Here is a 72,089-nt window from a genome sequence, read left to right on the forward strand (position 1 = left end):
AACCTGAAGGTGCACAAGTCCATGGGACCTGATGAGATAGATACATCTGTAGGTCCTGAGGGAACAGGTGGATGAAGTGGCTAAGCCTTCCATCATGTTTGAGAAGTCGTGGCAGTCTAGTCTGGAAAAGGGGACATGTAATCCCCATTTTTAAAAAGGGAAAAAAGAAAGACCCAGGAAGCTACAGGGAAGTCAGTCTCACCTCTGGGCCCACAAGATCATGGAGCAGATCCTCCTGGCTAAGGCACATGGAAAATAAGGAAGTGATTGGTGACAGCCAACATGGCTTCACTAAGGGAAAATTGTGCCTGACAAATTTGGTGGCCTTCTATGATGGGGTTACAGGACTGACAAGGGAGGGAAGAGCAACTGATGTCATCTACCTGGACATGTGCAAAGCTTTTGACACTGTCCTGCATGGCATCCTTGTCTCTAAACTGGAGAGGTGTGGATTTGAGGGGTAGACCACTCAATGGATGAAGAATTGGCTGGATGGACACGTCAAAGAGTTGTGGTCAATGGCTTGATGTCCAAGTGGAGACTGGTGGTGAGTGGTGTTCCTCAGGGGTCTGTATTGGGACCGGTGCTCTTCAACATCTTTGTCAGTGACATGGACAATGGGATCAAGTTCACCCTCAACAAGTTTGCTGATGATGCTAAGCTGTGTGGTGCAGTCAACATGCTGGACAGAAAGGATGCCATCCAGAGGGACCTTTACAGGCTTAAGAGGTGGGCCTGTGTGAACCTCATGAAGTTCAACAAGGCCAAGTGCAAGGTCCTGCATGTGGGTCAGGGAAACCTCCAGTATCAACACAGGCTAGGCTGAGAATGGATTGAAAGCAGCCCTGAGGAGAAGGACTTGGGGGTGCTAGTGGCTGAAAAGCTCAGCATAGCCCAATGATGTGTGCTTGCAGCCCAGAAAGCCAACTGAATCTTGGGCTGCATCAAAAGAAGCGTGGCCAGCAGGTTGAAGGAGGTGGTTCTCCACCTCTGCTTGGCTTTTGTGAGACCCCACCTGGACTACTGTGTTCAGCTCTGGAGCCCCCAGCATAAGAAAGACGTGGACCTGTTGCAGTGAGTGCAGAGGAGGGCCACGAAGATGATCAGAGGGCTGGAGCACCTCTCCTATGAAGACAGGCTGAGAGTTGGAGTTGTTCAGCCTGGAGAAGAGAAGGCTCTGGAGAGACCTTACAAGTGGCCTTTCAGAATTTAAAGAGGGCCTATAAGAAAGATGGGGACAAACTTTTTAGTAGGGCCTACAGTGATAGGACAAGAGGTAATGGTTTTAAACTGAAAGAGTGTAGATTTAGACTAGACATTATCTTTCCTGTGAGGGTGGTGAGGCACTGGCACAGGTTGCCCAGAGAAGCTGTGGATGCCCCATCCCTGGCAGTGTTCAAGGCCAGGCTGGATGGGGCTTTGAGCAACCTGGGCTAGTGGAAGGTGTCCCTGCCCATGGCAGGGGGGTTGGAACTAGATGGTCTTTCAGGTTCCTTCCAACCCAAACCATTCTATGATTCTATGAATCGTATTTGTGGTAATGCTGAACGGTTGTAGGTACCCACATTTATCACTCATTATTTTGCTGGGGTTTTTTTTCCTCATGCAGATTATATTAACAACAAATTTCAAAAGAATGAATCAAGGTCATGATAAAGTTTAGAAGACCATCCTGTGAAAGCGAGTGTTTGAAGAGAAGTGTGTTGGACCTAGGCTTGTAAAGAATGGAAGAATACAAAGTGTTGAAAATACTAGGAGAGGGATCCTTTGGCCGAGCTCTCCTAGTTCATCATAGAATCAGTGACCAGAAGTATGCAATGAAGGAAATAAGACTTCCCATGGTAAGTGTGACACATACATCACATCATCCACCACTTTAAAAACAAAAAACAAACCAATATAATTCTGGATCTATTTTTGAAATGCTGAACATTTTTGCTTAGAGTTTTGTGTATTAGACAGGTGTATGGTATGGCTACTATGTAACTATGTCTGAATCAATGTTGATAATAAGTAAGGTAGCAAAATCTGATCTGTTTCAGAAAGCATGTGGCTACATTTTGGGAAGTGTAGCACATAGGAAGACACTTAGAATGAAACCCCTGTTCTGCTGATGCCCTTGGCTGCATTCCCATTGATTTCACTGGATAGACATCATCTGCAACACCTAATGAGGAAATTAGCCTCATATTATTGCTGGTAATCAGTTATTCAGGTTACCTTCTCTGCACTTAGCTAAGCAAAAAAAAAATAATCACAAAATGAGAGGCACTGGCTTTATTGAGGCTGAAGCTCAGTTAATACCTGAGCACTTGGCTTTATACTGAGTTCATGAAGTATAGACTGTCATCTGTTCCAAAGTCTTTGTGCTGCTTTGTTACATAGTTCTGCATTTTCAAAACATAAAAAGTAACTAAATAAAGTAGCAAAATATCCTCTCAAATTAATAAGAAACAAAACCCCACACACCTCCCCCAAAATGAAGAAGTCTTCAGCTAGTAATAAACCATAGATTAAAAAATGATGGGGTTTTCAAGTTTATGAATGTCTTATTAAAATAACTGAAGAATAATTCTTAAAAATGCTTTCCTTTTGGAAAGTGAGGTGCATCATCTATGTATGAAAATTTGTTAGTGTGACATTTATATGAGCATACTTACATTTTCAGTCTTCATCTGATGTAGAGAACTCTAGGAAGGAAGCAGTCCTTTTGGCTAAAATGAAACATCCAAATATCATTGCCTATAAAGAATCATTTGAAGGTAAATATAAAAACTTAAAATACCTTTGTTTATAGTTGCATACTCTCAAGAGATCAAGATTACTTTTATTGTTGTTTATAATACATTATAAACAAAGTACATGTTTATTGTAATATTTAATACATAGCATGTAGTCGGAGCTTTATAGTAAAAATAACATACTTACTCCGCTAACGAAAATACTAATTATTCTTAAATTACCTAAAATTTAGCTGGTGGACATCTGTATATAGTGATGGAATATTGTGATGATGGAGTTCTAATGCAAAAGATAAAACACCAAAGAGGAAATTTGTTCCCTGAAGAAAAGGTAAGACATTGTTTTGAACCAAGGACCTAGGAATCCTTTTTCATGTAAACTGAAGCATGCTGCATTGCATAACACAAATTATAGATATACAAACACCTTAAATGAAACAAGGACACTTATAGAAACATTTTTGATTTGATAATTTCCAGCAGAACAGCTGGACTGAAAGGAATAAAAGACAAATTGCTGTCTATATCTGAGAATTGTGCAGGCAGTGTGAAAAAACAGAGTTGGGTTTGCATGCATAAATTTATGCAATTAAGTAAGGATTTAACACAAACTTCAGCCATAATTTCAAGCATGGGAAGAGGTACTGCAAATGGAAAGTAAATAAAGCATTCTGGTAAGATAAATGAAACTAGCCAGGAGACTAAATACTTGCATTTTATGTATCAGTTAAATGTTTGAACCATTCAGCAGGCATTAACTCCTTTTATCAGATAGGATATAATATTACTTAGGAGAAGGTCCAAAGTGGCATTGTAGTGATTGAAAACTGCTTCCTGCCACAGTTAGAAGCATCATCTTAATCAAAATGAAAAGACCAGTATCCTCCCCTAATATAATATTTAGGTTGGCCAAACATCTCCAAGAACTTTATTTTGTACTTTTAAAAAGAATACATTTCCTTTTAGAAACAGTATGTTATCTCAGTGTGGATTTTTTTAATTTGCTAATTTACTATAAAATTGTAATTCACTTGCTTATAAAATGACCGTCAGGTAAAGTGCCATGTAGTGACTCCCTAGCTTCATTATTTTTATGTATTATTAGTTTTCTAGACACAGGTAGTAAACATTTCTTCTGGCATGTTAAAATATACTTTATCTTGAAGAATTCAGTCTTTCATGCTAACTGGGGGCCATTATGCTACAGTTACTTTTAACTGCCAAGTATTCTGAACATGCTTTTTTTTCTTAATGGTTTTTTATCTATTAGTAAAGCATTCATTATATGCAGCATTGAGCTGTTATAACTCTTACTCTTTTCAGATCCTTCATTGGTTTGTGCAGATGTGCCTGGGTGTGAAGCACATTCATGATAAACGTGTGTTGCACAGGGATATCAAATCCAAGGTGAACAGAGCAAGTTTTGTTGCCATTAATAAACTCTCTTCTGCATGCAAAAGTTCAAATCCCTCTTTCACAATTTCCTGTTACTGCTGCATGCTGTGTTTTTCATTTAGGCTTAAGAATATTAAGTAAATGAAATTGTGGAGTGTATGGGATGACATAATATTGTGGGTGTAAACATCGTCTAAGTATACCTGTACCCTTCATGTCCACACTGCACCAATTGCTTGTGACAGACTGCATATAATTTAAATCAATAATAGATGTAGAAAATGTGTATGAAATATGCAGTTTGTAAATAACTTGCCTCTCACTTTTTCTTTGTTACTCTTTCCTAGCAGAAAGAGACACATTCAGAAGAAAGTGTGACCTTAGTGATTCGAGTACAGCATAGAGATAAGGCATTTCTAAACTCTGATTCTTCTCTGTTCCTGATGCTGGAGCTTTAGGCCCATATAACCTTTCTATTTCCCTTTAAACATAGTTCTTAACTTTTTTTTTTTTTTTCTTTTGGTGGAAATGTTAGGAGAAGCAAGGAAAAGGAAATATAAGGATAAAATATCAGAAGTGATAGTTGCGACGAGCGAGGGAAAGCAAGCAGCCGACTCAATATGAGTGATAAAGCAAGCTTCGATTTATTACAGCGCGATTATGTCTTATATACAGTTCCAGTTAATTATGCCTACTAGTCATCTGCTGATTGGCTAAGCTCTAAAGGGTTACATTTTCATACGTCCTCCTACTTGCGGTTTCTGCGGATAGCTAGCTACATATTTTTTTTTCCTCTCTTGTCTACGTGAATTCCTCAAAGTTATTTACAACATTAGGCACAAGGTCAGTGTTTTTCTCAGCTTCCTTATCAGCATGCCTCAGCATAGCTGCAAGGCCTGCTCCAGCTAACTTACGCTAACTTTGTTTCACAAAGATCTTTAAGGGAGTCATGGCCGTGATCACACAGCCATTCTGCAACAGATAGTCACTGTTTTCTGTATATACAAACTGCAGAAATGTTTCCTAGAATAATGTTTAACTGTGTTAATCTATGCTCTTGAAATGCAGAGCATCTTCCTCACTCAAAATGGAAAAGTCAAATTAGGAGATTTTGGATCTGCATGCCTTCTTGCACAGTATGTGGATATCTCCACTGATCTCAGTGGTGTAAAGTTTTATTTTACCACTGATAAATAGTACAGAGTTGTTAAATAATTACTTTTCATCTGGCATTTCTTCTTTGTCATTTCAATAGTCCGGTGTCATATGCTTGCACATATGTGGGAACTCCTTATTATGTACCTCCAGAAATATGGGAAAATATGCCATACAACAACAAAAGGTATTAGTGTTTTCAGTGGTCACAAATAATGCCTGACTAATGTATGTCTTTTTATTGTTGACTCATTCTGGTTTTGTGGCTTATCCATATTTGGTTTAGAGAAGATATTGAGCTGAAGAATATTTAGAAAGAGGTAATTACAGGTTTTTTAAGATGAAGAGGCATAAATTCCTCCTTACTTGGGTAACTAAGAGTACAGTGTCTTTAGTCTTACAAGTTTGAAAACTGGTGTGCAGACCTCTCTCTGTGTTTGGGAGAGTAAATATATACATAAAAACATACACACGTATGTATGTATGCACGCACACATATATATATGTATGTGTTTGTGTCTTTTTTGCTGGTCTTACTTTTTTGGCTGGTCATATTTTTTTAAGCTCTCCTTGCCAGTCCTGATAATGCAGGGATAATGGCTACAGGACTGATGAGATTTATACAGCCCAGTTGTTCTGGTCTTTATGCAAGAACTTCTGAGAGCGTCTTGATAGTATGGTGTTTACATCTTCCTCCTAGACTCCCAAAATCCTAAGTCACTTTACATTCCCTCCCCTAGATGTGTTCTGTGACCCTACTTGTACCTGAACCAAGTGATTTATTTTCCAGAGGAGGGAAGAAACCTTCTAGCACTTAAGTTTTTTTCTGCTCCTCTTGCAAGAAAGGCATCAGTTGCTTCTTGTGCAGGTGGCACTTTTGATGGAAGACGAAGTTTTTTTTCTCAGTAGGAGAACTCTTAATGACAAGGCCAGAATTCCAGCTCTCAGGATTAGGATTGTGTGCCTGCCTTCTGATGTTAAGGGCCAAGGTATACAAAGGCTTTCAAGTGTGGAAGGATAAATATTTTTGCATCAAATCATTGAAGAGGTATTCTAGGAATAAAAAGCCAACTACCACTGTATGATAGTCATCCTTTTTTACATCTGGGTAGGATAAAATAAGCAAGATAATTTCCACTGGAGAGGTTAAACCCATAATTGTATTGTTTTTTATGGTTGCTTACATTTCTTTTTAGTTTATTCAATTCAGTTATGTACACATATTAATTTCATTTTTTCTAGGCAGGATATTAAATTGTAATTTTTGGCTCAAAATTTCTCATCTTTCTCTATACCTACAGTAATATATGGTCTCTGGGATGTATTCTATATGAGCTGTGCACTCTTAGACATCCGGTAAGTATAGTTTTCTTGCTATCAAAAAAGGTTTGGAATTCCTTAAAACTTAATTAGCAGTTAGGTGTAGTTTGGTGGATACACGGTCAATTATATATTTGACTGACATGTTTGCTTGCTGCTTCTGAAAGAGGGAAGTATTGCTCCACCCTTCCCACCCCTCTTCCACTACATCTTCTGTTTTTCAGCAGCTCTTGGGACCTATTGGACCCTTCTGTAAAACACTCCATTTTCTACACTGTTAGAAAGCAATTATTTTTTTCTTTCTTGGTTAATTTTCCTCAGTATCAGTGAGGTGATATGGGGCTTATTAAGGAGTCTAGCAGCTGCCAGACTGGTTCCAGATATCTGCAGGGGTATTGCAATGAGCACTGTGTTTTACAAGATCGGGATGATCACAGAAGGTGGAGGCAAGGACACTCAAAATCTTTGCTAGTGAGAATATATTGTGTGCAAGTATAGCAAAATGTAGTGAGCTATAAGCAGTTTTGTACCTTGCATCAGTGATATATCTGTTTGCTTATTTTTCAAATCAAATAAGTCACTGTCCAAGCACTATCCTGCTATTGGGACAGTGGGAGCCTTGATGGATGGTTCTGCCTTTCTGTTATTTCTGGGACACTGTCTTTTACAGTGTTGATGCTATGCTTCTTATTTGATAACTTCCTCTGGCTTCTATATACAGACACATGGCTAACATGAGAGCCCTTATCAGGGTGTTTTGCAAGACAATGAGATCATCCTAACTTAAGGTTATTTCATCTTAGTTTTTTTAATCATCAGTTTCCTTTCATTGAGCTAATCCTATCCTATGAAATCCTGTGTATCAGCAAAAGATTCTCTACAGCTGCAACTACTAGCAGTGCAAGAGTTTAGTTTACACTGTACGTAACTGAGTGATAAAGGAGTCTGTGCATAGATGTGTGTTGACCTAAGTAGGTCTGTGGCAAGATGTTGGCAGTGTCATAGCTATTCAGGAAGTGCTCAGAGCTAAGATACCAAGGAGTGGAGTATTTTTCCCTTTTCAGCAGCAGTGAAACATTATGTGTCTGGTTTTATGTGATGGTCATGTGTTCTTGCATAATCTATCAGAGGTGATATAAAAGGATGCCACACACCACGGATGCTTGGCACTCTGCAGCCAAGCCAGTGGGGTGTGCCACGAGAAAACTTTCTTCATGGGGATAGAAGTTCTCAGCTGTTTTCTCTCAGGCTGTTGCCATCCATAGTTATAGCTGTCCCTGCTGATACTGCAGTTGACCAATGACTTATACTTGGAAGCAGTAATTCCTGACTGAAGACGGGTTAACAGTTAGCTGAGGAAAGTAAAAACTTCAGCCATTTCATGTAGATTTGCAAGAGGAAATTTGTACCTTTACAGGCTACTTTTGATGATTATTCTTTTTTAATCAAAGTCTGCATCTTTCCTGGCTTATAGTTTCACTCTTGCAGTTCGCTTCTGATCTCAAGTATACAAAGTAAAGCACACCAAGATGATCCAAATTTCCTCCAAATTCCTATAAAAATAAAATTTGAACAATCCTAAATTTATTGGAGTAACTCCCGCCTGGTTTCCAGTTGTACAGGTTAGTTTGCAATGTCTGTTATGATCTGGTTTTAGACAAACTTTGTATGCAAACTATGACATTTTCATTCTCAGCAAATTTCTGTCAGTGTTAACATAATCAAAAGCCTATGTAATAGCCCTACAAAATGTAAAGCTACTGATGTATTGATTCAGGGTCATCATTCCCCACCTCTGAATTAGAGCCCTGAAACTGTCAGACTGCGTTCCAAATCAGTATGGTAATAGGCAGCCTACATAAATACATACCAAGCATTTTTATATAATAGGTGTTAAGGTTGGTCTTAAATTGTATCAGCTTTTTTCTACCTTATGCTTAAGCTCCGTGCTCTAATGTTTGTTTGTTTTTAATGCAGTTTCAAGCCAACAGCTGGAAACAGCTCATCCTTAAGATATGCAAAGGGTCCTATAATCCACTACCATCTCATTATTCCTATGAACTTCATTATTTAATAAAACAGATGTTTAAGAGAAATCCCCAGAATCGTCCATCAGCCAGTACTATTCTTGCAAGAGGTTCCTTAACCAAACTTGTAAAAAATTGTTTGCCTTCTGAGGTATGGTATATTCTTTATCTCTAGATTTAAGCAACAGTATGTACATTTTAGATACTAAATCAGTTTCTTTTGTAGTTTGTTAGTGTATCACAATATGAAAAGTAGTGTTGTGTAGGTCCTACTCTAAAAGCCATAAATATAGCTGTAGACTTCTCAGAAAACAGTTTTTAGAAGGGTTTGTTTTGAAAATAAAAGTTGAATATTGACATGATGCTGCTAAAATTAAATATTGTTAGCTGTTATCCATTACAATGCTTTTGTATAGCGAGTTTATTTTTAACAAATAGCATATACTGTAATTTAAGAAAGTTTAAAATGGTACAATACTTGCATCTCTTCATACACATTCCAGATGGCAAATGAATTTGACCAGGTATTAAAGGAAACCAAGAAACTTGAAGGCAATGCAGCAAGGCCAAAGGGTAAATCAGCAACATTTTTATTTATGTAAGAAATTATAAAATGGCTAGGAATTGTAAGATCTTAAACACAGCTAGAAACAGTATTATATGTTCAAATCTACTTTTAATTATTTCAAAATCTAATATTATTGAATCTATATGGAAAAATGCTTGAAGGGCATAAATTATATTCCCACATGAGAAGTACAGTGCAAAGCTGCAATGCATACATTGTAGGTCTTAAGATTTGTGTTAGAATTAAACTTTTCAATTTTAAAATAGGCAAACCTTTCAGCTGTTGCATATATGTTAAATATGATGGTGCTTTCTTTCCCAGAACACAGTGAAGCAAGTTATTTTCATTATTTAATTTTTAGAGAGAATGTTGGATTTTTTCTTGTGCATAAATTTAGTTACACCAAAATTTGTACACATTTGGAACTCAGTAGAGGGACTCCCTGTTGAGAATGAGCTACGTTGACTGAATTGTGAAGAAGCTTTCACATAATTTTCATTGCTTGGTTCAGTGGTGTTGCTGTCATACCTCTAGAATACCACTGTACCACAAATGCTTGCTAAAGGCATTAACTCTTGAATCTGTTCCTTAACGTATCAGGTAATGTCATGGCTGCTGGAAGCTCAAATAATAAGAAAGAAAATAGGGTAAGTATTCAAATATACATATAATATTTGTATTTTAGTAATTTAGAATGTTCTGTATTACAGAAAAGTTCACATGGAAATTTATTAGTATGCTGAATCATAGATCAGCCTACTAGGTCAGCTGTCATCTGTGTTCAAATTACAGAGTTTTCCTGTGCATTTCCCATGTAACTTTTTTATGCTTCACATTAGTTTAGTTTCAAAGAGGATTTCCTTATAGCCCTGTCAAACCCTGTGCCCCCCAAAAAACCCTCTCCTATTTTTCTAAGTTTTGGGATACTGCAAAAATTGATGCATTTTCTTTGCTTTAGGGACACATTTTGAACATGCTGCTGTGAAAATGGTCTAATCTGGACATAATCTTCAGTGGGTTTTAGGGCCCATGTGAGATTTCAGGTGAGGAGAATTAAGTCACAGGTGGCCAAGAAGTCATCCATGGGTACATTACAGCACAGCCTAGTGCAGCCTTATTGAGTATATTTTTCAAAACATGTTGCCAGCAGCACTTCTTTTTTTTCTTTTGATAAACCTGTCAGTCTGAGGAGCTTAATATTTGGGTGCATCTTCCTTTCCCTGGGAGTATGACTCATTTGTCTTTATATTGCTGCTGTTCTTAAATGTAAAAAAAACTAACTACAAACTGCATCAAGTAACTACATATGTGTAACTTGAAACATGTCAAAAAATGGCATGCAGTGTGAAATGCAGTGCAATAATACATACAGTGCAATTGCAATTGGCTTCATGGTGTCAGTGGATTCATTTTCAGACCTTTAGACCACCCATTTTACAGCAAAACTCAAATAATGCCATGTTAATGTTACGGCTTTGTTTTTCTTGACGACAAGGATAATGATTAATACAGTCTTTATTCTTTTAAAGCAAAGTAAAGATGAAAGTAGCAAGCATAGCCCCTTAGAAAGGAAAAATATTACTAAGGATTTGAGTGAAGGCATAAAGGAACAAAGGAAGTCCAATGAAAAGGGTAAGTTGTACAGTTTTAAGACTGATGCATTTCCATCTGTGTGGTGATATCTAAATGTCAGCAATCCAGCTGTTTAAACAGGTAGAGCATACAAGTCTGCACCTATAGAAAACCATGCCACTGTTACTTATGTGATGATATTGATTCTTACTGCTTATCTGAGATCTAAAAGAAAAATTAAAAAAAAAAAACAATCTTGGCCAAAGGATTAGAAAATGACTGAAAACATTTGGTGTAGAGTAAATGTATGGTGAACTCTTACCAAGTTCAGATTTGTGCCCATAGAATCAGATATCACTGTCAGCGAAGTGCTGTATGCTTAGTAAGAGTTTGCATGGACAGAGAATGAAGTTAGATACTGTTTATCATCCTTTTTTTGTTGTTGTTGCAATTGCAGTAGAAACTTCTGATGTCCTCCCAGGAATTACTGATGTGTCACATCCCCACAGGAGGCAATGGGAAAAGAAGATATCCAATACTGTAGTGGATATCCTGGAAAATGCATCCTTGCTTTCCTCCAGTTTTACATCTGAAGAGGCTAAAAGTAAGATTTATTTAAATATGGGTTTAATTCAAGTAATATCAGTGATTCTTTACAGATTTCAAAAGCCAAAACTTTACAGGACATATTTAAAATGATGCCAAAATAATTTTAAAATATTTAGTAACAAACACTCAACAAGTCCACTGTGCTGAAGAGAATTTCTTAGTGGTTTTGTGTGACAAGAGGACTGCAAAGAGCAAGAAAGCCACAGATAACATTAGCAACCCTAGAATTACAATCATTGCTAAGAAACTGTCCTATCAACCCTCCTCTTAGTATACCATTTGTGGGTGTAACACTGAGGAATTAATCTGATGCAGAATGCCGCTGCCTGTCTTTCATTAGGAGCATATAACATCCATACCTCTACTTCTGTTGTCATTTAACATACAGATAATGCCAATGACAAGAACTATTAATGATATACTTCAGATGTGAGGCAGAGATTTTGCTTCCACATCAACAGCTTTTAATTAGAACATATAACATGGGGTTTCTCCTGAAAAATGATTTGGTTTTGAAATGCCCTACACTGTATGCAATTATTATAATTATTTTATGTGATTATGGATAGGTATTCTAAGTAAATGTGAATAGATGCTATTGAAATAAATAATCAAGATATGAGTAGTTAGAAAATTCCCAAGCTGTGGTAGGAACATTACATGATAATTATATGCAGGGCAAGGGAAGAGGACAGAAGAATGCATGTATTCAGATGTTCTGCTATTAAAAGGCACTCCCTGATAGCAGAAGGTTCCACTGTGGCCTTCTGACATTTTCTTTCCTCTTAATGTTGGTAATGTCAGCCTCAGTGTGTTGAGAGGTCAGTGGTGCTGCAGACAGAAACATCTAGACTCTTTTCTTCCTGTATTTCTCTTTTGAATATGGTCTTTGTAATCCATGCTGCTAATGCGATTTTATGTAAGTAGTATTTATTAATGATTTTATACCTAGGTGGCTGCGTTATAAACTACAGTGAAAACAAGCCACGTAAGCAGTGGAACAAGGAAACTCCTCAGACCCTGATGGACATTCTCAGTAACGCAGATGTCAGCTTAGCATTTAAAACATACACAATTTATAAACCAGGTAAATCCCCAGTTTGTGAGCAAACATTTTTGCAAACAGGTTTATTAATAAAGACTGGTGGGGGTTTTTTTACACGCATAGCCCCTATGTATAGAGATTGTGCATTTGAATTCATGTCACAACAGGCTATTTCAGGTTTTTTTGTTTACCAAATGAAACGTGGGCTCACAAAAAGCCAGGTTTAGAATTCACAAGTGACTGTACATCTCTACTACATCTCTTTATGATGGACTTTCACTTGCAGCTCAATAGCTGAATGAGGTTGTGGCAAAAATGCAGCCACTGTAGAGCTCTATGTTCCCCATCCTGCTAAGCAGCCTGGTGTATGTGTTAGGGAGGTGCAATAAATACACGGTAGTCCCATCAGGTAAACCCACCTTCACAAAGTCAGTAGTGTCTTATCTTGATGACAGGATGGTAAGATGGCACAGCTAAACATAACTGTCATCTATAGATGTGCACAGCCACAGTTGTAAATACTTGTTCTGCACATCAGCTGCACTATTAATTTATCTCCCCACTTAGAATAGGTAACAGCTTGTACTGGGATCTGCTAAGAACCGCAGGCAAATTAGAAAGACTATATCATATTCATATTCTTAATAATTTTATTTTGAAAATTATTTTGGTAACATTTTCTAACATTTTCATTTTTGTGTTTTAAAAGCTTCTGAAAATATATTAAAAGGTCCACTTTCTGATGAAACTGAAGCATCTGATGAAGTAGATGGTGAACATGAAGCTATTGTCATAGATTCTGAGAGACTTGAGCCTAGATCTGATGATGATGACACGTATGTCCAAATGACATCCTTGCATTTTTGTTTTCTTTGGTTCCTCAAAGTGATTCTTCCAAAAAGACATTCCCCTGAGAAAAATCAGTATTTTTCTCAGCATCTAAATCCATCCCTCTCCTACGTAATGATACTAAAATTTGGTGGTATTTGATATCTTACAGGTTTTCTTTGCTATATTTATGGTTATTGATGATGTTGAGATTAAACAAGTTGCTTGTTATTAGCAGATTGCTAATAATTTGCTGATGACTTTGCAAAAATGAAAGCACGAGATGCAATTAGATCCACAGGAAAGTGCAAAACCTTCTTGCGTGAAACATCTTTGCACTCTGACCTTGGAATCATAACCAGTGGCAAAACCACTTGCCTAGCAGTATGTTTGCTGTATGTGTGTGCTCTTTCATGCACAGTGAAATAAAATCACTTTGGTACCTTATTACTGAGGCATGTTTGTAGAAACTTTTTAATGTTGGTGACCTAGCTTTGAAAGAGCAGAGTGTACATCAACACACTCTGAACAGAAATACTGTATTTTACAGATGTGTGTATGATTTGGGGGGGTTCTTGGGTTCTCAGAATCTCAATTTATGTCATTGTTTATTTCTGTGGCACTTGGAGATAAACTTCTTAGGCATGTATTACTGCAGTTCAGCTGCCAGCTATTAATATCAACACATTTGCAGTCTCCTAGATGCATTTGCTTTTGCTTTTGATAAAACTTATTTGGGTAAATTCAAAAGAGAATGTCTATTGGGTCCTTAATCACCATGCTTCAGGAAATAAGTCTCTCATGTTGATATTTTTAACATAATTGCTCCTAGTTGTAGGGTAATTTTTTGGGGGGGAAAGCAAATACAGATTTATAAATTTGTATTTTGTTTTGCAAAATAACATTCTGAAATCTATTTTTAGGGACTTTGAGGAAGATGACCCAGACTGAGTGTCAGAACTGAAAATGATATTGAAACACAGTGACTGAAAACTTGAATTTACCTACAATAACTGAGGTTAGGCTTGCCAGTATTTATAATCCAAGTTATTGTTGTTAATAGTTGTAGTTATAAATAAAATTATTTCAGTCAAAAAAATCTGAGTGGGCATGTTTTCTGCATCACAAAACGGAGGGTGGAAAATGCATGACAAACTTTTTTAGCTGGAACACTTTCAAATAACTAAATAAGCCTAGATATTAAATGTATTTTGAGTTGGTAATAGCTTTGCAGAAATGTTTAGTCAAAAGCATTAGCACTAATAGCATTGTTCAGATCCCCTCCTTGTCATGTTTCAAAGAGATGGTGTAACACTGTGAGAATGTGTAAAGTTTTAATCCTTGACCACATACAGAAATATTACATTGTGGTGGGTTGACCCTGGTTGGATACCAGGTGCCCACCAAAGCCGGTCTGTCACTTCCCTCCTCAGCTGCACAGGGGAGAGAAAATACAACAAAAGGCTCACAGGTCCAGATAAGGACAAGGAGAGATCACTCATCCAGTAGCGTCATGGGCAGAGCAGACATGACTTGGGGAAATTAGTTTTATTTATTACCAATCAATATTAGATTGAGATAATGAGAAATAAAACCAAATCTTAAAACACCTTCTCCCCACTCCTCCCTTCTTCCTGGGCTTAACTTTACTCGCGATTTTCTCTACCTTCTCCCCCTACAGCAGCACGGAAGGACAGGGAATGGGGCTGCGGTCAGTTCATCACATGTTGTCTCTGCCACTCCTTCTTCCTCAGAGGAGAACTCCTCACACTCTTCCCCTGCTCCAGAGCGGGGTCCCTCCCATGGGAGACAGTCTTCTGTGAATTTCTCCAACGTGGGTCCTCCCCACGTGCTGCATTTCTCACACCTTGCCCCAGCCGGGTCCCCCCACGGGTGCCGTCCTTCAGGCACAGCCGGCTCCAGCCTGGGTCCCCCCGGGGTCCCCAGCCCCGCCAGCAAACCTGCCCCAGCCCGGGCTCCTCTCCCCGCGGGGCCACAGGCCCTGCCAGGAGCTGCTCCAGCGGGTCACAACCTCTTTTGGGCACCCGCCTGCTCCACCATGGACCTCCACAGGCTGCAGGGGCACAGGCTGCCTCACCGTGGTCTTCAGCATGGGCTGCAGGGGAATCTGCTCCAGCGCCTGGAGCACCTCCTGTCCTCCTGCACTGACCTGTGGGGGGGTGTCTGCAGGGCTGTTTCTTTCATGTATTCTTGTTACCGATTAGTTAATAAGTTAAAATTGATTGATTCTATTTGATTAATTAATTGATTTTATAAAATCATTTAATAGAATTAAAATGTAGAAGGCTAAGAAAAAAAAATTTATAGGAAACTTGCATCTACGCAATAAGAGACGTTATGGAATCTTTTGTACGTCTTGTACCAAGGCTAGAAGAAGGGCCTGGAACTATTGTAATAACTCTAGGGTTGGAAGGTTCCATTGTATTTGACCAGTCTTCTGTACGCAGAGGTGTATTGAAATGTCAGAATATGAGATTAATGGGAACTGGGGAGAGTCGACTGGAACAGCTTGTAGGTGCCTGCCAAGAAACTGTGAACTTTAGTAAAAGGTAATTCCGGCAGGGGGAGATCGCGACCACCGACTCATATACCACCTACCCAAATCGTACCCCAGACCCATTTCTAGACCTTTCTAAGCTTTGCTGCGCATAATCGGATATAGGAGGAGAGTATGTAAATGATTTACGGGAAATGTTATGATTATGTATGAATAATTAATGAATATGTATGAATAAGTTCTATATATGGAATCTGATTTTGGGACCTGGTGTGCGTTGATCGTGAGAGGACTCGCTCACGCACCCAGCCGTCAATAAAGAAGTGTCTGCTTATCTACATCACATTGGTGTCGATAAGTTCTTCATTCCGAGATTTCGGTAACAGTTTTGGCGACCCAGGTGGGACCTCGCTGAAGGAGACCGGAGGAGTCGGGGACCTGATCGGTTCTGGCCGGCACCGAGGATTTCTCGGGGACACCCATCGATCCCCCATCCGTAAGGCTCTTCGCGACGTTCCCTGGATATTTGGTAAGACACTTCTTTTTTTAATTGTAGTAAGTGGGTGGGAGTCCCACTAAAGTAAGTAAGTGCGTGCACTGGAGAAAGTGGGGGGGAGTCCCACTATAATAATTGTATGGGAAAGAGTGGGATGGAGTCCCACCAGTGGGTTGGAGTCCCACTGAGTAAGTCTACCTGTCAGACGCGGTGAAAGAGCTGCGCAGGGTAGGACTAGGAGTCTGCCCGTAAGACATAAGCAAAAGCTATTGCAGGGTTGGACTAAAAGGATCCTTGTGGAAGTGGAAGCCTAGGCGTCTGCCCGTAAGACATAAGCGAAAGCTATTGCAGGGTTGGACAAAAGTGTAGACAAGAGAAACTATATGCTATAGTGTTCTCTAAGGTAGTGCCTCTAACAAGAAGTTAGAAGAAGTTTTTGGTGTTCTTTGTTGTTTTGTGAGTTTGTGTATTAAGAAGAAAATTAAGAGGTATAATATTGTGTTATATGTTTGTTTAAAGTAACTGTGGGAAAGTGTGAGCGTGGCTGTAAGGGTGAAACGTATAATTGAGAACGAAAGCGAGTGTGGAGTGTGGATCCGCGGATCGGAGTGACAGAGTTGAATAATTGTGTATTGTACTGTGAGTAATTACACCATGGCAACTAAGTTAACTCGGTTGTTTAAAAGTAAAAGCATGGGTAATCTTGCTGTAAATGATAAAATCCCGAAAAATTCTCCATTGGGATGTTTACTGGCGCATTGGGGGGATTTATATGAGGATTTGCCAAAGAGCCAGATGATTGAATATTGTAATAATTGGTGGCCACTATATATATATTAGAAGATCAGGAAAAGTGGCCCACGAATGGGACACTGAATTATAACACTATTTTGCAGTTAATGCTGTATTGTAAAAGAGAAGGGAAATGGAATAAAATGCCAGATGTGGATTTGGTTTTTTTTTCTTAAGACAAAGAAAGGATTGGCAGGATGAATGTAAGCTAACTATTAGAGATAATTTGGTAATAGCTATAACTTCTGATAATAAGAAAGTGGAAAAAAAAAATGTTGTTTAAATTGTGAGGTTGGGAGTGGATACAGGAGCGACATTTTTTTATTAAATACCTGTAAAGGAGAAACTGGAACAAAAACAGGCCATTCCTGCAACCCCTGGATTTGAAATTTGGAAATAAGATAATTACACATGATTTTTTGTATGTATCAGAATGTCCGATACCCTTCTTAGGAAGAGATTTGTTATCCAAATTAAATGCACAAATTGTTTTTGACGAAGGAGAACTTTTCTTGAAAATACCTGAGTGAAAAACGGGAGAAATCCTGATGATACAAGAAAAAGTAAAAGAACAAGAAATTCCACCGGAGGTGGATTTGGCAGTGATCCCTACTGTATGGGAAACATATTCCTGGTAAATCGAAACTAGCAGAGCCTGTTAAAATAGATTTGAAGGAAGGCGCAGGAACAGTGAGAATTAAACAATATCCAATCAAACCGGAAGTGAGACAGGAACTGAAGAAATTGATTGATAAATTTTTGGAGTATAAAATTTTGGAAGAATGTGAATCTGAGTATAATACTCCTATTTTACCAGTCAGAAAACCATCGGGTGAATATAGACTGGTACAAGATTTGAGAGCAGTAAATCAAATAGTTAAGGACATTTATCCTGTAGTAGCAAACCCTTATACACTGTCAAGAGCGTTAAGGGAGACTTATCAATGGTTTACAGTGCTTGATCTAAAAGATGCTTTCTTTTGTATACCTTTGGAAAAGGAAAGCAGAAAACTGTTTGCTTTTGAATGGGAAAATCCTCAAACCGGGCAAAAGATGCAGCTGACATGGACTAGATTACCCCAAGGATTTAAAAACAGTCCAACTATTTTTGGAAATCATTTAGCTAAGGAACTTGAAATCTGGAAACAGGACAAACCAAGATCTGGACATTTATTTTTATAATATGTGGATGATATATTGATTGCTATAGAAGAAAGATTTATTTGTATACAGGTGACTATTGACCTCTTGAATTTCCTGGGACTAAATGGATACAAAGTGTCCAGGAAGAAAGCCCAAATAGCCTGCCAGACTGTGATATATCTCGGCTTTGAGATTTAAAAGGACAACGACAATTAGGAAAAAATCGCAAAGAAGCTATTTGTAGTATACCTGAGCTGAGAAATATTCATGAACTCAGAACATTTTTGGGAATGACTGGGTGGTGTCGCCTTTGGATCATGAACTATGGGCTAATAGCTAAACCGCTGTACGAGGCCCAAAAGAACTCTCCCTTTGTATGGGGCCCACAACAACAAAAGGCTTTTGTAGAGTTGAAACGTGCCTTAATGTCTGCACCTGCCTTGGGACTGCCGGATCTAACCAAAGATTTCCAGCTGTTTATACATGAAAGACAACACCTTGCACTGGGCGTGTTAACCCAGAGGATAGGAAGCTGGAAACGACCAGTCGGATATTTCTCTAAACAACTGGACACAGTGAGTAAAGGGTGGCCAAACTGCCTTCGAGCAGTGGCAGCAACAGTGATGCTCATACAAGAAGCTCGGAAATTGACTTTGGGAAGAACAATAACAGTCTATGTTCCACACATGGTGATAACTGTCCTAGAACAGAAGGGGGGACATTGACTGTCCCTCAGCCGAATGATGAAGTACCAGGTGGCATTGACTGAACAAGATGATGTGATTCTAAAGACAACTAACCTGGTAAATCCTGCAGTGTTTTTAAGCTCCATACAGGAAGAAGGACGACTGGAACATGATTGCTTGGCTGCCATCGAGTATGTTTATTCCAGTCGTGAAGACTGAAGGATGTGCCCTGGGAGCGACCAGACTGGGAATTGTATACTGATGGAAGCAGCTTTATGGAGCAAGGAGTCCGATACGCTGGATATGCGGTAACAACAGAGACTACAGTTATAGAAGCAGGAGCATTGGCGAGTACCACATCAGCACAAAAGGCAGAACTCATTGCTTTAATTCGAGCCTTAGAACTAAGCAAAGACAAGAGAGTAAATATCTGGACTGATTCGAAATATGCTTTTGGGGTAGTGCATGTCCATGGAGCTTTGTGGGAAGAGAGGGGGTTATTGTCCTCTCAAGGATCAAACATTAAGCATCAAACAGAGATTTTACTATTATTGCAAGCAGTTCAAAAGCCAGATCAAGTAGCAATCATGCACTGTAAGGCACATCAGAGTGGGAATACAAAATAATAGCTGGGAATAATTTAGCTGATAAGACTGCAAAAAGGGTAGCAAAGAAACAAGCATTGCAAATGGCAATAATTCCTTCTAAAACAGTAACCCTTCCTAGGGAAAAACCGAGATATTCAGAGGAAGATGACAAATTGGGTCAGTTATTAAATGCTAAGAAAAACTTAGCGGGATGGTGGATAACTCCTAATGGACAGGTAGTAATTCCACCTCTTGTGATGAGAGAGATAATTCAAATGAGACATCAAGAATGTCATTGGGGGGCAGAAGCCTTAGTAACATTTTTACGAAAGCAAGTAATATCAGTTAAGATGTTGGGAATAGCCAAAATGGTAACTGCAAAGTGTGAAGTATGTTTGAAAAATAATCCAGTGATTAAGAAAAAGGTTCAAATGGGTAGACTGAAATCTGGTACAGAACCTGGAGATTATTGGCAAGTAGATTTTTCAGAGCTGCCTAGACAAAATGGGTACTGGTACATCTTGGTAGGGGTTGATACTTTTACAGGATGGCCAGAAGCCCTTCCCTGTCGCACTACACAAGCAAAAGAGGTTGTAAAATGGTTATTACAAGAAATAATTCCGAGATTTGGAGTTCCTATTGGAATTTCCTCTGACAGAGGTCCACACTTTGTTGCTGAAGTAGTCCAAAGTGTTAGCAAAGCATTGGGTATTAATTGGGATTTATATTCATCTTGGAGGCCACAATCTAGTGGAAAAGTGGAGAGGATGAATCAAACTTTGAAACGACAAATAAGTAAAATTTGTCAAGAAACCAGTCTAAAGTGGCCTCAGGCACTTTCATTGGCATTATTATGAATCAGGGTACAGCCAAAGAGTGGAACCTCAGTCAGTCCTTATGAATTATTATATGGAAAACCATATGAGTCTCTAGAACCAAATCTAAACATACATGTAAAAGGAAAACAAGATGTGTATAACTATTTGCTTTTTCTAAGGAAAACTTTGGCTGCAATTCGGAGTGCAGTAATTTGGAATAGACCTTTACCCCTGGAAAATTCAGTGCATGATTTCCAACCAGGAGATTATGTCTATGTGAAGACCTGGACCTCCGAACCTTTGCAGGAGCACTGGAGAGGACCCTTCCAGATACTGCTAACCACTTTTACAGCTATCAAAATTGCAGAATCGGATGCTTGGATACATTATACTCGAGTGAAGAAAGCATCTACTCCGTGGAAGATTGTGAAACGTAACTCAGAGACTTAAAAATTGACTTTGAATCATGTTTAATTTTGCATATCAGGTTATGATTGGTTTTTGGATTTTCTTTTGGTTGGTAGTGTTGGTGGGATCATGGGCTGACTTGGTGGACAGGAACAAAAGACAAATAGAAACAGAACAAGTGATTGACATTCCCAAACAAATGGCTGAGGAAAATTTGATGGTAGGATTGATTAAAGAATTTGCCAATTTACAAAACATCACGCAGATCACTGCTTGTTTGCAGTAGGTGAATCTATTCCATGGGGAATTTTAACTATGAATTTGACTAACCTGGAACATAAAAATGAAACCAATTATTGTGAACAGAGGCCAGTGACTCAATGGTATGAGCAAGTAAAAGTCACTAGAAAACAGTGGAAAACTCCAGGTAATCTGGCGGATTGTGAAAAATTGTTAAATTATGTTTTTACCAAAATAGGAAGATTTAAGACTGTGGGATGGTGTTCTTATGATGAACAATTTAAAATCAACGTGAGCAAAAGTGTTATGGAATGGAAGTGTAACGAAACTGGCCAGAGCACCCAATTAGTAGAACAACGGGACTCTATATGGTCTATGTCCATATTTTCTCATTTTTAGTATATGGCAAGAACTTCTTGGTGTTTTACCTGGGACGGGAAAGTTTTTTTCAGTATTACCCTGGGTCAATGATAGGTCAACTACATCGGGAGAGAAGGAAAATAAAATAGTGCCATGGTGGAAATGTGAAAAAGTGTATGATTGTAGTAATGCAGATTTAGTAATCCAAAGAATTCCTCCGTAGGCCACTGTTTTAAAATATGGTTATTTTTGTCGAGGTCTTAAGAACACTCTCAATTTAACCAGCACTTTTATAGTTAGAAAAGGAACTTTGTTTAGTTGTAGTAAAACTACTATTTGAAGTCCAGGACATTTAGTTTGGGCATTAAGTGATGGAACCTGGACCACACATTTACCATTAGATGGTAAGGTGAAACAAATTACTTTAGGCATGCCAACATTGTGTCCAATTTGAAAGAAATCACCATTTAAAGGATCCTTAGAGAATTTAGAATTGAAACGAATAAAGAGATCTGAGACAAATGATGATATTTGGAATGAGCCATCTACAGGAGTGAAAATTGGCTGGGCACTTGAATCACTTTTAATCCTATAGCTTCATATAGAAACAGAGCATGGCTCTATCAGTTAACTGGTCAAGTGGAAAAATTGGCAAACGTTACCAAGAAGGGGTTTAAGGAATTGAATATATAATTACAGGCGACCTCCAGAATGACTTTATAAATAGAATGGCACTAGATATGCTCCTACTTAAAGAACATGGAGTATGTGGATATCTCAAGGATAAACTGGACCACTGTTGCATCCACATTCCAAATGTCACTCAGGATGTGGAACATGATCTAGATCTATTGGGAAAAACTGAAAAAGAAACTGAAACAATTCAAAAGGATATGTCAGAAGATTGGCTTGGGAAAATTTTTAACAAACTGGGATGGAATTTGAGCTCTTGGATACAATCTATAATTAAGACTTTGTTTCTGTTACTAGTTGTCTTTTTGATGAGCATGCTGATATATGCATGTCTGAAGAAACAGTTTACCAATAGAATTGCGGTGAGTCGTATGATTATGAGAGAAGTACCAACTATTTCACCAAGACATGATCCATTACCCAAATATGTTGAAACAAAAGATATATGAATAAAGTGAAAGTATTGAAATAATGATTTTCAACACTTTCAAAGGGGGGAAATGTTACCGATTAGTTAATAAGTTAAAATTGATTGATTCTATTTGATTAATTAATTGATTTTATAAAATCATTTAATAGAATTAAAATGTAGAAGGCTAAGAAAAAAAAATTTATAGGAAACTTGCATCTACGCAATAAGAGACATTATGGAATCTTTTGTACGTCTTGTACCAAGGCTAGAAGAAGGGCCTGGAACTATTGTAATAACTCTAGGGTTGGAAGGTTCCCATTTGACCAGTCTTCTGTACGCAGAGGTGTATTGAAATGTCAGAATATGAGATTAATGGGAACTGGGGAGAGTCGACTGGAACAGCTTGTAGGTGCCTGCCAAGAAACCGTGAACTTTAGTAAAAGGTAATTCCGGCAGGGGGAGATCGCGACCACCGACTCATATACCACCTACCCAAATCGTACCCCAGACCCATTTCTAGACCTTTCTAAGCTTTGCTGCGCATAATCGGATATAGGAGGAGAGTATGTAAATGATTTACGGGAAATGTTATGATTATGTATGAATAATTAATGAATATGTATGAATAAGTTCTATATATGGAATCTGATTTTGGGACCTGGTGTGCGTTGATCGTGAGAGGACTCGCTCACGCACCCGGCCGTCAATAAAGAAGTGTCTGCTTATCTACATCACATTGGTGTCGATAAGTTCTTAATTCCGAGATTTCGGTAACATTCTCACTCCTCTCTTTGGCCTCAGTTGCAGTTTTCCCCTTCTTCTTAATACGCTATCCCAGAGGGGCTACCACTGTCACTGATGGGCTCGGCCTTGGCCAGCGGTGGGTCCATCTCGGAGCCGGCTGGCACTGGCTCTGTGGGACAAGGGAGAAGCTTCTGGCATCTTCTCACAGAAGCCGCCCCTGTAGCCCGCCCCCCCGCCTCGCCATGCAAACCCGATATGTACATAGTAGGAATAACTGATCTTGTCTGAAGGGCATACTATGGAAAACATTTAGCTATACTACATATCTGAGCCTTGAGTTCATGCAATTATAAATCCTGTGAAAACTCTTTGAGGCTGAGCTGTTACCTTAATGACTTCAGTCGAGATTTTTATATATGCCATTGCATGTGTGGAAGGAGGCTAATTGTTGGTAAATAAGGATGACTTTTCCAATTTTGATGAGGAGACACAGTCCTGCTGCCAGAAAGCATTATTGGCCGTGTGGGGTTTGTGCTCTGTGCTGGCTGCTGCATACTGGATAGTCGTTTCTTGAGAGAAGCACAGCAGGGGAGAGCAGAAACACTCTCAGCAGAGTTCTGGGGAAGCTGTTCCAGTCTGTGTCCACGTAATAGAGAGTAACACACCAGCAAAGCTGTAGGAAATCTGTGGATCTGGTACAGCGACATTTCATAGCGCACCTGCCGCGCTGCCCGTGGGCAGGTTACGTGAGGCTCCGCCGCGGGTGCCAGACCTTGCGGCAGCCGAGATCTTCCTTCGGGCCGCCCCAGTCCCGTTACGGGCCACCCGCGGCGACAGCCGCTCGTCGCGGGGGGAAGGCGCGGTCTGGCTGAGGGGACTAATGCTCCCGCTGCTCCCGGCGGGGCCCCACCGCCCCAGGGCCGGCCGCGGGCGCTGCCGCCGCACCTCCGCCGCGGGGGCTCCTCCTCCCCTGGCCCTCGGCGGCTCCGGAGCGGCGGAGCGCTCGCAGGTACCGCGTCCCCCGGCGGCGGGCCGGGCCGGGCCGCAGTCGCGGGAGGCCCCGGTAAGGGCTGCCCGCTCGGCGCCATGGCGACGGCGGCACGGCCGGGGAGGGAAGGGCGGCGGAGGCGGGCAGAGAGAGGCCGCCAGAGGCGCCTGTCCCAGCCCCCGGGCGGGAGGCTGCGGACCGACACGCGTGGCTCTGTGTAGGCCCTGCTGCGAGGTGGTCCCCCGCGGCGGGTGGTGACCGTCGAGCCCCGCCGCCCTGCCCGAGGCCTGGCCCTGCCGGCCGCACCTCTCCGGCGCCCCGCTTCCATCGGGGTGCCCGCAGGGGCAAGGCCCAGGGCGGTGAGGGGCCTGGCGGTGCCGCGGGCCGAGGGCAGCCGGGGGTGCGGGGGCAGCGCACCCCCGTCCCGGGGCAGCCCCTCACGCCTGTGCGAGCACGGCCGCCCGGTGTGGCACCTTCCCGGCAGCGGCTGCGAGCAGGAGCTGGCGCTGCCCCGAGCGCCCGAACCGTGAGTGCCTGGGGGTCACCCAGCGCCTCGGGAGCTGCCAGCACCGAGCCCCCCGGCTCCCGGGGCAGCTACACGGCTTGCCTGGCCTGCCTGGGGGGGAAAGCCTGGCAGTAACTTAGCAAATCTCCCTTCCTACAGCTCAGGCCAACGAAGAACAGGTTTATACCGGCTGCTCATATTTATGTGTGCAAGGTTGCTTATGGATACGCTGCAAGTACCCGGTGACATTCCCGCTTCTGCCAGAGGCTTCCAGACGGCTGCTGATGCCCGACGGCTCTTGGCAGTGGGCTCCTGCAAAATGCAGCAGCTTTGCATTTTGCTGCCAACATTAGGTCACGTTAGTTGAAACTAAATCAACATGAAATAGATTATAATTTTATTTTTTTCCATTAAAAGAACAATTCTGCAGTATTGTTAACTTCAGGAAACAATGAGCCAGACTTTGCAAAATCACATCATGGTCTTACATAGTACTTTCTACTGGTTTAACTTCATGGTGTGTCAGGACTAAGCTTCAAACTTTTCTTTATGACACACTCATAAACTTGCTGCTTGTTCAAAGTGTAGATCAGCAATAAATTGCAGACTTCCAGGAGGTGGCATTCAGGAATAATCAACATCAGAAATAAAAACGTGATAAAATGTAACCAAAATGTGACGAAAATGACAGTCTTAAAAGGTAGTGTCCATTTCAGTAGTACAAACTCAGATGTTACAGCATTGACTACATGCAATATTCATTTGGGGACCTTTTTGTTTTAGCCACTGCTTTAAGACGAAGACACCATGGATAAATATGAAATCATTAAAAAAATTGGAGAAGGATCTTTTGGCAAAATATTCCTGGCAAAGGGAAAACTGGATAATGAGCAGTGTGTTATCAAAGAGATCGATTTAACTAAGGTAAACCAGCAAAACCTGGATGGTAATGGTAGCTATTTACCTGATTGTGCTACTTACATTTAGCTAGGGTATGAACTTGGGTTATGTTTTGTCTCCTTTAGAGTTCCATCTTGATTATATAGAGTTAAACTTTCCAAAGACTGTATGCTTTGCTAATTTAGTGATTTTGCAAGCATAGGCAAAGCAGGTATTTTGGTATTAACAGTCTTTACTTTTTACTGCATTTTTGTTCTTTTCAAAACTTCTCTCTACTTACATGTGACACTACCTAATTCAAATTTTATAACAGATGATTCAACTACGATGAAACTATTGCCGCTGAAATAACAGATCACAATTTTGTGATACATTTCCTTAAGCTTTTTCATTTCCTTTTTTTCCCTCTCATCCATATTTTCAGACATGAGTAATTCACAACGGAGTATTTTCAGTTCTCACTTCTGTTTATGGCACTTTGATTCATCTCAAGAGTTAGGGTAAGAAACTTTCTATAAATACAAGAGAATGTTCTGATGGATGGGTACTTAGAGACATGAATTTTTTAGAAGTAATGTCGATGAAAGTGTGATCACAATGAACCAAATAGAAGTTTTCCATTTAATGTAACAGGGCAAAGAGTTTGTCCGAAAAATTGCAAGAACTAACAACACTGTAAAATGAAGGACTTCTTTTCTTTTTACTTCATTCTTTTGAGATCACCTATATTAGGAATAAAGAATCATCTAGACCCTTATTTTTTTATACTTAAGGGAAGTTTAACTTTAGAGTTTAACTATTCATCAGGTAGCTTAGCAATAGCATTTGTGTAAAAAGTTTAAAGGTATACATTTGCCTGTTTGTAAAATATCATAAGTTGTTCTAACTTTGGTAATATTCTGATATATTTCCGAGCAAGCACTGCAAACTGCTATTTTACATCTTATTTTATAATATTTCTGCATCCCCTTGGTACACAGTCTTTTTGTATTTGTGGGACTGGTTTGAAAACAATATAACTATTTTGTAAAAGAGTTAAATATATTATTGCTAGCATATAGTTACTTCATTCCTTGTAGATGCCTGTGAAAGAAAAAGACCCCTCTCAGAAAGAAGTTATTCTTCTGGCCAAGATGAAGCATGCAAATATTGTAACCTTCTATGCTTCTTTGCAAGGTTTACTTTTAAACATTTTTCTTTTATTTGTGATTATAGGCAGCAAAACTTACCTTGTTAATATTGTCCAACATTAAGCCTGTCCCTAGCCCCTTACTCACCAGTGGGAACATGTCCCAACTCCTAAAAATGAACATAAGGAATCAAATTCAGTCATCACTTGCCCTCTCCATATGTGTGGGTGGGACCTAAGGTATTGTGGCATGAATGCTAAATCCTGGCGTGTCTGCATTGCTTAAGTTGGACTTTAGTCTTGATCTTCAATAGAAGTCCAGAGTTTAATGAGACTTTTCTAGGAGGTTCAATGGAAGAAGAGAGCTTTTGAGTATAGCAAGAAACAGGCCCTGTTGGTCTTTTGTTGTGAGCCATATTTTGAGGTATCACTCAAGGATACAGAATTCTTCAGGACCGAGAGAGAAGGAAGTCTGTTCTCCATAAAGCTAAATCCCTATATTTATTTTTCCTGCTGACATCTGTCATAAGCAATGCCTTATGTAACAAATGCTATAGTTACAGCTTGTGTTCAAATTGTTTTCTGTGATCAGAACTGTAAATGTTTTAAGGGACACATAAATCTGGTAGTCTTCTGGACCCCAGAGAGTTAAGAATAGGGTGAGTTTCCATACTAAGTGGCCCCTGCTGTTTATTTCTGCTGTTTGGACGCTGTCTACTTTTAACCTTTTCCCTAAGCCTAACTGTATATTTGGTAATTATTGGGGAACAACCTCAGCTGTGAGGCATTCTACTAAGCATTGCCTGTAAGAACATTTGTCTTTCTATCAGTGTGGTCTTTTGAGGATTTTCTCATGTATTTAAGATTTTGGTGAATCTCCATTTAAATATATTTTCACATCTTAGTTTTGCATCAGGTTTCACTGGAAGTGTCCATTTTTTCTTGATTACTCTTTGAAATGGAGGCATAGGTAGAGGTTTAACTACTCCCTTTTGAAAGAAGGACTGTATAGAATAAACAGAATTTATTGCTGTATTAACGAGTAATAAAGGAATAAAGGAAAAATTATACTTTTCTGTCGGGGAGAAGGGTTCGCCGGAGTCAAGAAGACGCTCAATATGAGTTATGCATCTTGCTCAGCTTTATTAGTTTCTAACACTACTTATATAGAACCGATACACATGCATATTTGTAAAGCAGAAATATAATTGGTTAGTAGTCTCTAAACGCGAGCGGTTCCCACACCCCTAATTATCATGACTAAAATAAGCATTCTATCCATGTAGCTAATTGTGTTGCTGTGCTTCAGCCTTGTAGTTTGTTACTCCCTATATTCCCATACCGCTCCCTATCCCTATCTGTAGCTTGTTACAGCCACGGCCTGTTGGCACAACATAATTACTTGGTCTCAGGATTCAAGAATAGCTCAAGGCTACCTTTCTTGTTAACTTCAGCACAGCAACTTCAGTACAATTCTGGTTACAGGCCTATTCTAATACCAGGCCTGGATTGTGCAGATCTTCAGAGATTCTAAGGCCATGCTTCTGCAGCCATTCTTCTACACTTTTCCTTTCAGAAAAGAACAAGCTATATATTGTGATGGAATACTGTGATGGTGGAGACTTAATGAAGCGGATAAATATGCAGCATGGAGTGCTCTTTGATGAGGACCAGGTGAAAGAAGATATATTTAGAGGAAAGAACATATCATGTAAAACATATGGTTTGAATTGTCCGGTACTAGCTACTGTTTCTTTTCTGGCCTATTAAAATTATTGAATGTTTAAAAGAAACTTCGGTAATTTTAATGGGAGTTTAGAGTTTGCGTTTCACACTGCTGTGAGACCTTAAATTAATTCATTAGCAGTATTTTGATGCCGTTTTTATCCACCCTCCCTCCCACTGCTGCTTCCATTGTGGATGTACTTTTTCTTCGTATTAGTAGTACACCTACTAAGCCATACTTTCTTTTAAATGGTATTTTAGAATTACTGGGTGATATATTGCATATGAATTCTTCATTTTATGCTATTTGCATCATGACATATCCTGCTTTATATTGAAATCAGTGGTAAATCTCTCATTCTTTTCATTTGGGTCAAGATTTCTCTGATGCCATTTAAATTGTTAAACCAGCACAGAGAAACAAGCCCATACATCTGATTGCTTTTGAACCATGTTCACTTACATTTTATTTTGTAAATAGGTGAGTAAGATAAGTACTGCAATTCACAGAAACAGAATTTCCCACTATTCCTTACTTACTCATCTTTTTTTACTAACTCTTAAGCTTTCTGAAGGAAATTTTCTCTTACATATTGGACTTAGTGTAATGAGCTCTGAGGTTATTTAATCATGCATAGTCTTCTACTTTTGCAGGTACAATGAAAATTTACCTACAAACTAGACAGGTAGTATCAAACCTGTTAGTGGAAATATACTCTAGAGCGTAAGAGGGGGGGGAAAAGAAGTGTTGTGACTTTTTTGTTTGTTTGTTTTAGTAAAAGAAGAACTCCTTAGTGTAGAAGTTAGTTGGAAGTGAATTACTGGTTCAGTAATAATGAATTTTAAGATCCTATTGTGAGCCATACTAGAGGTAGAGAGAACATGAGAGCAAATAGAGGACAAAACCACATATCATGAAAACACAAAAGAGAGAACTGACATACAAAACCCCTTGACAATGAGACAGAATAATACATATCCAAAGAAATGGAAAGGAAGTACAGACAGAAGAATGGATTATAGAACATGTAAATATATAAATATATATAGAACATATAAAGATACATCTGCCAGTCAAGAAAGGAAAGAAAATTGCTCAGTGTAACATCATGTTAAAATATCTATATTTTCAAATGTATACCTAAGAAAGTATCGTTTGTGGCATCAGCCCTATTCAGGAAATTATCTGCTTAATGTGAAGCATTAACTAAGTAGAAGATTATTACTTGAATCACAGTCTTTCATGGCCATCAATTTTCCTAAATAGAGAAGCATATAAACACATTGTATTTTTGTTTCTGAATTGAGTCCAAAAGTCCTTATTCAATAAAACACATGTATAGTTGAAGTTAAATATATGCTTAAGAGCTGTACTGGGTCAAGGATAAACCTGTGTGCTTACTTATTATGCAGGTTTTTTCATACCTGCATTTCACCACATTTCAGTCCTTCACCCTTTTTTTCTGTTTTTTTCTGGACCACATTCAGTAAGAGTACTAATATTATACCTAGGTGGTTTGACTTCCGCCACTGAGGATTAAGAAGCACTTCCCAGTTCTGTCTTGGTTGTTATTTGAACTCACTCATTTCTAAATAAAGGTCTAGTATTCTTAGTGTCCTTTGATGTGATTCTTCAGTCCCTGTTCAAGTACTTGTCCTGTCACAGTCAGTGAAAACTTGATGGGGATAAGGGAAGTAGAGCCAATATCTGTTTTCATTTAGTTTTGTGATAGCACTAAAAAAGGAAAGAAAAAGTCTATGACATTAACTAAAAAAGTATTAATTTCTACATTTTACATTGCATATGCTCTACATATTTTAGATTTTGTTGTTGTCTTAATTTTATGTATTTCAGTAATATGCCCCATTGGACATTAGTCACACAAATTTATAGGTATCTGTTCCCTTTAACTTTCACTGCAGATTCTGAGTTGGTTTGTGCAGGTCTCCTTGGGCTTGAAGCACATTCATGACCAGAAGATTTTACACAGAGATGTAAAAGCAGAGGTAGTAAAATTAGTATCAGAAAGGGGGTGATTTTGTCTTGTAAAAAATATGCTTAAGAAGCTCTGCTGTGTTTTCTTTTCACATACCAGTTTTGGTTTTATTTGCAGAACATTTTTCTTAGCAATAATGGAAAGGTAGCAAAACTTGGAGACTTTGGCATAGCAAGACAGTTGAACAGGTAAGCGCCTTTTTTAATTAGTCTGTGACCTACACCAAATAGGACTGTTTATGAATGTTCAAAATGCAACCTGAACGTGCGCAACTGCTTGTGGATTGTGCTTGTTCAGGAGGTTGGGATACAAAGTTTCTGACGCTACATTTTTTTCTGTTACCCTAGAACATGCCATTCTGCATGAAACCACAGTCATATCTAGCTTAGTAACAGGACTTCTGTGAGGTATACGAATGAGGTAGGGTGGGGAAGCCCCAGGCTTTCCCTGTTTGTGGAACTCACTTAAAGAGATTCTGGAGGCACAGCTCCTGTTCTTGCAGCCATTGATAATCATTTCTAGCACCTCATAGAAAAGAAAGCGAAGAGCACTACAAACTTTGGAAAGAGTGTAAGAAGAGTTTGTACATATTTTCTTTGTATGTCCTCCAAGACTGTGCCTATATTAATTTTTTTAAAAGGGCCAGAACTGACTCTCTGGGCCTGAGAGGGAGTGGCATGGGACAGCATGGCATGCATCCATACAGCCAAAATGTGTTCTCCCAAAGAGGGTGGCCTTATCTTTACTGACTTTGGGGGCAAGGTTGGCCTGTCTTGCATAGTGGCTAGATGTTGTCTAGGAAGAACGCTTTTTGGTGTGGCCAAAACATGCCAGAGGGCATGCTGACAATGGGACAGTTCTTGAATTTGATCTGTTTTTCAGCTGCTTGATTATCTTTGACCTTGGCAGGATATTGTGGCAAAGAAGGTCCACCATTTAGGTTTTCTGTGGAAAGGTAATTTCCTCTGCAGATTCTCCTTTAGCATCAGTCCTTCTCAGTTGCTTTGTACTCCATGTGCTGCAAGTCACTTGTTAAAACTTTTTCTATCCCTAAATTAGGTCAGTGTAAGTTTAACCACATTTCTGTCTACACAGCATCAGTAAAGAGAACAGATAACTTTAACCAACATAGGCGATTTGCTCATTTTCTTCAGATGTACCTAACTGTGTACGTGTATTAAGTACACAGGTGGTTTTGGATATCTGCTGCACCATGGACCTCCACGGGCTGCAGGGGGACAGCCTGCCTCACTGTGCTCTTCACCACAGGGTGCAGGGGAATCTGCTCTGGCATCTGGAGCACCTCCTGTCCTCCTTCTGCACTGACCTGGGTGTCTGCAGGGCTGTTTCTCTCACATATTCTCACTCCTCTGTTCTGGCTGCAGCTTCTATTGTGCAGTTTTTACCCCCTCTTCTTAAATATGCTATCCCAGAGATGCTACCACCATCACTGACAGGCTTAGCCTTGGCTAAGTGGTGGATCTGTCTTGGAGCCAGCTGCCATCAGCTCTATGGGACATGGGGGAGGAAGCTTCTAGCAGCTTCTCAAAGAAGCCACTCCTGTAGCCCCCCTGCTACCAAAACCTTGCCACACAAACCCAAAAAGTTTCTTAGACTGTCTTTTCCTCCTCCTCTGGGGTATAAAAAGGCATTTTCATTGCAGTTCTCCAATATGTAAGATAGTGTCCAATACTTTTACTTGCAGTGTCTGTGGCACCTCTGGTACTCAGACTTCACATACTCTGTAAAAAGTGTAACTTACAACTTTATTGACATCTAGTATAGAGTGAGAGGAATCACACTCTGTGAGTACCTGTTTCTCTCCACTGACTTCCCAGTGACTCTTGATGACATCCACAGAGTAGATACCTGAAAGCAAGTGAAATTAATCCAACTGGTGTTATTTGGCTACACCTTTACAAGTTCCAGAGATGGAACTAGAATTCATTTACTCATTTAGTTTCTGAACAGTACGTCCTCCTTCCACAGTTTCTGACTTGTGTGACTGATTACCACCTCCCATATTCTTACTTCAGCGAGTATGTTGGAGACTTCTAATATTTTGCAGTGTCTTTGACAGCTTTCAGAATTCTGTGTTAATGATAAACATTCCTTGAAAATGTTGATTACAGTGCTGGTGAAAAGTAGGGAAAAGGGAATTCTGTGCTTTCTGTTTAAGTGCAGACACTCTCCACTATTAGAACAGTTGGTCATTTTTACACAGAACTGGGAAATACTTAAGTAGTTCTTGGGGTGTTCCATTATTCAACTGTTTGGAGAACAGAAATAATGTCCTCTGTGGGCTTTTCACCTGGAGTAGAGAAGCCTCTTGTTCAATTGCGTGTAAACTTTTTCAGTGTGTAAGCCATTTTTTTCATTGTGTTTCATTAGCACTATGGAGTTTGCCCATACCTGTGTAGGGACCCCCTATTATCTGTCACCTGAGATCTGTGAAAATCAGCCATATAACAATAAAACGTAAGTCTCTGTCTTTCTTTCATATGCTTGTGCATGAGGGCATGCAGGCATGAGAGAACTTATATTAGTGATATCGTGGTTTAAATCAGTATTTCTCCAGGGCACCAGGAATTTCACGTCACCCTTTGTGAAGTTTTGTGTTGTGTACATTAATTAGGTGTATCAATTGTACACAACAACTATGTTATACTGTACAAGTCAGTTGAATTTTGACTTAGTGTCCAGAATATAGCAATCATTAATTTGTTGCAATTCATTTACAGGCTTAACATAATTATATATTTTTTAATAAAATTATTGTACTTTAAAGTTTAATGTCATTCTCTTTTAATACTCCTTATTAGTAGTGGCATGAAATGTAAAATAGATTTTTTTTTCCCTTTGCTTTCTCTGGCTCTCCATCAAATGCTAAATTTTTCTCTTGTTTCCGACATGTAACAACCAATGCAAGTATGTGTCTTTTCAGTTCCAAGTTTATTAATTTTTGATACACTCATTTGTGATTTATAAAAATACACTGAAATTAATGCTGCTAGATTGGCAATTCTGTAACTTTGCAGTAGCCACCTGCAGGAAAGACAAATAGGTCTGAGAATTTTAAAGGCTCACTCAGGTTTAACACAAAATACTAGATGAGAAGCACTGAAAAGTTGAGCAGGCTAGACCCCCTTTATGTGGGAAATGTGATCAATACCAAATGTTCTGGAGCCCAGACTAGCATCTCAGCTCTAAGGTGCTATTCACACAAGTTTACTCCCTTATTGTCTTCTCAACAATCAAGTTAGCCAGAGGCAGCTTTGCCCTTCATCCTGCTAGGAATAGTAAGTAGACATTCTTTATGTCATGTGCCTTTTCCAGTTATAATTATAATACCTAGTTAGGTATCATACAAATATTGGTACCAGAACAAAAAAGAAATTTCTAGTTGTTCTTTTCAGTGCATCTTAAAGAAAATTAAAAGTTGCACCAATGTTGATCTGTAATGGACTAATGTTAATAAATTTGAGAGCTGAGAAGAGGTACTGACTATATGTATGAAAATATTGCAGTCTTTTCCATGAAACTTAAATGACTTTTTATTCACAGAGATATTTGGTCTCTTGGCTGTGTGCTTTATGAGCTATGTGCGCTAAAGCATCCTGTAAGTACCACAGAATCAGATCATTATCATATTATTGAAAAAGATAGTGGACAGCTGGGAAAAACTGTAGTAATAATAGCATTCATAGTCAGCTGATAGAATTATTTTCAGCTCATTTATTGATATTAAAGAATGACTGCTGGTGTTAATTTTTTTATATTGTGTCTGTTGTGTATATATTAAGGTACAATTTATTATGTTGTATTTCTGCAATGTGTGTGTGTGTGTGTATACACACACTGAACATATATTTACTCTTTAGTAAGTACTAAACTTTTTCAAAAAGCAGATGAACAATGAAATGAATTAAAGCCAAATTTCAAGATTAGGGTCTAGGCATATAATTTTACTCATTTCTATTTGAAAATACCAATCTATGCTTTCTAAAGAATTTGAAGCCCACATCTCCCCAGAAAGCAGTTTGACGTTCCTCAGAAGCATTTTCCTGAAGGTTTGCACATTCATGTAAGAAAATAACAGACTGATAGCATCTTCAGGAAGCTGTGTTGTCCTCGGCCTGATGTGAGCCTCAGATAATCCTCAGCCTGTGAGTATTATGTGGAGAAGGGAACACAGCAGAGACTAATCCCAGCAACAGGAAAAGGATCAGGTTCCTGGGCTCAGCAGAAGTTGACCTTTTGCTGAGCTTGGATGTGGGAGATGGCAGAGCAGCTCTGATAGGGAGAGCAATTGGGCTGAGCTGTGAGCAAAGGGATATTGCTGAAGAAAATTTCAGATTTCACAAAGTGAGAAAACATTAATATTAATTCTTATGCATATTATATGTTTTATTCTGTATTGCTGCCCATTTTTTAATTTGAAGGCAGGGACCAGATGCTGATGTAGACAGGAAATGCAAGTGAAGCTAAGGCAAATTTTGGTAACACCACCTTCAAAACAGCCATGTAAATAAAATGGTAATTTTAGAAAGAACTTGCTTTCAAAATTATTTTTGCCTGTCTAAGGCCCTAAAAAACTGTATTGATGTTGACCTGTTAAGAGATCTGCTGAACTGAGAAAGCTGATTTACCTGAGTGGCTTTAGTTGTTAAAAATTAAGATTGTACCTTGGTGCCTGAGAGAACACAGAACACAGAGGCTAAGCTGCGTGGAGTGAAGTTTTGAAGGTGAACACTGTGAAGACAGTATGCATGCAGGTCTCTGTTGAACAGCTTTTGGCAAAATAAATCATGTTTCATTCTGGAAAAATTGCTTCTGTTTTACTATATGAGAGCAGAGTATGAATAAAAGCCTTCCAGGTACAAAAGCTGTCAGACCTCCTAAGCTGTGCATCTGAAACAAGTAACCAGCAAATACAGTCAGAGAGAGTGGTTATATTAATTTTCCACAGCAAACTATGGTTAGCAAGAAGGGATTTGTATAGCACAGGGCTTCTGTCAGCAAGTACTTTTTTCAAGTGGGGGCATCTAGTCCGTCATTTCCAACCAGCAGTACTTACTATCCCCTTTTTACTGTTTTCATTAAGTTTGAAGGCCATAGTTTGCACCAGCTGGTGCTGAAGATTTGCAGAGGATGTTTTCACCCAGTGTCTCCCAGCTATTCATATGATCTGAGGATATTAATTTCCCAGTTGTTTAAAATATCTCCAAGAGATCGACCAACTATCAATTCTATTCTAAGGAAGCCCTTCTTGCAGAAGCTTGTTCTCAGGTATTTGCCCCCTGAGGTAAGTGCCTGTACTGCTGCTTGCTGAGAGAAAAATACATATCAAAGTAGTATAAACAGTTCTGTCAGGTACCTTTTTTCTTACACATGACACAGGAAGAACTTGGTCACACTGTGATACATAGAAAAAGACCTTCAGCATCACAGTTTGGGGCCAAGCTGATACAAGGTAATGTTAATAATATTATTTAACATTAGTTCTACACTAACATTTGTTAGTTGTTATATATGTGATGGCATAACTTTCTCCAGCAGTCTTTATTGCACATTTGAATACAAGAGTTTTGCACAAAATTAAAAAGAAAAAGAGAACTGCAACAGCAGAAACATTCACCCCAGGCAGTGCATCACTGTCCTGTTTAGGGAAAGACAACTTTAAGTCCAGCTCATTAGTAACATTCAGCTAGAAAAGCTGCCACAGGAAAGTGCTGAAACATTAGTCTTAATTCTTTTAAGAATGGAATTTACAAAACTGAGAGGCTTTGGTCTAGATGCAGTTTAGGTCCATCACATGAAAAACATCCTTACTTAATTTTTCCAAGCTATGTGTAAAAATCTTGCAAAATGTGCTCCATGGTATTTTAAAAAATAATAAAAATGTATTTTACAAAATATTATAAGTTAGATTCAGTTGTGAGAGACAATGAAATCTGTGTGGATTTAGTGCTCATTGATAGATCAGATTACATAGGCGCATTCTTAGAAAACATGAATGAGACTAAATGGTATCTCTGTATGAAATGCTGAACATGTTTCTATCAGCATAACTTTTTCCTAATTCTATATTATTTAGTATATCATAATTATGCCTTAAATTTGTCTTTGGAAGTATTAATTTAAACAGATTTGTGAAAATAAACATATGTAGTTACTTAACTGCACTATGAACATTTTTTTTTTCCTCGAGAAAAGTACTTTGTAGTTTAAGAACCCATGTTATTTTGGAAGTTACTTCCAGTGAGATTACCTGCCTTCAGGACTCATGCAATTTGGACAGAGGCACCTGAACACCATATCACTTAAGCATTTAAAATATATCTATGGTCATATACTCATAATTTTCATATATTTTATCTCCCAGACATGATAGTCTCACAGTCATTACTCGGGAAATATTTAAAACTCAACTTAGAAACTACTTAGTCCTAGCAAGGACATTACTATTGGTTATTGCAGCTAAGGTATTTGCTAAATACTGACTAACCAGACTGGAGTGGTGTGTACTTGTATTCTCCTGCATGGGAAACCGATAAGGTAAATTTTTCACTTTTCAGCCCTTCTTTCCAGATTTCACAGGTGCTACAACATTGTCTAGCAATTTGTAGAATACCGAGGGCTAGATTTACAAAAGGGAATGCCTAAGCAGGTAGACACCTAGCCTCCAATGAAATCTGAGCCTAACAATCAGACCTTCTTTTTTCTGTTATTGGTACTAGCATGAAATCAGCATTCTGATATAGAGGTTTCCCTTTTATTCAGTGTGCTTTGCAAAACTAATCAGTGAAATCCACTTTACACGAGTGTGACAAATCATAAAGTTTTCAAAAGGATGTCATTCTAAGAATGAAAGGCAGAGTGCCTAGGAAATGTGAAATATGGTGATGATGGTGATGATGATGAAGGGATGTAAGGAGTGTTTGTTAGCCCAGCCTGTCAGTGTTAGGTACATGCATTGTACTGTGGTTTGCAATGCACAGAATGTAGCCTTTTAATGTTTTGGTTTTAAAAAGCATATAAACTTCAGAAAAGGAGAGTACAGGACCTAGTTTCTCCAGAATCTGGAATGGTGCTGCCTGTCAAGAAAAAAGAATTATTTCAAAGAAATGAATGGAAACCTACTTCAAGAGGGCAACAGCCTATTTTTCAGGTACTGTGTATCTGTGTTTTTGTAATGTTTAATCATCTTCAGAAGCCAAATTTTTGCTCTTAGAAAAGACCCTTTGAAAGGCTTCATTAAGACATATTAAATGTAGCTTAATGCCTACACCAAGTCAGTAGAGACAGTTAAGCACTCCTGAAGCCTCAGAAGAGGTGTTTCAGAAAGTCTAAGTGGGAAACACTGAATTTAGTCAGCTTCAGTATGGTTCTTTGTAACAAAAAAAATGAGGCATGCTTTGCATTTCTATTTGCACAAAGGCAAATAAACTCTGTGTTTGCATTTTTGCTATAGAAGCAAATACACTGAACCTCTTACCTCAGTCCTTCTGAGAGCCCATTCACAGGCAAAACCACTAGGACCCACTGCCCTTGTCTCAGATACTTAGTACAACAATCTGGGATCAAACCCTACAGCAGAAAGCCCCTGTTCTTCACAACCACTTGTGTCCCTCACTCATTTTCCACCTCCTTCTTTCCTTAGGCTGGATATCAGCTGTATACTGTGTCCAGCCTTTTACTTGGCATCACTTCATACCTTTGTATTTATCTTCAAGAGCATGTAGTACTGCCTTGGGTGCTGGTGAACACAGAGCAAAGCACATTTAGGATCTGGGAGTTCCCAGCAGTAATTGCACATTGCAGTTATGGTAGATTAACTGACGGTAGGGAATGTGGAGTTCCCAGAGCTGCACCCATCAAGCAATCACTTACACTACCAATGGATAATACTGGTCCTGTGCAGAATATAGGACTTAGTTTTCCTCATAGTTACATTTATGTGTATCCAATGCAAATCCAGGTGGATGAAGTTAGGAAGGTTAAGTTTCCTTTCATTGTGCACTGCTGTAATCAAAGGCAGAATTTTGTCCACAGTGTTTTCATCTATGCGACATACTCTGATATTAACACTGGGAAAGCTCCCACATTCTTTCAGCATCCAAATGAAGCAAATGGTTTGCAGAGTTGCAGGGTCATACTTTGAACGTGTTGCTTCAGAATTCATAGAATCACAGAATGTTTGAGGTTGGAAGGGACCTCAGGATGTTATCTCATCCGCACCCCTGCTCAAGCAGGGTCCTCTAGAGCTGGTTGCCCAGGATCATGTCCAGACAACTTCTTAGTATCTCTAAAGATAGGGACTCTACAACCTCTCTGGGCAACCTGTGCCAGTGCTCGGTTACCCTCACAGTGAAAAAGTGTTTCCTCCTGTGTTTCAGTTTGTACCCATTGCCTCTGGTCCTGTCACTGGGCACCACTGGAAAGAGCCTGGCTCCGCTGTCTTTGCACCCACTCTTCAGGTATCTTGATAAGATCCCATCTGAGCCTTCTCTAGGCTAAACAGTCTGAGCTCTTTCAGCCTTTCCCTATATGAGAAGTGCTCCAGTCCCTTAATCATTTTTGTGGTCCTTTGTTGGACTTTCTCTAGTATGTTCATGTTTCTCTTGCACTGGGGAGCTCAGAATTGGACACTGCACTCCAGGAGTGTCCTCACCACTGCTGAGCAGAGCGGAAGGATCATCCCCTTGACTTTCTGGGAATGCTTTGTCTAATGCAGGACAGAATACCATTCACCTTCTTTGCAGCAAGGGCATGCTAATGGTCGACTTGGTGTCCACCAGGACCCCCAGGTGCTTTTCTGCCAAGCTGGTTTCCAGCATGTACTGGTGCAGTGTAGGACTTTACACTGTTGTTGAACTCCACTGAAGTTGTCATCCCATTTCTCCAGCCTGTTGAGGTCCCTCTGGATGGCAGCACAACCCTCTGATGTTCTATGGTATGGAATATCCCTTTGGCTAGTTTGCGTCATCTGTCCTCGCTCTGCTCCCTCCTGGCTCCTTGTGCACTTGCTCACTGGCAGAGCATGGAAACTTGAAAAGTCCTTGATTTAGAGTAAGCACTACTTAACAATGACTAAAACATCAGTGTGTTATCAACATTATTCTTATACTAAATCCAAAACACAGCACTGTACCTGCTACTAGGAAGAAAATTAATTCTATCCCAGTTGAAACCAGGACACCTCCTGAGCTGCTTAAAGCTGTCTTCTTACACTTCTTGATGGTAGTATTCTTTACATAATAATTGATTCTTTTCCATCTAACCACTAGGAAAATATAAGCTGTTTGCATCTGGTTCCATCTTGCATAAAGTGGTTAAGACTTGCACAAAAGCTGATGTTCATAATCATTTTATAAACTATGGCCTTAATTTCACCTACTGAGATCAGAGGAGTTACATCACTGAACAAACTAATGTTGGAAGACAATAGATCCTCACATTTACAAAACAGAGAAAATAGTGATACATGTACTATTCATGTATGTATATTCATTGTCCGTAAGTCGTACTAGGACATTTAGAGTGTGATATAATAGTATGTGATCATACTACTTCCCTGGTATGTTACAACTTTTGGAGATCATTTTATACAGAAACAATATACTTTTCTGGTTTAATTTTGGGTGACAGAGAAAACAAACTGATGCTTCGCTCTTAAATGAACACATGTAAATACATTTAATCTTCTATCTTAGAGTTATCAGAAGGTTCCAGAATAAATATGAATATATCAACTTTTACATTATGGTCAGACTTTGGCATAAGAACATACTCGTCATGTGTTGCAACGGAGGGAAGACACAGTCACTCAATATGAGTGATCAGCAGACTTCGTTTATTGTCCCTTACAGTCACCTTTTATGCCTTGTTATAATTAGCTCATACATATTACAAAAGTTAAGCTCATTATTGGTTAGTTGCCTAAATACCAAGCCCGCCCCTAGTTTCTCTTCTGTAGTTATCTGTTCCCACCTGCAACATTCTTTTCCCACCAAAATCTTCCTGTTACTGTGTAACAAGAACAGCCAAGGACAGTGTATTTTGCTTTACTTCAGATAAGCTGAGAGCGATGTGCATTTTTGTCCAGCCAGCTGGACTATGTCTATGTGACCCTTTTCAGCTAGCCAGTTATCCACAATTCCCCCGTTTTTATTTTGGGCGACATAGGCCTGGTTGACCATTTTCAATAACAGCGTTTTAACACAGGAAAATACACAGCCAACTTATAAAATCTCAATTCAGAAGTATAATTCCTGAAATACTTGAAAAATAAAGTTAGCTTGAAGCTTTAATTCAGATGCTCTTTCTGTTCCAGTGATATAAAAAGTTTAAAAAATTCAAAGGTAATTTTACAGTTCTGAACATGGACTAATGCAAGCTCAAAACCCAAAAAGAAACCAAACTGATGTTTGACCAGGAATATTTGCAAATATTTTAGTGGAAAATCCCTGACCATTAACAATTTTCTGTCCAAATAACAACTGCCCTTATGCAACCAACCAGTCCCTACATTTTCTGAAGAATACCTCATTGATATCAAAGAATTAACAAAGGGAAAAAATTAGTTCTAAGCTATATACATTCATAAGTGGATTTTTCAATAGTTACATACAGATTTACACACTAAGCCATAATGGCTTGTAGGTGATACACACAAGAAGAGTACGTTGCTTATCTGTCTGAATGTCTATGCTAAATTTGACAACTGTGCCACAAGCCAAGCCTACATGGGTGCTGTGTGTTATGCACGTTCCTTAACAAACAGAAGTATAATAGACAAATTCCCAAGATCTAGTCCCCAACCTAATTATATTATTTTGTAGCCAATTAAGGAAAATAACACAAATGTGCATATCTACATGTGCACACACCTTTTAGTTCAGAACCGATCTGTGATAAAAGGCCTTAGCCTTATGGCATCATCGAATCTTAACGAGTACAGTAATTAAAAATGCAGTCTTACTGTAAGTGCGATTTATGCTGACATTCCCTCAAATGCTACACGTGAGTATTTCTCACTCAACTGCCTCAAGGTAAAATAGTAGTATTCGTTAATATGTATTAAAAAATCATTAATTCTCTACAATAGCAGTTGACTTCCATAACACTATGTAAGCAAAAGAGGCTTAAGATGGGTTTTCTGAATGCTAACAATTTATTTTAGACTGTCTAAACTCGGGTCTTGAAAGATTTCACTCTGCCAGACGTAGAAACACTGTTGCACTCCAGTTGTGATATCCCTTTTCCCAAGTTGTCACATGCACATCTCGTTCAAGCAACATTATTGTCAAAGTTTCTCTCTGCTACATAAAAGCATATTGCACTTGTAGATATAAAAGACAGCACCCTTACTTAGATTATTACCTTATTACCTCATAACTCTTAGTAACTCTGATTTCATCACTTCAAAAATTCACCAGAAGCAGATAAAACCACAGCATCAGACTAAACTACACCTTAACTGCTGATTCAAATAAAGGCATTCTCTTCAGATATGCCTAATGCTTACAAATAATTTTGGCTGGTTTTGATCAAAAAACTATTATTACAATAATGATCAAAAATAATAATCCCGTTTGCAAAATGCCTTTAAGCCAGCCTCCTAGTCCCAACCAATTTCCACATTCAGAATACAGCATAAATACAGAATACAGCATAAATTATCTCCATCAAGGCAAAAAGGCTTCTCTTTAAACACAGAGATGTTTGCCAGTTCAAGGCAGAAACCCATTTCTTGTAGGGGACATCTGAAGCACTTTTTTGTTTGTTTGTTTTTTTTGGTGGGTTTGTAATCAATTCCGTATTTTCCCTTGAGAAGCTTAAGCTGTTCCTCTTGTTTCAGGAGTGTTTCCAACTCTGATTTGTCGAATAGGTGCGTATTTCCCAAAGATATCATACATTTCCTCCGCTGTGATTTCATACGGCAGGTTCCGAATATAAAGGACCCGATTGACCTCTGGGGGCAGCCGGATGTCAGCTCGCTTGGCCGCTTGCATCGCCATGGCGCCGATCGGAGGGGGGGGGGGGTGCCGCCTTGGAGAGAAACCGCGGCCGGGACGGGGCCTGCCGGGCTGCGCCGCCGCTCGCCGCTGCCGCGGAGGTCCCGGACGCTATCCCATACGCTAATAACCCGGGTAATGCCTTTTTACAATCTATGTCCTGAACGCTCCGCTTTTCTAAAAAGCATATGAGCGAATCGTACGTCGCTTGTCTCTCCATACCTTCGTCAGCGCTGTTGCAGCCTTTGCGAGACTTCGGCGACGCGTGGCCGGCGGGACCCTCTGTAGGTGCTCCCGGGCGCGGGGACTGTGCCCTTCCGCCTCCTGCGCTGCTTTCAGGACCGGTACCCGAATCTCCGTCGAACCGTGGCTCGCAGGTTCAGCCCTCTCTAGGGTCCCTGTTCGGGCGCCATTTGTTGCGACGGAGGGAAGACACAGTCGCTCAATATGAGTGATCAGCAGACTTCGTTTATTGTCCCTTACAGTCACCTTTTATGCCTTGTTATAATTAGCTCATACATATTACAAAAGTTAAGCTCATTATTGGTTAGTTGCCTAAATACCAAGCCCACCCCTAGTTTCTCTTCTGTAGTTATCTGTTCCCACCTGCAACATTCTTTTCCCACCGCAATCTTCCTGTTATTGTGTAACAAGAACAGCCAAGGACAGTGTATTTTTGCTTTACTTCAGATAAGCTGAGAGCGATGTGCATTTTTGTCCAGCCAGCTGGACTATGTCTATGTGACCCTTTTCAGCTAGCCAGTTATCCACAGTCATGGACATATTCTTCAGAGACTTTTGCTGTTAAATTTCACAAAGTCTGTCCTAAATATGCCAAAAAATTAAATTTTATAGATTTGTCCTTTTGAAACATGGGCAAATTGGGATAACTCATATAAGCAGTACAGAGATGTCCTTAACATAAAAACTATGTTTTGGCCAAATTTGAAGTTTTTGCTACAAAGCATAGGAATGTTGAAGCTTCTTCAAGAAAAGATTACCAGGTTTTGTTTCATTTTGGGGAGCCGGTTGTAATACAATAAATATTATATAATATTTTGTCCTCCTAATTTCCAGTCCTCTATATTTGGATTGCAACCTTAGCATCATTACTCAGCAAGTCCTTAGGTCATTCTTGGAATTAGCTGGTTTAGATATAACTCTGCAGAAAAGGTAGCATGAAACTGTCTGCAAAACTTCAAAAAGGTTAGTCTGAGTTATAACTCAAAAATGTCCTCTAAGAGGAAGTATCAGGCAATCTTTAAAGCTGGCAGTAAAGGATAAGGATCCCTTTTTCTCATATATACACAGTTTGATATCCATATAATATTCTGTTTAGCTAGTGTTATTTCTGTATTTCTAATATATATGTGTTCTACCTTACTGTTCTTTAATAGGAGTATCTGAAACAATTGCAGAAGATTCGGGAAGAATACCACAGTGATATAAAAGAATTCAGATTTAGAGCAGGAGTACTCCAGGTAACAAAGCTCAAACATACACCCAGTCATACTTCCTCTTTCTTTTATAAGTTAGTACACATAATTAGAAATTGAAATTAACATTTGATAAAAATGTTCCCTAGGAGAATCAAAAAATACAAGATAAAACCTATGTTGTGAAGCAAGGAAAAGCTGAGGACCAGTCTGAAATCAAGGATACAGCTGGAACAGGAGAAGAATCACTTCAGGTATCAGTATCATCTCCTAGTCTAAATAGAATTTTTTATGCAAGTCCCACATGGTCTTTGATTCACTCTCTGTGACAAATCTGAAAAATGGTAAAGCTTAAATCTTATCTGATGCTTGCACCATATGTAAAAGTCTCCCTAGGTTCCCTTCATGAATAACCTGGAAAATTTCTTTGGTGGAGCCCTGACTTGTTTTGGTAATTCTGTTTCATCTGTAAATATTAGGATGTACTTTTACTTAATTTATTTTTGTTGTGTGTTTCTTTTCCTTGCTTTCTAAGCAAAGAAGCAACCACTCACAGTGCAAGTCTTTTATGAAAATTCTGTACCGAAGGTACAGCGATTCATGACAGCCCAGAGTAGCACTGTGTGGGAAGTTAGAATTCAGTTTTATGTGGAGTCCTTAGTCCTTACTTAAAAATTTGGGAGAAGCGGGAGGAAGAGACAGAGCCAAAGCTTTCCAGCTACAGCACTCCTTCACTTCTTTCTCATCAAGCACTACCAACACACCTGCTGGAATTGTTTCCAGCAATTGGAAAGTTTCAGAATTGTTCCACTTTCCCAATATTGACATTGTGAACACTGGATGAGTTTTCCAGACCACATGGAGTTCTACAGAAAGAAGTCCACTTTTCTTCAAGTGAAATGAATGCCTCAATTTATGCAAATTGATCTCAGTGTGAAAATTCCCAGTCTATTCTGAAGGGAAAATAGCCCTGGTCTAGCTACTAGGATTCTTCAGTCAGGATTTGCCTCATTTTTTTTTGTTTTGTTTTGTTTGATGTAGAACTTCCTGCACTGTCCAGTAGCAAGAGGGAGACTGCCACATAAACTGGTGACAGATTCTGCTACCCTATTGCACCCGGAACTTGGGCCAAACCTGACCATATTAGTAGGATTCTATTCAGTGGTTTTCACAGATCATGGATCTGGCTTTTACTAAAATGAATTCACACATCATGTGATGTAGGTTGTAGGCAGCCAGAGCCATGATAGGACAGAAATTATATTCCCTGTGATTTAATGGGAAACACATGATAATGAAAAAGAAACACTAGATTTTGCACCTGCTTGATGTCACCTTAGTTCATGGGCACTCAGTCTACTGGAGAAACTGTATATATGTTTTAAAAAAGTAAAATCTGTGAATTGTAGTCGTTTCATCTGAGGCTGAGGATGTGCCCTACTTGCAGCAGATCACTGAAGGAGCAGCATACAACTCTTTACTTTGCTTTTATCTGACAGGTTCTAACATAGGATAAAGGAATATGAAAAGGAGTAATTAGGTATTTTTCAGGTGCTACCAGAAAAGAAGATACTATGAAACATGGCTATACTTTCTGCAGGCATTGGTTTCTATTATAATCTTGACTTTCATAACTTCCAAAGTTTTCCAGAATGAAATCAGCATGAGTCATCTTGCTCATAAAAAATAAAAGATGTATTACTTTTTTCTTGACACAGTACTGTATCCTCCTAACATAGGTTTTTGAAAAATCAGAGGTTTGCAGTTTATGCTAGGTTTCCCATTTTTCTATTTGCCAGATAAGCCAGAATTATAATGTCTTTCAGTATTAGAGTCTAGATAAGGCAACAAATGGAATATTCTTACAGATACATATACAAGGAAATCAGTGACTACATTTACTACTTAAGTCTTTTTTTACAGGGTATAGACATAAACTGGTTCCAGAGTGTGTTTTAAAGTTGGGGTTTTTCCTCCTTCCAGGACATGGAAAAAAACTTTAAACAAGTCAGACTCCAGTATAGTCAAGACCAGCAAATCTTAGAAAAGAAACATAAACCAAAGGTAACCATCCTCATTTCTGTATTTTTTCCACTTTCTTCTTATGTCTGTATGTTTCAAATGATTGTGTTATCACAGTAGCTCTGGAAATCAAGTTATTTGTGAGTCAATTGAGAGTGCTCGTCAACTGTTTGTTAGCAAAGTTTATATGAGAAGATAGAATCCCTAAGAAAATAACCGAGGTTTTCAGATCATTTGAGGGAGACTCCCTTTAGATATTCCCAGATAGTAATCAATCTCTACCTACTCATCTTTATATCAAACTGCATTAGTAGTGTATGGGAACTCATGTTTGCTCATAGTTTAAGTGAAGTCAAGTCAGGCTGCTAATTTTTTAACATTTTGTTATAGAATTATTCTCTATAGTGCTTTTTAAATTATAGAAGGGGATGGCAGTTGAATGGAAATGCACATAAGATATCAGGAAAGTTTCTGAGATTATTATGAAGTGGACTCAAGGTCTGTTGTGAAATATTGCACGAAAGCAGTACAGTATTCAAGTTTTAATACTGGTTGAGAGCCAGCTGTAAGAACCAACTCTGTGTATTGCAACGATTTGAATTAAATGATTATTAAAGACACCTTTCCTTAAAATCAAAAGTGGATGCAGTCCACTTTTTTTTCATTTGAAAATATCCATAAATTGTATTTAGAGAAGTCTATTTTTTTCCAATTTGTTCAACTTTGATTTTGTTAAATAGAAGAAAAATATTGTTAAATAAAATGTATTTTCAATAGAAGAATAACTTTCAAGTTTGTAGTACTATATAAACTGTGTACATTTAATTAAATGTTTTTATTTAATAAAATGAATTAATGAAGTGTGATAATTTTCTTCAGGGAGGAGTAAAGTTTGAAATTAATTTAGATGTATGTGTTCCTGAGGAAGACAGTATTCAAGAAGCAGAGGTATGTTGTAGTTATATTCAAAGCATTTACATTAGTAATCTGAAACATGACAGTAGCTCCAGTATCTAAGGTTTGTTTCCATTACCATAATCCTCTACCTTTGTTATAATGAAGCTTCCTATTGAGGATTTGTTGACATATTGCATATATATGACCTTCTTGAAGAAGATAATTACTCAGAGGAAAATTGGATAATATATGGATCAATCCTTCACATGGTAAAAGATGAAAGGAGTGCAGATATTTAAATTTTTTTAATTGGGCTTGAGGGGAAGAACTCACCTCAAAATTGAGTTAGTCTGAGAATGCCAAATTTGATTTGAATTGTTTTAGTACATTTATGTTTATTTTCACTAGTATTGTATCACAAAGCAAGAATAACATTGTGATGAACCAGTTGTTATGTAGAAAAAGTGGAAGTGAGACTACAGAAAACATGTGTGATTTCATTTATTAAAATGACATTTGTGGCTGATCAACATGTAACAGGTACCTATTAAGATTTTTGTTAGTATATTAGAATTTTTAAAAATATTTGTAACAGCAACATCAAAAATACAATTTCTTTCTGGTATATATATTCTTAATTTATCAAGCACTGTTTTGTCATTCTGTTGTTTCACACCTCTGCAGAGCTCCATGCAGCCCTCTGATACACAACTCACAATGTGACTTTTGAATTTTGCTGCTTCGCTTTTTGTTACATAGTTTTCCCGTGCATACATGAGAATGGCTCACAAACACAGTAAAATAAGAAGTGATTAGTTATTGTACCATATTTGTTTTCTCTTTCCAAAGTAAGCTATTGTTTTTTCAGGTACTAGATAAACTCAGTAAGACTTTAACTTTTGTGGATGGTAAGAATCTTAAGGAGAAAGTGGTGGAAGTTTATGAAGCTCATATGGACAGAGCTTTGGAAGAAGTATCTGGATACCAAACAGGTATTTCTTGGGGAAATGCAGTGCTGAGTATTAATCCTGAAAATTACATAGGAGTTAGGTACATTCAGTAACTCCAGGCTAGAGCAAGTTTATCTGATGAGCTCTGTTTTTATATCACATAATGTTACAATCACACTGAAATCTACTTTAAAAAAAATAATAATAGCTTTGCCTTCTCTTTTTCTTCCCCTTAGAGTCCAATGACATAGATGATAAGAAAGAAAATATTGGCAAGCTGGAGCACCTCAGACATTACTGAATTTTTTAGCTGATGTTGATGTCACATCTGTATGTCCTCCTATGGCTGAAAACGAACTTGGTAAGAAAGTTTTGGTTTTCAGTGAAAGTAAGGAGCTGGTAAAATTCAGCCAGAATACTTACAGATCTTTGCCAAAACGATTCCATACCAGAATGTTCACATGATCTGGCAGGCTTTTAATTGCAAGACTTCATAATAACTGAGGTTATTGTATGTGTTAAATCATAGAATGCAGTTGTCATTTTCCCCTCTAATATTGCAGTCATGTTGTGCTGCTCATGCATGTTAAGAGGGCTGCATTTTGTGAATCACTCTGTGGCCTGGGTAACGATGGCTAAAAATACCAGTCTATGCAACTAACCATCACCACTTTCTTGGGCCTTGAGCTAATGAACAAGAACTAGAGAAGTCAGTTGCCAACGCCATCCCAGGGTGTGGGGGGGTTTTGGTCTCTCACCCCACACACTAGTGTCGCTGCAGGGTCACAAGCACAGGTGCGTGCTCACACAGGTGTGGCTGTGGTGATGCTCCATTTCAGAAGAGGCTAATCACTGGGTTTGTTACAGTAACAGTGCATATGTTCCCAGGCAGCCAGCTGTCTCCAGTGACTGGTTGCTGCAGTCACTGGAGTGACTTCCAGCATTCCAGCATGCTCCCAACACCCCAGATACACAGAAATAACCTGAAGAGTTTGCATAGACAGCGATGACAAAGCAGAATATTATTAATGTGCCACTTCTTGTTCGTTCTGGCTTAGATAAAAGAGCTTAGGGTGCAAAAGAAACAGGAAATTCTTTGAAGATTTTTCAGCCTGAAGAAGCCAACAAGTTTGAGAGCAAGGACTGCTCAATAAAGTTGCACCTGTCTATTCCAGGCTTAAAAAGCAGTTACTTGAGCATTAAAACTGGTGTTAGAAATTTTATCTGACAGATAGTCCAAACTATTTTTTTCTCTACGGTATTGATCAGATAAAATACTTACTGAAAACTAATGAGTATTCCACAAAGGAAAAAAAATACAGGTGCCAGCATTACCAAAAAGGAAGAAGTCAGTGTCAAGACTAGAAAGTCTGAATCTGCAAAAAAGACAGTGCCAAGCTACACTCATGCTTTAGTGACCCGAGAACCTTGCTGTTCTTCAGCTGACCACGCTTATCTGCCTGAAGACATCCCGGAAAACAGGAAGCAGTGGAAACAAACACCGCCAGGGACACTCCTGAATATCTTAGCAAAAGCAGAACTGTCTAATGATTCCTTCACCTGCCTTGAAGAAGAAATAGGTAGGATGTTTGTTACTGTAAACTCTGCAAGTTTCTCTTTAGTGTATTACTTCTTCTACCACTGGCAAAGGGTCTGTGATGAGAACCAACATTTTGAAGCACTAGGCAAACTAGAAAAACATGGGCAGCCTGCCCCAGCATCCACTGCTCTGTCCTGTGGCAGCGAAAGGCCTCTTTCAGGATGCTGCTGTTTTCAATAGCTGGGAAAAGGGCAAGCCCTACCTACTGGCTATTACTTTCATATGTCGTGTTTTCATTTGCTTGGGTAGACAGAGGTAAGCTACTACTGCCAGCAAGTCGGCAGGTACCACAAACCTGGATTTAGCCCCTGTAACTGTTGAGGTTGAAGAACCGTATGCTGTAGAAAGCATTTATGCAAATAAATGTATTTCTGTACAACAGCTGTAAATTGTAGTGCATGGCGACTTAAACTACAGTGGTGACTTACTTTACAATATGGTCCATGCTGATGCAGCAGACACTGAAATTCTGAAATTGAGTTGAACTCATACTGCAGTGCACTTTCCTAAAGTAACAGACTGTTTTAAAATTGACATTTTCTTTGCATCAAAGTTGTTTGCTAAAAAGCCACAGTATTTTCCACAGAAAGATGTTGTAAATATAACTGGACATTGTGGTTTTATGCACAATTGCCAATCTACTGAATGTATAATTGGATGACAGGCCTTCTGAGCCAGCTAACTTGCACATACCAAGTTTCAACAATTTTAATGGATTGTGAGAAATGTCTTTCATTTGCAGCTGTGCAGTCAGCATTCTCCTACTAATTTTGCCTCACATAGATGTTTCCTTAGAGCATAACAAGCTCTTTTAAAACTGCCCCATCCTGAAGCCTAAACCAGCTAAATGTACCACCTAAATTTCTCTCCAAAGACTAGCTTTATTGCTTACACATTAAAAAAAACCCAAACTCAAACCCCAAACCAAAATGAAATTCAGACCACTTTTCACTGATGTCAGCAGTTCATAGGCCAAAGCAAGAATAAGTACACAGGTATTCTAATTGCTGTTACTTTTATTAGTTACATTTATTAAAATATGGCACTCTCTCAATACCCCATTCTGCCCTGCTACTAAAGCTGACGTTGTGGAGTACAGCATTACCCAAACTGACAGATCTCTGTTGGATCACATGCAGGGTTTAGTCTTTATATTAGAACAACTCTTAGCATTGTTCTCCCACCTTCAGATTAAGGTTGCCCTTCAGTCTTCGAAAGTGAGCATTTTTAGGTAACCATAGGTACATCCAAGCAGTAATTTTCAGTCTTTCTCAAACAATATTCCCCTAAGTTTTCCATTGAAAATGCAGATCCCTGTATTGGGAACTTAAACATACTAACATTATATCATCTTTCTTTCTTTTATAGTCCTTTGGTTATGATCTACAAACACATTAGGTTTCACTATGCAGAAGTTACAAAACACTAACTAAAATGTGTGATCAACAGAAGCATGGTATTAACATAGTTGTAATCTGAACAACAACCAAAAAAAATAATCAAGCATTTACATATTTGCTATTACTTTATGTAGACTTTTATAGTTAGCTAATACACAAATAAAGGAATGTTTCTCTTCCTTTCCAGAAGAAAGATTAACTATGTTGCCTCCAAAAGAAAACAAGGAAGATGATTCAGAAGCATACTTTGCTGTTGCTGTTGATGAAGGCAGACTTGAACCAAGATCAGATGATGAAGACACGTAAGTCAAGCACATTAGAAGAAAAAATGCATACAACCGTTTTCATGAAATGACAGGCTGCATTGCCTAAAGCTTTTCTTCTGTTCTTTTAAATTCACAAGTGAAGAAAATTTACTTGGTTTACAGTCTGCTAATTTAATTTTTAATTCTGTAAATTAGTAGGTCACATACCAACATGGTTATTAAAAAGGTTATGCAGAAGTATTAACATGGCTTTGCAACTCCTGTTCTCTTACCTTATAAATACAGGTAAACAATCTTACAGAGGAAGAAGAAACAGTTCATATTGTGTGTGTTGCTTGTATATTCTTTATAAAGTATTTAAAAAAATCTCAAAGACCTTGAAAGGGGAAAGGCTTGTAACAAGGATGTATTTAATTAATATAATTATCTTTTTTTTTACTGTACAGAAATTTTGAAGATTCTGAAGATGAACTCAGACATGAGCTGGAGGAATCTCTGGAAAAAGTGGCAGCTTCTCCAGCAGAGAGAAGCATGGAGTCTCCCATCCTTTCAATAAATAAAGGTCAAACAGATGAAGAAAGGATGAGTTTACCTCACAAACTACTTGGAAAATCTAATGATGATTTAGAAAATAACCATGGGTCATTTAGTGCTGACACATACAATGAAAAAAGTAAGCAGGAAGCAAGAGCTACATAGAACACCAGCAAAGTAACTGTTTCAAAACTTTAACTTGCTTGAAATTTCAGCCACATCAGTAACAACATTTAAGGATAGATGAGATTAAATGCCAAGTAATTCAACTGCTTTTCAACTGTGCTAAATGCTCAATTAAAATTAATAGAAGGTTGTTACTATTTTGTTTAAAAGGAAGAAAATCAGGCTAATTGTCATATGTCTAAATGTTGAAAAATCCTCATCCAGACTGGAGTGCACTTTCATCTATTATTCTAAACTACCTGGGACATCTCTGACAAGACTTCCTTGAGCAAATTCCTAATTACATACTCTCTTTAACTGTATTTGTATCATGTAAGAAAGTTTCCTAACCAGTATATTATATTTCCCTAGCTCAATCAGCTTCTTGTTATAAAAGAAGCTCTTACAGCCTTTCATAATCTCCATGTACTGCTAATACAGCTTTATAATCCATAGTTTCATTTGCACAGTACTACATAGTACCACCAACTGCTCAGCAGTTTTTTATAGTAGAAGTAAAAGCATTTATTAGAACCATGAGAATTGTGTGTTCCCCGTTTCCTAATAAAACATTGGACAGTAGGTTCCTCTAACTGTATTTTTTCATATTAAAAATTTCATATAATCCAGATAAAACTTAAATAGAGGGAAAACCGCATTCTATCAGTAGCTTTTTTATAGAATCATAGATTCATTTAGTTTGGAAAAGACTTTGAGGTCACTGAGCCCAACCATTAACCCAGCACTGCCAAGTCCATCACTAAACCATGTCCCCAAGCACCACATTTACACATCTTTTAAATATCTGCAGGGATGGTGACTCAGTTGCTTCCCTGGGCAGCCTGTTCCAATGCTTGACAACCCTTTCAGTGAAGAAATTTTTCCTCATATCCAATCTAAATCTCCCCTGGCACAACTTGAAGCCATTTCCTTGTTACCTGGGAGAAGAGACCACACACCCCTTTCAGGCAGCTGTAGAGAGCAGTAAGGTCTCCCCTGAGCCTCCTTTTCCCCAGGCTGAACAGCCCCAGTTCCCTCAGCTGCTCCTCATCAGACTTGTGCTCCAGACCCTTCCCCAGCTCCGTGGCCCGTCTCTGGACACGCTCCAGCACCTCAGTGTCTGTCTTGCAGTGAGGGGCCCAAAACTGAGCACAGGATTCGAGGTGCGGCCTCACCAGTGCCCAGTACAGGGGGACGCTCACTGCCCTTGCCCTGCTGGCCACACTGTTCCTGATGCAAGCCAGGATACTGCTGGCCTTCTTGGCTGTCTGGGCACACTGCTGGCTCATGCCCAGCCAGCTGTCAGCCAGCACCCCCAGGCCCTTTCCCACCAGGCAGCTTCCCAACCGCTCTGCCCCAAGCCTGTAGCGCTGCCTGGGGCTGTTGTGACCCAAGTGCAGGACCCAGCACTGAGTCTTGTGGAACCTCATACAATTGGCCTTGGCCCATCAGTCCAGCCTGCCCAGATCCCTCTGCAGAGCCTGCCTGCCCTCCAGCAGGTCAACACTCCCCCCAACCTTGGTATCATCTGCAAACTTACTGAGTACATACTCGATCCCCTTGTCCAGATCACTGATAAAGATATTAAACAGAACTGGCCCCAGTACTGAGCCCTGGGGAACACCACTTGTGACCAGCCACCAGCTGGTCCATTCACCACCACTCTTTGGGCTCAGCCTTCCAGCCAGCTTTTTGCCCAGTGCTGAGTACACCTGCCTGAGCCATGAGCAGACCGTTTCTCCAGGAGAATGCTGTGGGAAATGGTGTCAAAGGCTTTACTAAAGTCCAAGAAGACAACATCCACAGCCTTTCCCTCATCCACTAAGCAGGTCACTTTGTCGTAGAAGACTAGATTCATCAAGCAGGACCTGCCTTTCATAACCCCACGCTGGCTGGGCCTGATCCCCCGGTTTTCCTGCACATGCCATGTGATGTTTTACAGGATGACCTGCTCCATAACCTTTCCTGGCAGCGGGGTCAGGCTGACAGGCCTGTAGTTATCCAGATCCTCGGCCCTTCTTGCAGACAGGTGTCACATTCACGCACCCCCAGCCAGCTGGGACCTCCCTGGTCAGCCAGGGTTAGTGACAAAGCGGCTCGGTGAGCACTCCTGCCAGCTCCCTCAGTTCTCTCCGGTGGATCCCGCCTGGCCCCATAGACTCATGTGTGCCTCGGTGGTATAGCAGGTACCATTTCACCTTGAGTTATGGTGGCTTCATTCTGCTCCCCACCCCCACCTTCCAGCTCAGGGGGCTGGGTACCCAGAGTGTCTCACTATTGGAGACTGAGGCAAAAGCAGCATTAAGGACCTCAGCCTTTTCCTCATCCTTTGTCACTATGGTTTCCCCCACATCCAATAAAGGATGGAGATTCTCCTTAGCCCTTCTTTTGTTGCTAGTGTATTTATGAAAACATTTTTTATTGTCTTTTATGGCAGTAGCCAGTTTAAGTTCTAGTTGGGCTTTGGCCCTTCTAATCTTCTTTTTGCATAACCTCATTTCATCTCCTAGCCCTCCTGAGTTCCCTGCTCCTTCTTCCAAAAGTCATAAACCCTTTTTTTCCTCAGTTCCAGCCAAAGCTCTCTGTTCAGCCAGGCCCGTCTTCTTCCTCACTGGCTTGTCTTTGGGCACATGGGGCCGGCCTGCTCATGTGCCTTTAAGAGTTCCTTCTTGAAGAATGCCCAGCCTTCCTGGACTCCTCTGCCCTTCAGGACTGCCTCCCAAGGGACTCTGTCAACCAGGACCCTAAACAGGCCAAAGCCAGCCCTCTGGACATCCAAGGTAGCAGTTCTGCTGATCCCCTTCCTTACTTCTCCAAAACCTGAAAGTCCTCGTCGTCGTTTCATGATCACTGTGCCCGAGATGGCCTCCAACCACATCACCCACAAGTCCTTCTCTGTTTGCAAACAACAGGCCCAGCGGGTGCCTTTCCCAGCTGGGCCCCTCACCCACTGTGTCAGGAAGTCACCTTCCACACGCTCCAGGAGCCTCTGAGACAGTTTCCTCTTTGCTGTATTGTATTTGCAGCAGACATCTGGTAAGTTGAAGTTTTTCACTTCTCTGAGTTTGCTAAAGTATTAAATACCGCTTCGATGGCTCAAAAAAGAACTATATGTTTTTCCACTTTTGATACAAAAGCAGGTGTCCAATTTTTGAACATTTTGTTCAGCGTTCTGGTTTATAATAAGCAGTAGTTTAGGGCTTTAATGTTCATGTTTGTACAGCATTTACTTATGCCCTTGAATCTAGACCCTTCTATTCCCTAGAACAGAACAGAAAACATTTCAGGAGAGTAGAGTGGGAAAAATACCATTAAGCTGTCATACTGTGAAAGGGCATGAGGAAATAGCTAACGTAAGTATCATGGGCAAGTGCAATTATTACACTATTAAAAAACAAGCTAGCAAAACCACCATATCATTAACTTAAAGGAATCACTGTAGGTAACGAAATATCCAGAACCACAATTAAAATCCCACATAATAGGATTTTGCCACACAACGGGGGACAGCAATTTGAAAATGTGCTGCAGACTCTAGAAACAAAATCTCGGGTAAAAAAAGCTATCAAACAAAAGCGTTGCCTTTAAAAAGTGTGACTATGGGTGAAAAGTCATTAAATGGGTGGAGACTGAAAGTATTCAATAAATAAAAGAACTTCCAGATGTAGTTCTGTTACCAAGGAAATATGATGGTTCTGTGAATCCAGAGGGTTTTACAGTGCACCACACCGTCACATAGTCAACACAGAAAATTTTCAGGAGTGTTTTTTTCCCAGTAGAAGAATCTCTATTACATAAAGCAGACACCCTGACAGAAAGAAAAAAATCTCTTTATTGAACGGGACCAAGGGATCATAGATTAGATACATTTATAGGTGACACATAGTCAAATATAAAAAGTTAATTTTATTCATACACCTTTTTATTTATATACATTTATTTAAATAATGGCTCCACAGATAACAGGAACGTCTCTTCAAAATGCTGGTCAGAAAACCTATGCACAGAGCGACGAGCATTTTGTCTGATCTCTAACCTTTTTTCAGGAGACAAAGAAAGGATATAAGCCATCATCTCGGCATAATTGTCCTTGTTTTCTGCTAGGAAGCCAGTAGTATGTCCTTCATAGGGTATCACAATATCTAATTTGGGACCTCCAGAATTGTGAGCCAGGATAACAGTGCCAGCTGCCATACATTCAACTACTCCTGTAAAAGATACAAAACATGCTGACATGAGTGTGCACATCATACTCTGGCTTTCTGTGAGGCATGGAAAGTTAAAACCGCAGTACAATTCACCCAGAAGTTACTACAGACTGCTGTTGTAGATCAGTTTGAAAAATACAGAGTAAATGGTCTCAGAAGAAAAACAAATTTAAGGTTTTCAGTCCTGAGGACTGAAATTATAAGTTTCTCTTAAACATATAAAATTTAAATTAGAAACCAGGTATAACTGGTTAAGCTATATAATAAGTTTATATATAAAGTTATAACTGGTTAAGTTGCGGTTCTTGTAACATACTTGATTCAGCTGAGAGAAATTGTATCACCAGTATATAATGGTGGAAAAAAAGCCAGATATTGAAACAAATGTGAAGGTACAAGGGAAGGTAGCTCTACAACACTGCATAGTTCTGTTCTGCTCTGTGACAGAACACTGCAACGCGCGTTTTACGGTTTGGTGTCAGCTGCAAAAAAAAATTAAAAATTACAGCTGAATGTAACTTCATTTTCTCATTCACACTGAAGATTTTTAACATTTAGAAAGATACTGAGAGAAAAGCTGACTATGCATGTTTCAATCAGATGATATTCAGAAGTTCAGTATTTTGCAGATTAACAAATCTATAGCTTTTGACAACTCAGCAAGACAAACTAGTAAAAATTGTTATCACTACATCTGTATTTTTGATGAAAGAAGTTTTAATGGAATGGGAATCTGATAGTAAGCTTTCCTCAGCCAAAAGCAGAGGGATAGGAATAGCATGTAATGTATACATCACTTCAATTCTCCTCCACAGTTCCAGAACAGACCTCAGAAATCACTTTAATTGCTGATTCATCTCAGTTCTGATTTGGTTTTTCAAAAGTTCCCCCAGCACAGAAATTGCCAACTATAAATAATGCTTTTGGAACATGTTTTTTACAGATAAAATTGGAGATGAAGGTGAAATCATGCTGAAATTCAAAATCACAGTGTGATTGTGTAACATTTTTTTAAACTTACTTAAATTGTTTTGTGGGGGAAGAAATATGAGAAACCCATTATTTCCATTTTGTCGCAGTTGCTTCTGGGAGACACTTCAGAGTAAATTTTTTATACCAAGCTCCTACAAACTAATAGGGTTGATACTTACTTAACTTGTAATAAAGTCTGATGACATAAACTGCAGTTTAGTCACATTATATCCATCTGTTTGGCTGCTAACTTACCTTGTAGATTTATGACAGATGGGTCATCTTACATTCCATTTCAAGGTCAGGACCCAAATAATCCCAGTAAACTGAGCCCAGTACCTTAATTCTGTATGACAGCACATTGCAAACCAGGTCCCAGCTCCTCTTTGGTATTCTGTTCCATGCTATGGTGACTGATCTAATTGCCTTACAATGGATTTAATTGCCTTAGCACAGTGGCCTAGTGCAATGAGATGACCAACAGTAGGTACCTGGTGGCATCTACACGGGGCTTACAAATAAGAGACAGAATCTGTGGGAGACTCACACCTCTGAAACAGCAGATGGAGCCCCATGACATTTACTAGACATTTCAAATGGCAGCTGAGGCAGGTAATACACGATCACAATCTTTACACATGAATGTCTATGTATGAACTATGTCTAAGCTCCCTCTGTGGTCAGCGGAGCCAACAGGGCACAATCTAAGGTGCTTAAACAGAAGTACCTGCTGCCTTTTGAGGCTCCGTTGGGTATGGCTGGCATCTGTGCAATGAGGCTGGCAAACTTAACATGGGACCTTAGGGCGACCCATGACCTTGCAGAGGGACAGCTGGAGGTCAGTCAGGACATCCTGGGCAGCACAGATGGGACTAGCTGTCTGTTTAGGTGACCAGAGGATGTCCATCATTATTAACAGTCTAAGATGCTTTGGCTTGCGCTACAGTAGCACCTAGTGGTTAGTCACCTGAATTGGTCCTGTAGGCTTTACCTCAGCTAGATAGCCTGTGACAGGAATGTGAGTTGGACACCTGCCTGGCATGCAGACCTCTCTGCTTAGACACCTGTACTGAGGAGCCTTAATCATGAACTGAAGCCCTCCCTGTGTCCCCAGCTGGGACAAATAGCTGAACACTGAGGAAAAATACTGACCGATCCCGAAGAGCTCATTCCACATCGTATGCAGGCCGATGGTGGCCTCAGCCAGGTGTCTCTTTAGCTCCTCAAAGGAAATGTTTATTCTGAATATCACATCGTTACTAACTCCCAGCTCATCACAAAGGTGCTTAAGGTTATTTACACGCTCTTCATCTTGTTGGTTACGACAGCCTCCAATTAAGACAAGTTTCAATGATGGCTGCTGCCCCAGTCTCTTCTCTTCCAGCAATTTAGCAAAGGCTCTGATTTGCAATGGATGATCTTTTTCAGGCCTGAACTGGCTGACAGAAACAATGGAATATTCACTGGTGCTCTTCTCTTCCAGTGGAATATCCAGGAAGGTCTGAACATCACACGGTGGATGTACAACACAAGTGCAAGCCCCAGCTATCCAGAGGGAAAGGATGTGATTTAGCGCCCAAGAATTAACCATAATCACATCACTGCAGGAACCAACCAATCCATACATGAAAGCAAAGAAGTAGTAATAGACAAGTTTAAATTTGCTGAAAAGAGGACTGTTTGTAGTGAAGGCTGCATTGTTAAATCTGGTATCCTGATTCCTGATTCCAGTGTAAATAACACACGTTACATTTCTGTACCTGCAAGAGTAAAGAAAAGAATTTAATAGATTCTTCAAATTTTTTAACATGCAACTAAAATATTATCCATTCAAAATTACTCAAAAGATATGTGAGAACAAATGTCTGGCCTAGCTCTGAAATTATTTTAACTGAATTATACTTTTCCTTATACTTCCACAGTTTTTTCTGATCTGCAGAAGAACATATGGCTGAGGACCTGGGGAATGTTTTTTTTTAAATAAAAAGGGAGCTTAGTATTATTCTACAGACTTAAGAATGCCTTGCCCTACATTACGAGATGTCTGTGTGTGCATAGCATGACTAAAATGCAGAAAACTGTGCAAGCCAGTGTGTGTGCCAATGTTAAACCCACTTTAGATGTTAACCTGTTTTGCCTCCTGCACCAAGAGGCAAGTATCAAAATCATCATTTACCTACTGATGAGTTATGCCCATACAAAGCTCCATACCAGTAGTGGAAAACCAATGAAGTAGGAGGGGTTCTCCCAAGGGGAGAAAGAAGTGATAGATGCCACAGCAAGAAAGATCAAAATCCGGATAAAGGGATGAAGTGGAATGGTGCAACCAGGTGAAACTCAAATGCAAAAAAAACCCATAGGACTGGTAGATAAATGACACCTATTTAAATATGTAAAATGCCAAAATGTGCATAGATAATACCATCAGCAGCTGAGAATGAAATATGGTATTTAATAAACATATATGCTTACTTTTTCTGGAGCGTTCTAATGGAACACCATAAGACTCTCTCCCCTCCACCACCTGCATTGCAATATGGGTGAAAAAAGGCAACCAGCAATGGCCGCTTCCCATCTTCTCCTGCTGAGGTCAACTGTTTTTTCCTTTGTTGTATCCACAGCCGTATTCCCCACAGCAGTACCACCAAGCAGACACATAAAATTCCACTTAGAAATAATGCAGGGATTAACAATGAGCACAGCAATCTGAAACAAGCCAGAAATTTTAAAATACAAAACTGCTTTGAAAAAATACTATGTACAAAATTGAGAGAGAAGGGCTTACAGGTAGTTACAGGGAGTTCAACAATTTCTTGAGTTTTCATCTCAGAAATCATAAGCATCCCTGTATCATTTCAACAATTACCAAAAAAAAATATCACTATTCTACACTGTTTAGCCAATTTTTTTCCCTACTATGTGCCACATACACTATAAAGGTTGCACATCCTTACCAATGTGGCAAAATGCAACTAGCAAAGTGATTTCTAAACAGATTTGTAAGAGTTTTCTTCAGTCCCAGTTCATGTTTAGCCTATTAGTATGAACTGCTTTGGTGCAGAGCTACTTGAGCCAGCCTGCAGTGCATGTCCCAGAACCTGCATTTTCCATACCCCCGAGATTTGAAGATGCATGTCAATTGTCCAGAAAAGCTCCGAGCAGTTTCTGTTTAGAGACACCTGCTTCCTCAGATCTCTGAAGCACTCTCTAACAGGGGAATTCCCTTTGCAGACCACCTCCCCGCACAGCTCTCCTAACCCACAAACGGGGTCTCTCTTCTTGGCCTGCACAGCTTAACAGGCAACAGAGCCCGGTTTCTGATGCTGTGCTACCGTTACGATAAACACCTTTTACTCGACATTAAAGGAGCTGCCCGCGGCGAGCCACGCGTCACGACTGACACGTAAGATAACATTCCTTCCGGGATGAAGCGGAAAAGCAACATTAACCCATCCGAGGCCGGCGGCTGGGCGAGAAGGAGCCGGGCAGGGTCCCATCCCATTTCGCCCTGCCCGGAGGCCTCCTCTCCTCAGGGGGTGGGGCGGGGCGGGGCGGGAGCGCGACGCCCGGGCAGGCTCGGGGGGCACGGGGGAGAGCGGTTGCGGCTTGGCAGGGGGCCACGGAGGCACGGGGTCTCCTTCTCCCCTCCCCCTCCGCTGCCAGGACGCCCCGCCCCCACACTGCCGCCCTCGCACCCCCGGTAGCCCACTGACCAGCCCACACAGACACAACTCTCCTGCCACCACCTTGGATAACGCCACACCTTTCCGCCGGAAAGGGCGGTACCCGGCTGCGCGGGGGCGGGGCCAAGCTGGTATTGCCTCCCTCTCATTGGTTCCGGTGGGAGATAGACGGAGGGGAGGGGAACGGAGAGGGGCTAGCAGAGGCACCGCCCCGCCTTGTGGGAGGGAGCGGCGAGGGGGGCGTGGCCGTGCCTGAGGGGATGGGAGGGGCGCGAATTGCGCTGGCTGGCGGCGCCCCGGAGGGGCGGGAGCGAGGCTGGCACCGCCTCCGCCACCTCCCCCGCCGCCGCCGCCGCCGCCGCCACCGCCTCGCCTCGCCTCAGGGGGCGCCGCCTCCGCGCGGGAGCCAGGGCCCGGCCTCTGGGCAGGGCAGCGCGAAGCGCGGGCATCGCGGGGTGTGTGAGGGGGCAGAGGCCTCCCCGGGACAGGGCGTTTCTTCTGCGTCCACCACATGCAGATTGTGTCTCTGTAAATAGTGGCCCTTACTTCGGCCAGAGGAGGGTGGTGTTCTGTGTCCTGTCCTCCCGCCCTGCTTTAATCTCCCGTTTGTAAGTGAATCCCTCTTCATGGAGAAGCACCTGTCAACTCGCAAGTCAGCTGCGAGGCCGAGGGCAGGGTGTCCGGATCCCCATGAACACGCTCACTGGGAACAATTTCCACTGGAGAGTGTCCAGGCTGTCTCTGGCTAATACATACTGTCTCCCATTTTGTTTTGATTGGGGATTATATGCACAGACCAGAGGATTAGTGTAGAGACGTGACTAAACAGAGCTGTTTTTCAAAATGCCACTAATGATGTGTCAGTGAACAGCAAGGCTTGTATTTCTAAAATGGCTTCCCCTGGAACAATGTAGGAAACTCCTGCTCTCCCAGATGCTGGGAGGTGTTGAGTGAAAATACCAGACTGTAGGTGAGGAGGGGCTTAGGCAAAACAGGCCAAAACATTTCTGATCTCCTGTCACATCACTAGGTGTTTTTTTCCCCTACCACATTCTCCATTTAAAAATAATAAAATGCTTTATGTGGCAGATTTGATACAAATAACTCAGTCTCCATTCTCTTGCAGAGTTGAGTTTGTCCAAAATTTGAGGGCATTTTGAACTCTGTTTCTTAGAACTGGGCCTTTTCAGAACCTGTGATCTTTCAGCCTCTTAAGAGATCAACATGATCTCTTTCATGTCATAGCCACCTGTGCATTTTGAGGTCTTGAAGCTGTTAAGAATGTTTATGAATGTCATCCTGTCTTCTTTGGCAGAAGAGTGCTGGTTGGAAAATGTTGGATCATTAGTTTATGTGGTCATTGCTATAGCCTGAAGCACAGAGACAAAGTCTCTGCTGTAGTGGGAGTGAGAAGAATTCAAGTAATAGTTATTCGATTCTGACCTGTCTGGATTGAGTTTTCCACTTATGAGGACTCACCATGTGGGAATGGAACTGGAAATCTGTTAGGCCCTCAAAGTTAGAGTTTTATTGGTAATTTTGCGGCATTTTTATTTAAATATCTTCACTGTCCTAAATACCACTGACTATAGGTTTTATCAGGGCACCTCGGCCTTTATGTAAGCAGGTAAATTGGAAGAGTTCTGCTGAGAGGTCCAGCAAGCATGACCTAACATTTCATTTCCGAACCAACAGCACTTGTAAGTAGAGTGCCACAGGCGTTGGTTTCTCTCCCTTAATCTTTTTGCTCTTCCCTGACAGAGCAATTGCCTGAGAAGCATGTGTGGTGTATGCAGAAGAGACCTTCACTGCACTCACATCTCTCAAATCAAAACACCTCTCTTGTAACATCAATATTGGAGGATAATTGCCTGGGTTCAGAGAAGAGGCACAGTTCTTCTAGGGAACAAAAAGTCCAGTCTGTTTTAGATGGTGACATTTGCGTGCCTCCCCACTGACTTGAAAAGGAGCATATGGCCACTCCCTTTGAAGGTATGAATCTTAGATTGAGTGTCTTTAGGAATCTGAAGGATTACAGGTTAGCCATGGCTTAATTAAGAGGAGTCTTAAGTAATGGTGAAGAGTTCCAGGAAGCAAGAAGAGCAATTAATGAGGGAGACACCTATGTACCTGGCTTTTGAGTTCCACTTGCTTGTTTTAGGGAGAAATCTGCGTGATGGTGGGAGTATCAAATTATTTTCTCAGTTCTAATAATTTATAGTTCACAGAATCACAGAATGGTTGAGGTTGGTAGGGAACTTTGGAGGTCATCTTGTCTAACACCCCTGCCCAGGCTGGGTCATCTACAGCCAGTTGCCCAGAACCGTGTCCAGATGAGTTTTGAATACCTCCAAGGATGGAGACTCCACAACCTCCCTGGGAAACCTGTGCCAGTGTTTGGTCGCTCTCCCAGTGAAAAAGTGTTTCCTGGTGTTAAAACAGAACCTCCTGTGTTTCAGTTTGTTCCCATTGCCTCATGTCCTGTCACTGGGCACCACTGGTAGAGCCTGGCTCGGTCCTCTTTGCACCCTCCCTTCAGGTACTTATATACATTACCAAGATCTTCCCTGAGCCTTCTCCAGGCTGAACAGACCCAGCTCTCAGCCTTTCCTCACGGGACAGATGCTCCACTGCCTTGGTCATCTTAGTTGTTTTATTTTTTCTTAGTCCCTGTAGTGATAATTAAACCCCAGACATATTAATACTTTCAAAGTTCTTTTGTTAACTTTTCTTTAATCACAGGGTGTTTAGCTTCTGCCGAGCAATACAAAGACTGTGTTGCTGACAGCCTTAGAGACATAAAAGGATACCTTTAATGTGTGAAAATCTGACAGACTAATTGAGTTGTCACCACTTAACAACTTCCCCACCTTAATACATATGTAGCAGATGATATTGTATGCATGCATTTAGGGTATTGGCAATAACGTCAGCAAAGGCAGTGCTGAGCTCTCTGTGGTGTTCCCACTCCAGCCATGAGAATGCTATTAAAACCCTTGTCTGTAGGAATTCCATGTGGCTGACATGCCAGCAAAATTAAACTAGTCTTGCCATGAAGTCAGCTTTGTTTTCAGCTTCCCAGAGATGCACCACATGTTTAATCTTTTGCTGCCTCTGCAAGCATTTTTGTCCTGTTTTAATTGCTTTCCTTATTAAATGCCCTTACTCTGAAGTTAAATCCATGCAAACAGGCCTTCTGAAGTGAGTATTCAGAACAAATAGCAGAATCCACTCAGTTTGTTCTCTGCAAGCCTGCAAGGCATTTGACAGTTTTAAAGTACATTTTTGTCACTCTTACTCTTGCTGAGTACTCCACATATGAGTAAGTTGGTAGGATAAAACCACTGGCAAGTAGTAACACAAAGAAACTGGATTAATATTGTATAAGGATACTCATATGACGGTCATGTGGTCTTTTGTATTTTCTTGTACAGTTGGTTACTTTCTTTTGGAAACATGCCCTGTGTTGCATTGAGTCTCTCATTCAGGGCTGTGGTCTTAGTTACCAAAATGCTTGGGACTGTTTTTAGTATAAGGAATCTTAGATCATTTATAAACAAAGCAATTTTTTTTTTCCTTTTTGCAGGTCTTGTGATAGGCTGTTGAATGTTACAGTACATTTGTTCTTCATTGCATAATAACAGAAGGCAGAAATAAAGTTGCACTAGTTGTATGCAAAATATTTACAAAGCAAGAAACAAGTATTGGAAATAAATTGTGGCACTAATGTATCTTGAGAAAAACACTATGGGCTTGTTTGTACTGATATGTCATAATATTAAAGTTGCTAAATGCAAGCAATTCTAGTAAAAATTTTTCTTAACTATCATCTTTACTTTTGAGCTAGATGTTCTAGGGCATGGGTGCTCACACCATGTATCTGCAGAAGCCACCCTTTTCTTTGGGCAGAAGCAATGAGGAATTAAGCAGCTTGGATCTACACAGATTTTTTTGCAAGAGCTCCTATAAACCACATTTATTTGTATCACCAGGCAATTTAAGCAGATTGAACCTATAGCTTTTGATTAACAGAACATTATTTTCACACAAGTTGTCCCAGCTGGGCAAGGACCACATAGGAAAAATCAGTTCCACTGCTGGGAGTTTCATCCTGTAGATTATGCTGTGTTTTAATCTCCTGTGGATTCTTCTGACAGTTCTTCTAAACAGCCATCAGCAGGAAAAATCAAAGTGCCTGCCATTTTTTAGGGTGACTGAAGGAAATGTTTTCAAGCAACCCAGAGCACAGGCAGAAATGAGATAACAAATGATGTAGCCCTACTGATAATATCACTGAATTTGCAAAGTAACATGTAGACTCACTTTAAGTCCCAGCATTTTCAGCCGAAAGTTTGGAATTCTTGAGAGGCTCGAGACTGTTTTTGAATGTCTGTGATAGCAGACTTGAACACTTCTTGCTTTTCTTTCTCCCTTATGCAGATACTAATGTCTCTGTGGCCATCTGCACCTAGTCGGACATGAAGGAGATCATAAAGGACCACCTCTTTCACAGCTGTACTTTAACATCTGTTTAAATCAACTATGAAACTGCTCAGGAAGTTGCAACAATTCACAGTGTGAAATTGTTAGTGAGTTAGGCATCTTCATTATCAAACATTAAAGGGTTTACATATTGAAAAATAAATACCCTGCACTAACTTGTTCAAAGTGCATTTGTGCACGTGTTTGTGTGTGCTTCTCTTTGCCTGCCTCAGGAAGCAAGGGAGAATGCTATTTGGATAAAAATCCAAATTATTTCACATGAAGCCAGGACGAGTCAGGATTTGCATTTTGTGCTCACATCTGGCTTCTTGGCACTGACCAAGACAGAAAAGAGCCAGAAACTGCCTGCGGAACAGGACAGAAGTGAGTTACAATTATTGGATGTTATAAACGATAACAATTAAAACAAATTTATTTTGGGTTCAATCAATTTAGGTTGAGAAACAATAAGCAAAAACAGCGCTGGGTGCATGGAGAACTCAATTAGTTCCACCACACGCACACCTGAGTCCTAAAAGCAGCTTCTTTTATCCCCGGATCTTGACCAATCTCTTCTCGCCGGATGTTCGTCCTGCTCTTTCCCCATTGGGTCATTAGGGTACACCTTCTCCTCCTATTGGCTCTCCTTTTGTTATCGATTTGTTAATAAGTTAAGATTGATTGACTTTATTTGTTTGATTATTTGATTTTATAGAGTTATTTTATAGAATAGAAATATAGAAGGATAAAAATATATTTTGAGGAAACTTATGATTGTTTAGTAAAAGCTGCTATGAGACCCTCTGTACATCCTGTACCAAGGCCAGAAGAATGTGCTGGAATCATTGTTGAAACTTAGGTAATAATTTAGGGTTTGAAAGGTTTCTTTGTATCTGACCAGTCTTCTGTATGTAGAAAGTGTATTGAGATGTCAGAATATGAGATTAATGGAAATTGGGAAGAGTCGACTGGAACAGCTTGTAGTTGCCTGCCAAGAAACTGTGAACTTTAGTAAAAGGTAATTCCGGCAGGGGTAGATCGCGACCACCGACTCATATACCACCTACCCAAATCGTACCCCAGACCCATTTCTGGACCTTTCTAAGCTCTACTGCGCAGAATCGGATATGGGAGGAGAATATGTTAATGATTTATGGAAAATATTATGATTATGCATGAATATTTAATGAATATGTATGAATAAGTTTTATATATGATATCTGATTTTGAAGCTTGGTGTGCGTTGATCGTGAGAGGACTCGCTCACGCACCCGGCCGTCAATAAAGAAGTGTCTGCTTATCTACATCACATTGGTGTCGATAAGTTTTTCATTCCGAGATTTCGGTAACAGTTTTGGCGACCCAGATGGGACCTCGCTGAAGGAGACCAGAGGAGTCGGGGACCTGATCGGTTCCAGCCGGCACCGAGGATTTCTCGGGGATACCCATCGATCCCCTATCTGTAAGGCTCTTCGCGACATTCCCTGGATATTTGGTAAGACACTTCTTTTTTTAATTGTAGTAAGTGGGTGGGAGTCCCACTAAAGTAAGTAAGTGCACTAGAGGAAGTGGGTAGGAGTTCCACTATAATAAGTGTATGGTAAGGAGTGGGTTGGAGACCCACCAGTGAGTTTGAGTCTCACTGAGTAAGTCTACCTGTCAGACGCGGTGAAAGAGCTGCGCAGGGTTGGACTAAAAGGATCCTTGTGGAAGTGGAAGCCTAGGCGTCTGCCCGTAAGACATAAGCGAAAGCTATTGCAGGGTTGGACAAAAGTGGAAACAAGAGAAACTATATGCTATGGTGTTCTCTAAGGTAGTGCCTCTAACAAGAAGTTAGAAGAAGTTTTGGGGGTTTTTTTGTTGTTTTGTGAGTTTGTGTATTAAGAAGAAAATTAAGAGGTACAATATTGTGTTTTATGTTTGTTTAAAGTAACTGTGGGAAAGTGTGAGCGTGGCTGTAAGGGTGAGATGTGCAATTGAGCACGAAAGCGAGTGTGGAGTGTGGATCCGCGGATCGGAGTGACAGAGTTGAATAATTGTGTATTGTACTGTGAGTAATTACACCATGGCAACTAAGTTAATTTGGTTGTTTAAAAGTAAAAGCATGGGTAATCTTGCTGTAAATGACAAAATCCTGAAAAATTCTTTGTTGGGATGTTGGCACATTGGGGAAATTTACATGATGATCTGCAGAGCCAGATGATTGAGTATTGTAATAATTTGAGTATTGTAATAATTGGTGGCCTTTATATATTTTGGATGATCAGGAAGAGTGGCCCATGAATGGGACACTGAATTATAACACTATTCTGCAGTTAATGCTGTATTGTAAAAGAGAAGGGAAATGGAATAAAATGCCAAATGTGGATTTGTTTTTTTATTTAAGACAAAGAAAGGATTGGCAGGATGAATGTAAGCTAACTATTAGAGATAATTTGGTAATGGCTATAACTTCTGATAATAAGAAAGTGGGAAAAAAAAAATGTTGTTCAAATTGTGAGATTGGGAGTGGATACAGGAGCGACATTTTTTTATTAAATACCTGTAAAGGAAAAATTGGAACAAAACCAGGCCATTCCTGCAACCCCTGGATTTGAAATTTGGAAATAAGATAATTACACATGAATTTTTCTATGTACCAGAATGTCTGATACCCTTCTTAGGAAGAGATTTGTTATCCAACTTAAATGCACAAATTGTTTTTGACGAAGGAGAACTTTTCTTGAAAATACCTGAGTGAAAAACGGGAGAAATCCTGATGATACAAGAAAAAGTAAAGGAACAAGAAATTCCACCGGAGGTGGATTTGGCAGTGATCCCTACTGTATGGGAAACAGATATTCCTGGTAAATCGAAACTAGCAGAGCCTGTTAAAATAGATTTGAAGGAAGGCGCAGGAACAGTGAGAATTAAACAATATCCAATCAAACCGGAAGTGAGACAGGAACTGAAGAAATTGATTGATAAATTTTTGGAGTATAAAATTTTGGAAGAATGTGAATCTGAGTATAATACTCCTATTTTACCAGTCAGAAAACCATCGGGTGAATATAGACTGGTACAAGACTTGAGAGCAGTAAATCAAATAGTTAAGGACATTTATCCTGTAGTAGCAAACCCTTATACACTGTCAAGAGCGTTAAGGGAGACTTATCAATGGTTTACAGTGCTTGATCTAAAAGATGCTTTCTTTTGTATACCTTTGGAAAAGGAAAGCAGAAAACTGTTTGCTTTTGAATGGGAAAATCCTCAAACCGGGCAAAAGATGCAGCTGACATGGACTAGATTACCCCAAGGATTTAAAAACAGTCCAACTATTTTTGGAAATCATTTAGCTAAGGAACTTGAGATCTGGAAACAGGATAAATCAAGACCTGGGCATTTACTTTTTCAATATCTGGATGATATATTGATTGCTACAGAAGAAAGATTTATTTGTATACAGGTGACTATTGACCTCTTGAATTTCCTGGGACTAAATGGATACAAAGTGTCCAGGAAGAAAGCCCAGATAGCCTGCCAGACTGTGATATATCTGGGCTTTGAGATTTTAAAAGGACGATGACAATTAGAAAAAAATCGCAAAGAAGCTATTTGTGGTATACCTGAGCCGAGAAATATTCATGAACTCAGAACATTTTTGGGAATGACTGGGTGGTGTCGCCTTTGGATCATGAACTATGGGCTAATAGCTAAACCGCTGTACGAGGCCCAAAAGAACTCTCCTTTTGTATGGGGCCCACAACAACAAAAGGCTTTTGTAGAGTTGAAACGTGCCTTAATGTCTGCACCTGCCTTGGGACTGCCGGATCTAACCAAAGATTTCCAGCTGTTTGTTCATGAAAGACAACACCTTGCACTGGGCGTGTTAACCCAGAGGATAGGAAGCTGGAAACGACCAGTCGGATATTTCTCCAAACAACTGGACACAGTGAGTAAAGGGTGGCCAAACTGCCTTCGAGCAGTGGCAGCAACAGTGATGCTCATACGAGAAGCTCAGAAATTGACTTTGGGAAGAACAATAACAGTCTATGTTCCACACATGGTGATAACTGTCCTAGAACAGAAGGGGGGACATTGGCTGTCCCCCAGCCGAATGATGAAATACCAGGTGGCATTGACTGAACAAGATGATGTGATTCTAAAGACAACTAACCTGGTAAATCCTGCAGTGTTTTTAAGTTCCATACTGGAAGAAGGACAACTGGAACATGATTGTTTGGCTGCCATCGAGTATGTTTATTCCAGTCGTGAAGACTGAAGGATGTGCCATTGGAGCGACCAGACTGGGAATTGTATACTGATGGAAGCAGCTTCATGGAACAAGGAGTCAGATACGCCGGATATGCGGTAACAACAGAGACTACAGTTATAGAAGCAGGAGCATTGGCGAGTACCACATCAGCACAAAAGGCGGAACTCATCGCTTTAATTAGAGCCTTAGAACTAAGCAAAGACAAGAAAGTAAATATCTGGACTGATTCAAAATATGCCTTTGGGGTAGTACATGTCCATGGAGCTTTGTGGAAAGAGAGGGGGTTATTGTCCTCTCAAGGATCAAACATTAAGCATCAAACAGAAATTTTACTATTATTGCAAGCAGTTCAAAAGCCAGATCAAGTAGCAATCATGCACTGTAAGTCACATCAGATTGGGAATACAAAATAATAGCTGGGAATAATTTAGCTGATAGAACAGCAAAAAAGGTAGCAAAGAAACAAGCATTGCAAATGGCAATAATTCCTTCTAAAACAGTAACCCTTCCTAGGGAAAAACCGAGATATTCAGAGGAAGATGACAAATTGAGTCAGTTATTAAATGCTAAGAAAAACTTAGCGGGATGGTGGATAACTCCTAATGGACAGGTAGTAATTCTATCTCTTTTGATGAGAGAGATAATTCAAATGAGACATCAAGAATGTCACTGGGGGGCAGAAGCCTTAGTAACATCTTTACGAAAGCAAGTAATATCAGTTAAGATGTTGGGAATAGCTAAAATGGTAACTGCAAAATGTGAGGTATGTTTGAAAAATAATCCAGTGATTAAGAAAAAGGTTCAAATGGGTAGGCTGAAGTCTGGTACAGAACCTGGAGATTATTGGCAAGTGCGGCGAATGAAGAGACGGGACGCAGCTTGATGCAAGCAAGTTGTCCATTTATTAGTGATTTTCTTACAATTATATACGTTTCTACCTTCTACATATTACACACTGATTGGTTAAATCTTAAGCGTAAAAAACACTGATTGGTTGATATTTAAGGCACACCGTTAGAACAATAGGAACTTACTAGTTTATCTTGACATAGCAATAATTTCTATTCCAAGGTTAGGGAGTTTCTTTCTACGCGGCTTTCTTGATTACATATTGGTGCCATCCGTTCCCTTATCTGGCTACTTGTTTCTCTGTCCATCTGGTTGCCTCCTCAACTGTGACGGCTCAGGGGTCTGCAGTTAGCTTGTTCCTTTGCTCCCAGGGCTTGTGCCCTACAAGTTCTAACAAGTCTCTATTCATCAGGCTATCAGTACTTGGACTCTTGTCCTTGAGGCCTTGTCCTACAGCAAGTAGATTTTTCAGAGCTGCCTAGACAAAATGGGTACCGCTACATCTTGGTAGGGGTTGATACTTTTACAGGATGGCCAGAAGCCCTTCCCTGTCGTACCACCCAAGCAAAAAGGCTGTAAAGTGGTTATTACAAGAAATAATTCTGAGATTTGGAGTTCCTATTGGAATTTCCTCTGACAGACGTCCACACTTTGTTGCTGAAGTAGTCCAAAGTCTTAGCAAAGTATTGGGTATTAACTGGGATTTACATGCGTCTTGGAGACCACAATCTAGTGGGAAAGTGGAAAGGATGAATCAAACTTTGAAATGACAAATAAGTAAAATTTGTCAAGAAACCAGTCTAAAGTGGCCTCAGGCACTTCCATTGGCATTATTACGTATCAGGGTACAGCCAAAGAGTGGAACTTCAGTCAGTCCTTATGAATTATTATATGGAAAACCATATTAATCTCCAGAACCAAATCCAAACATACATGTAAAAGGAAAGCAGGATGTATATAACTATTTGCTTTCTCTAGGAAAAACTTTGGCTGCAATTTGGAGAGCAGTAATTTGGAATAGACCTTTATCCCTGGAAAATTCAGTGCATGATTTCCAACCAGGAGATTATGTCTATGTGAAGACCTGGACCTCTGAACCTTTGCAGGAACGTTGGAAAGGACCTTTCCAAGTAATGTTAACCACTTTTACAGCTATCAAAATAGCAGAGTCGGAGGCTTGGATCCATTATACTCGAGTGAAGAAAGCACCTATTCCATGGAAGATTATCAACCGTGACCCAAAGACTTTAAAATTGACTCTAAAACATGTCTAATTTTTTATATCAGATTATAATTGTTTTTTGGATTCTATTTTGGTTGATAGTGTTGACAGGATCATGGGCTGACTTGGTGGAAAGGAACAAAAGACAAATAGAGACAGAACAAGTAATTGAAATTCCCAAACAAATGGCTGAGGAAAATTTGATGGTAGGATTGATTAAAGAATTTGCCAATTTACAAAATGTTACGCAAATCACTGCTTGTTTACCAATACCGAGGGCAGTAGGTGAATCTATTCCATGGGGAATCTTAACCATGAATTTGACCAAATTAGAATATGAAAATGAGACGATGGATTGTAAACAATAACCTAGGGAAACTTGGGAACTGCAAAAGGTTAAAGTTGGAGAAGAATCACCAGTATATTCAACCATGTGGGAATGTAACGGACGATTTGTAGCTAAACCGGGATTAGAGGGAGATTTAGGGAACAAGGGATGGTGTTATTACCCTAAAATGGCTACAACAAACACCAGTGTATGGGTAAACGAGACAAAATGTGAGAAAAAGAATCGAACCCTACAGGAAAAGGAAATAGTTTGGGATTCAGTTTGGTCTATGACCTTATATTCCCATTTTCAGTATATGGCAAAAACTCCTTGGTGTTTTACATGGGAGGGAAAAGTGTTTTCAGTATTACCCTGAGTCAATGACAGATCAACTTCATT

At 39.9% G+C, this 72,089-nt stretch overlaps 3 protein-coding genes across 3 annotated transcripts; 2 read left to right on the forward strand and 1 right to left on the reverse strand.

Moving 5' to 3' along the window:
- Positions 1–1,607: 1,607 nt before the first annotated feature.
- LOC129734899 (serine/threonine-protein kinase Nek3-like) lies at positions 1,608–13,422 on the forward strand. The gene is made up of 14 exons (XM_055700268.1): positions 1,608–1,841; positions 2,669–2,762; positions 2,975–3,072; positions 4,065–4,148; positions 5,205–5,272; positions 5,392–5,478; positions 6,593–6,647; positions 8,589–8,789; positions 9,142–9,211; positions 9,807–9,853; positions 10,736–10,838; positions 11,236–11,382; positions 12,340–12,474; positions 13,142–13,422. The coding sequence occupies exons 1-14, from the start codon at positions 1,725–1,727 to the stop codon at positions 13,420–13,422; spliced, it is 1,587 nt and encodes a 528-aa protein (XP_055556243.1). The 5' UTR covers positions 1,608–1,724.
- Positions 13,423–24,984: 11,562 nt separating this feature from the next.
- Positions 24,985–52,220, forward strand: LOC129734119 (serine/threonine-protein kinase Nek5-like). The gene is given in 20 exon segments (XM_055700269.1): positions 24,985–25,574; positions 26,630–26,726; positions 28,256–28,353; positions 30,328–30,411; positions 30,519–30,589; positions 32,793–32,879; positions 33,966–34,020; positions 35,506–35,706; positions 35,802–35,874; positions 37,436–37,572; positions 43,819–43,902; positions 44,007–44,111; positions 45,841–45,921; positions 46,759–46,827; positions 47,630–47,768; positions 47,963–47,992; positions 47,995–48,087; positions 49,169–49,306; positions 50,914–51,028; positions 51,439–52,220. Coding segments are annotated over 20 exon segments (2,127 nt in total). The 5' UTR covers positions 24,985–25,457; the 3' UTR covers positions 51,692–52,220.
- Positions 52,221–55,577: 3,357 nt separating this feature from the next.
- LOC129734900 (GDP-Man:Man(3)GlcNAc(2)-PP-Dol alpha-1,2-mannosyltransferase-like) lies at positions 55,578–60,703 on the reverse strand. Its single transcript, XM_055700270.1, has 3 exons — positions 60,585–60,703; positions 58,024–58,631; positions 55,578–55,899 (listed from the first exon to the last, which is right to left on the reverse strand). The coding sequence occupies exons 1-3, from the start codon at positions 60,701–60,703 to the stop codon at positions 55,628–55,630; spliced, it is 999 nt and encodes a 332-aa protein (XP_055556245.1). The 3' UTR covers positions 55,578–55,627.
- Between the last annotated feature and the right edge of the window lie 11,386 nt (positions 60,704–72,089).

Source organism: Falco cherrug (assembly GCF_023634085.1).
Source record: "Falco cherrug isolate bFalChe1 chromosome W unlocalized genomic scaffold, bFalChe1.pri SUPER_W_unloc_1, whole genome shotgun sequence".
NCBI lineage: Eukaryota > Metazoa > Chordata > Aves > Falconiformes > Falconidae > Falco > Falco cherrug.

Coding starts and splice junctions, on each gene's coding strand:
- LOC129734899 (XM_055700268.1), top strand. CDS start 1,725: ATGGAAGAATACAAAGTGTTGAAAATACTAGGAGAGGGATCCTTTGGC. Junction 5,273..5,391: donor TCTGCATGCCTTCTTGCACA/GTATGTGGATAT, acceptor TCATTTCAATAG/TCCGGTGTCATATGCTTGCA. Junction 6,648..8,588: donor TGTGCACTCTTAGACATCCG/GTAAGTATAGTT, acceptor TTTTTAATGCAG/TTTCAAGCCAACAGCTGGAA.
- LOC129734900 (XM_055700270.1), bottom strand. CDS start 60,703: ATGAGAGGGAGGCAATACCAGCTTGGCCCCGCCCCCGCGCAGCCGGGT. Junction 58,632..60,584: donor AGTTGTGTCTGTGTGGGCTG/GTCAGTGGGCTA, acceptor TTACTCTTGCAG/GTACAGAAATGTAACGTGTG. Junction 55,900..58,023: donor GAATGAGCTCTTCGGGATCG/GTCAGTATTTTT, acceptor TATCTTTTACAG/GAGTAGTTGAATGTATGGCA.